The 72,089-nt window shown below is 37.3% G+C and overlaps 1 protein-coding gene and 1 long non-coding RNA gene across 9 annotated transcripts; both read right to left on the bottom strand.

Moving 5' to 3' along the window:
* Nucleotides 1-17,570: 17,570 nt before the first annotated feature.
* LOC110867925 lies at nucleotides 17,571-22,294 on the bottom strand. 8 transcript variants are annotated; one of them, XR_004863332.1, is made up of 9 exons: nucleotides 22,069-22,294; nucleotides 21,767-21,852; nucleotides 21,058-21,673; nucleotides 19,950-20,049; nucleotides 19,715-19,792; nucleotides 19,418-19,594; nucleotides 19,230-19,338; nucleotides 18,482-18,587; nucleotides 17,571-17,900 (listed from the first exon to the last, which is right to left on the bottom strand). It is a non-coding gene; the product is annotated as an uncharacterized LOC110867925 (long non-coding RNA). The 8 variants fall into 8 exon arrangements; XR_002552016.2 differs by lacking the exon at nucleotides 18,482-18,587 and having other exon boundaries at nucleotides 19,418-19,599; XR_004863327.1 differs by lacking the exon at nucleotides 18,482-18,587.
* Nucleotides 22,295-32,280: 9,986 nt separating this feature from the next.
* On the bottom strand, nucleotides 32,281-56,376 carry LOC110867923 (cysteine-rich receptor-like protein kinase 3). The gene is made up of 8 exons (XM_022116982.2): nucleotides 55,877-56,376; nucleotides 53,298-53,716; nucleotides 53,076-53,195; nucleotides 52,594-52,709; nucleotides 33,475-33,685; nucleotides 32,987-33,218; nucleotides 32,736-32,889; nucleotides 32,281-32,618 (listed from the first exon to the last, which is right to left on the bottom strand). Exons 1-8 carry the CDS (start codon nucleotides 56,266-56,268, stop codon nucleotides 32,349-32,351), a joined length of 1,914 nt encoding a protein of 637 aa, XP_021972674.1. The 5' UTR covers nucleotides 56,269-56,376; the 3' UTR covers nucleotides 32,281-32,348.
* Nucleotides 56,377-72,089: the final 15,713 nt, after the last annotated feature.

Here is a 72,089-nt window from a genome sequence, read left to right as displayed (position 1 = left end):
ATTTAAGAGGATAATTGATTACTTGATTTGTGAGAGATTTATGCAATCAATTTAAGATTGAAATTACACATATACCCTTTTTGTATTTAATTAAATGGAAAAAATTAACCAAATAATTACTATCATGCCACTCACTTTAATCTCAAGATCATAAAAATCAAGGGCGTAGATCAGTTCACGCAGTTCACTCTTGGGATTTTGTTCACGTTTGAACCTAATCCTATATATATATATATATATATATATATATATATATATATATATATATATATATATATATATATATATATATATATATATATATATATAAACACCATGAGTTGTTTGGGGGTCTATTCATTAAGTAAAGGAAATATAAATTGACTATATGTATATCTGGTTAAATTGTAATTTATTAAATATAGATTACATATGGTATTACTTAAATTATTAAATTCACACATTGAATGCAACTTTTATATTAAGTATTTTTTTCTGATAGTTTTTTTATAAAAGAATAGATTAAATTTAAGATTCCATAAAATATAAGTTAGAGAACTACTAATATGAATAAATCACTAATTAATAATTATTTAATAAATTGGGAGTCATCCAATGAAATAAAAGTGAGAAACAAGTAAATGTTCAAAAAACACCACTTTGGTAAATAGTTTTCTAGCAACACCATTTTGGTAATCATTTTATTCAACAACACTAGTTTGAGAAAAAACTCTGAAAGTAACACACTAACTGTATTTCTATACTAATAAATAAAAATAGGAGTACACTTGGTTGCCCATCTCCTCCTCCTTTCTATTTTAGACTATTTAGATGTCTCTAATTAGTTGACACGCACTACAAGAAAGGAACACCTTTAGCGGCGACACCATTAGCGGCGACATGCCACGTATCGCCGCTATTGGTCGATCCACGTAACGGAGTATGAAACCAAACCCCAGCCGTTGATCATTATCCTGATCTAACGGTTGGGGATGTAAGCATGTATGTGGGTATGTAAGTGTATGAATGAATGTGTGTATGTAGGTGTATGTTAGTATGTTGGTGAAAAATGTGTATGTTAGTATGTATGTTTGTATAAAGTATGCAAATGTGTATGTAAGTATTTATAAATTTTGTGGTTTGGGTCAAAATGTGTGTTTGTGTATGTAGGTGTATGTAAGCATGTATGTGGGTATGTAAGTCTATGAATAAAGTATGTGTTAATGTGCATACATTATGTTTAAGTTTTATGATTTCTAAGTTTATGGTCATGTTTGTAATTTATATATGGAGTCTGACTAAAAGAAAAGTTATTGTAATTTATATTAATTTTTATTTGATAAACACTTGTTGAAATATTTATTTGAATTTGAGTTACACTTGTTGTACTTTCCCTAAATTTCTATTAGATACACATGCTCTAACATTTGTAACTTTTTAGGGATTATGTTTTCGAAATTGCTTATATTCGCATATCTGATGGTGGATGTAGCCCCATGGGGACATGGGGGTGAAGGCGCTGGTGATCCACCGCCTCATGGTGGTTATTTTAGTGGCACGCATGAGACTGATGGTAAGTCTTTTACTAAATTATTTTGTAGTCCTTATATTTTATATATTATAAATGTTGTTACTAATTATTTTTGTTTTAATTGCAGCGGTTCCCACGAAGAGGGTTAGGGGGAAAGCCAAAAATGAGAAACTACGGCGTCTGGTAAAGCCGGGGGGAGGGGGTTCGTATCGCTTACGTTTGACAGACAGGTCACGTATACCCCCGTTGGTAAAACAAGAGATATGTTTTCAAGGGAGGCCGACCTGTAGATGTGGCGGACCATCCCGTTCGATAAAATTGGATGGGATAACGTTTCACCACCGCACAAGGATGCCATCATGAACCACTTACGGGTAAATAAGTTATATGCATAAAATTTAATCAAATATTTAAGCACATGCAAATGCGCCGTTACCATACATGTGCGAAATCGCTGCCGTAAATGGGTCTTTAAACGGCTGCAAACGCGCCGTTAAAGGGCTGCGAAATCGCTGTCGTTTGCGACTGCGTTTGTCACACCCCCAAAATACCACCTAGGGAGTGTCCCTGTTAGGCGTGAGATAAACCACTAACGAGCCACTAATCATATTGAACCAAGCACAGGTTGTCAAATAAGGTCATCATTTATTAATGAAAAGTGCCATCAATAAGTTTAAATGAAAACCAACGTGTTCAGCAGAAGCATATAAAAGAAATCATAGTTTAACTATTCAAATCAAATGTATAAAATCAATAAGTCAATCATATGGAACCCTCCAGTCGACCCATGACCACTCCAGCTACTCCAGACAGCAAGTTCCTGATTCCAAGATACCTAACGTCCTGCGAGAATGCAACAAGTGTATCAGACAACGCTGGTGAGTTCATAGTTTTACGAAAACGTTGGTTACTAGGTGTTTAGTTAATCCATTGAAATTAAATCCGAAAGTAATGTTGATAATATCTCGATACTGAACATGACGGCTCCTGATGTATGTTTTGCCCTTTCCCCAGTGCTCCTATCAAAGCACTGGGCCCGACTGGGCAATTAGTTCACAACCGTCCTCCCCGGTACGGTGTGAGGGTGCCAAACCTAAGTAGCGCTACCAACTAATACCCCGTTACCTCCGCGGTAACAAAAGATGGGACTTAAAAGATAGAGAGTGAGAATATTATCCAACATCCCAGTTTTACCCAAAAGATTTATCCCTCCCAGGGATACCCACTGACTGTCCCAACCACCGGGATGCATGCTCAAAGTAGTGAACTCACCTGTGATTTGCTCGGTAGGATTAATTACTTGTTTAACAGAATGATCAATCGAATCCTATGATAGTTGCACATAACAGTCAGTTCGTATACAAGCTCAGTGTGTATCGTTTCATATGTATTCATCGAACAATGCATACCAGCAATACAAGTAGTGGGGTTCATCATCCCGTACAATTGTCTAATTAACTAACCATGTTGTATGACAATCTCCTTAACTAATTACAGCTCGATAAACACCTAGTTCAAACAATTTACCGGCCAAACTAAAACAAGTCCCACCCATTTAAACCGGGTCCAATCGAATGAACTCATCACTTGGGCCACTCGGCCCAAACACAGCCTGGGTTGGATCGGGTGCGGCCCAACATGTACTAGCTTGCGGTTTAGTGGACAGCCCACCCGAGTCCGGCCCAACAATTATACCCGATAGTTGCAAATTAAAGAGTCCACCCATTCCCTAACTAGCAACATATATGAATATATGTACACAAGATCCCATCTATTCAGTTCCTTCTTTACTAATTAATAGCCATTAACAATAGTTCACTACAAGGTCTGATTTTAACTCTCACATTCCTAGTTACCAGACAAAATCATGGCCGTTATCATCTCAATTAATGAATTAACATAGTACTAGTGGCCATTCCTGACAACATTGATAGGATCACATGGTATTCCAATCATTACTAAAATATCTCTATGCTTTGATTTGATCAACACATGGGCCGCCATATCCCTATTCAAGTTATCCACTTTTATTCAGCCACATACATTAAATTCTATTGGCCTTTAAAACCGATTAGCATCAACATGGATTAGGATACACATCAAAATCATCATATAAAGTCTTAGTTTGTAATCAACATTCATACCATCGTAATCATACTGTTTCTAGCGACACTTTAAATCATGATTCTTCTTTTACTAATAACATATTGATCAACAATTATATTTTCAGCCAAGTGTATCAAGAATCAACTCTAGATATCAATATTATACTAATCAGATTTATTATGGCCAGCTCCGATTTCATGCAACCCTTATCACTATGTCACCCTAATTAATCAACAACATTCTACCAACTCAATCATTATCAAACGAAGTCTGATGTCATACGCACATTAACACAAATCAACATATAGCTTCCTCACTTAAAACATCAAAGAATGCAAACCAAAACGATGATGAGCATACTAACCGGAGAAGTGTAGGGTGTAAGCTAGAACGGAAGAAGGATAGCCTGAGAGGAGAAGAGGGCAGCCGTAAATACTTGGGAGAGAAGGGAACAAAAGTAGGTTTGTTATGGCTATGATTTGTGAGATATGGGAATCATGTACAAGGTCGTATGTATATGCGCACACCTATGTGGGTCGACCCAGCTTGGGCTCAACGGGTTTTGGGCCAAGAATTTACGGGTGGAGTGGGAGTTTTTAACTTACCACATAACTTTACCCAAACTTATGATTATTAAGTTCATAAAAAAATACACAATCAAAACATACAATCGCATATAACATCGTGAAACGAAATAATACGAGGTTAAAGGTCACGAGGTTAGATGGCACTTACCCTTGAAAGTTCGGGTTGTCACCTCATCCCCAACTTGAAAGAAATTTCATCCCGAAATTTGACAAGTAAGCACAGAAGAGTGAAGCAATAAAAACAAGCGATAGAAACTCTAATTAAACTATATGCAATACTACACAAATAAAAATCACAAATAATAATCAAGCATTACACGCAATCACTAAGCATCCAGATAACGGCATAGACACCACGTAACCTAAATTGTAAAAACAGGATTGCGAGGTCAGTTCCCCAACTTGAAAGGGAATTTCGTCCCGAAATTCGCCAATGATATCGAAAGTTAGTCCCACCGTTAGAACAATCGGGGATAACAGACTTCACCTAATCTTTGCGTTCTCACTGGAACTTCTATCCATGTCGTGAGTTCCAAAGAATTCTCACGATAAATTCGACTGTGTTAACAGTGGGTGTCTCAACAAGGATACCACTAGTGTTGCGTCGAACATACGCTTCTTTAGGTTCGAGACATAAATGACATCGTGTACATTATCGAATTCTTCAGGTAGCTCGAGTTTGTAGGTTACGCTACCGATTCTTCCCAGACTCTTGAATGGTCCATCGTGACGTCAATTAAGCTCGCCATGCTTCCCCAGCATTCCACACCCTCCCAAGGTGAGACTTTCAACACGATACAATCGCCTACAACGATCTTCCAGCGTTTCTCAAGTTTATAAGCTTTCCTGACGGTCACGCATTTCTGCCAATCGACTCCCGCTCCAACAACCTTCCCAAGAGTTTCGAGTACCAGTCCTGGGCCAGTAATTAAGTTGTCAACCATCTCACTCTAACAAGAAGGTTGGCATGATTATATATGTAGTGTCTCCATAGAGCTATCAGGTTACCAAAATGATAGTTGCTGCAGTAGTACTCAACCATAGGTAAGAGTCCTTCCAATTTGCACCAAAGCCAGTCACACACATGCTCGCAGCATGTCTTCGAGCGCCAGGAGAGTTTGTTTTCTCTGATCATTTGTCCAACGGCGATAAGCAATGCTCTGGTCCTGACATGAGCCAAGGGTGTTGTGTATTGCCTGATGTAGATCATGTATAGATCAAATTCAGAGATAACAGGAGTTGGCACCTCGTGCCTAAAAACCGCCTCTCTCAGAGGAACATTCACAACTATGAAGGCTCGTCAGTTTTCTTGATTGTAAGAAAGTGTGCTGGTAACATGTGTCCATCAACGATCATCCAGGTGATAATGCTTCCGTTTCGAGTTGTAAGTAGACCAATGATAAAATCCATGGAAGCCTGTTCCTATTTCTATATATGCATTTCTGGTTGCTAAATCCCACCTTGACTTTCCCACAAGTCAAACATCGTTCTCATGCGTTGCTATGTGGGCCTTCAGGCCCGGTCATCCGTACATAGTCGTCAGGTTTTAATTCATCCTATCAAAACTCAAATGAATAGGATATCGAAACCCGTGTGCTTTCCCTACACCAATTCCCTAAGATTGCTGTATCGTGAGGTCCATATTCGTTCCATGAAGTGGCAAATATCATCCAGCCTGCCAAAGGTTGCTTCCCCATGACCCGCATGGGTCAATCTTGAGAACTCTCTTCCTTCAGTCCTTCAGTCTGAACAAGGCGGGTCTGATCAGGTATGTTAGAGTGGATAGCGAGCTGCAAAGCTCGTGCACTTCCACGTTTCACAGTCGCATTCATTCAAAAGTTCCATCCAGCGATGCTATTACATGTTTACTTCTTCCGAAACAAAGGTACACGGAAGGCCCTTGTGTTCGGTCTAGGTAATGCATTTGGTACCGCCCAAGTAATGTCTCCATCTAAAATCCCAAGGCCACAGTTTTCACCGCCCGTTGTGTGTTGCGTCGGTGTGTAACTCCATCACGTAAGTCATCACTCTCTTGTGTTGCGTCGTTGTATAACTGAGACTCTGATTTGGACCATCATGGTATACCACTAAATCACCCGCACCCTCGGGTAAAGACGATGCTTAGTGCATTGCAGAGTTGGAATTCGAAAGCTGAAAATATGTCCTCCTGTTTCGTGTTTCACGAACACAGCACCCTGCTGTGTTAAAGAGGTTTAAACTACACGGTCTTCGAAAATCCGGTGATGAAGCTACGATAGTGTCCAGCGAAACCAAGAAATCGCTGCATCCCAGAAGGAATCCTTGGTGTCGATCAGTTTCTAGCAAAATGGATCCTAGCAAGAACCTCGTGTATTCCCACTTCATTAGTTACATGATCAAAATGCATCTCTCGAATCTAGATGTTACGTTAACAAGACTCCGCACGTAATGGCTCCTCTCTCATGAGTCCTAAAATAAAATACATATGTTCCTTTCTCCTGGAACTGATTCAACACGTTGTCAAAAAGCATAGTCGATTCATGTGATCCATGCAGCTGCCGGTGTGATGATTAGCCCAGAGGTTTTGGAATACAACGTTGCAATGGCCACCCTACATCTGATATGCCGTTGTAGGAACATTCTCCCCTCTTGACCCCCCCATCGGATGATAGCTCATTCGTTAGTCATTCCTCGAATGGAAGCTTGACCATCGCACTGGTAGACAAGTTGCCAATACATGATCGAAACAAATGGTTCTGGACTGTCACCTTGATGAGTTCTCAATAGATAGTACACATATGAAAAGGCCCATCTTCCCTAATACAATTGGGGGCTCCCCCACAGCGAAGGACTAAGTCCAACAAAACTCCTGTCCAATGGTGCCTGTAGTTGATTAAACAGTTCTTGCAACCCTCCTGGTGCAAGATGGTACAAAGTATGAGTATTCAGAGCTACCTCAGTCGTGAAATCACTGAGATTCCGAATAATAGTTGTGAAAGTAAACCTGAAAGTTCCTCGAGTAGCACACCGAGAGGAGTCACGAACAATTGGTGGATCCCCGATCCTATTTTCCTTAGCCTGACAATTAGGAACAGTTGCTAACATAGCTGGGTAATCCCTCTGTAGATACTTCTGGGCTTTCGTTGCAGAATTGATGCTAACCTTTACACAACTCTGGTACTTTGGAACAGATCATGATACTCCACCAGGGAGAGGGGTACGCAAAACTTTCTTCTCGCAGGGTATATCTGCGCGATGTATGGATAACCAATCCATCCTGACTTCCGCATCAAATCATCGAGGATAGTAGAAAGAAGGTTGACATCGAACACTTGCCCCACAAGGTCGAGCTTACATCCCAATGGACACATAAGGTTTCATTTGACTTGCCATCAGTTGCTGCCACCACAGGTTCAGTTTCAAGAAGCATCAGGGTTAACCAAAACAGGGCTACTTATACAAGTTACCATGCTGCTATTATGCCTAGCGTCATCTACGCCAATCCTAAATGCCCTTCCGTAAGCCTCATTTCCAGTGTTGTTGTTTTCGTTGCGAGAATTCCTAGAACCGTACTTGTTTCCTTGGGTGTTGGCACTTTGACTTAACACAGTCAATCCTTGTCGAGGTCAACTTCGTTTCCATACTATAAGCTACGATTACAAGTTCCTTGATGTTGTCGTGATTGTTGCCTCTACTGTCGTCCTAAGACACCACTCACTACGTGGGAAGTTACACATTCTGTGTCCCGGTTGATTCGTAAGAGTCGAATCCCATAAGTCGCTTACTAGGTTTAAGGATTCGGTTGAGGTCAGTTTACTGGAGTTCGTTTCCGGCAATCAGGGTCGTTCTAATACTGAGGTTGGTAAGGCACTACGCTCATCCTCTTGTCGATCGTTTCTTTTGCAAGTTGGCTGAGTAATACACGATATGGTTCCAGAGTGTTGCAGAAGTGATCGCACATCAGAGTCTAAGACGTCGTTACATAGAGTTCCAACCAATGAAAAGGAGTGAAATGGTATCGTCCAATCATTGGACGCTGCAATATCCAACTCGGGGATGTTCGTACAAGCACCTAACATTCTACCCAGTTCGCTAGGCGTTCAGGTAATACTCGATAGCATCGAAGTTCGAAGGGACCCAGAGAAAAATGAAAAGTTCACGTTCGAGTAGGGGGCAATCACTGCTATGACCCCCATAGGTTTGTTGTGTTTCACATCGATCAAATAATGAAATGGAACCCCTTTTTCACTTGTTAAGCCTCACTGGGACTCGCATGCACCCCACATTATTATTATGTGTGCACCCACAATAATATTGCGATTTGCATGCTCATCTCAGTTCCTCCTAACTTATGTCAAATGGTTCCTCAAACTCGAGTAGCAAACAAAGATCATCACAAATCATGAATCATGAATGTTTAGGGCAATACCGCACTAACAATCATCTAACACATGCAAGTAATACATGAATTCATACTATTGTGCTAAACGTGCAATCCCATGCAATTTCATATGTAAGTGTCCACTAATTATGTAGTGCAATGAGTAAACGAGAGACGAACCTTGCAATCTGGAGCTGAGTGTCATGGTTGATTTTCGAAGTTGTTCGGTTATAGTCTGGTTTTATAAAAACGTTCTAAAACCAAGTTCACTATAACCAGTGGCTCTGATACCAAACTGTCACACCCCCAAAATACCACCTAGGGAGTGTCCCTGTTAGGCGTGAGACAAACCATTAACGAGCCTCTAATCATATTGAACCAAGCAAAAGTTGTCAAATAAGTTTAAATGAAAACCAACATGTTCAGCGGAAGCATATAAAAGAAATCATAGTTTAACTGTTCAAATCAATTGTATAAAATCAATAAGTCAATCACATGGAACCCTCCAGTCGACCCATGACCACTCTAGCTACTCCAGACAGCAAGTTCCTGATTCCAAGATACCTAATGACCTGCGAGCATGCAACAAGTGTATCAGACAACGGTGGTGAGTTCATAGTTTTACGAAAACGTTGGTTACTAGGTGTATGACAATCTCCTTAACTAATTACAGCTCGATACAAGTAGTGGGGTTCATCATCCCGTACACTAGTCTAATTAACTAACCATGTTGTATGACAATCTCCTTAACTAATTACAGCTCGATAAACACCTAGTTCAAACAATTTACCGGCCCAACTAAAACAAGTCTCACCCATTTAAACCGGGTCCAATCGAACGAACTCGTCACTTGGGCCACTCGGCCCAAACACAGCCTGGGTTGGATCGGGTGCGGCCCAACATGTACTAACTTACGGTTTAGTGGACAGCCCACCCGAGTCCGGCCCAACCATTATACCGAATAGTTGCAAATTAAAACAGTCCACCCATTCCCTAACTAGCAACATATATGAATATATGTACACAAGATCCCATCTATTCAGTTCCTTCTTTACTAATTAATGGCCATTAACAATAGTTCACTACAAGGTTTGATTTTAACTCTCACATTCCTAGTTACCAGACAAAACAAAATCATGGCCATTATCATCTCAATTAATGAATTAACATAGTACTAGTGACCATTCCTGACAACATTGGTAGGATCACATGGTATTCCAATCATTACTAAAATATCTCTATGCTTTGATTTGATCAACACATGGGCCGCCATATCCCTATTCAAGTTATCCACTTTTATTCAGCCACATACATTATATTCTATTGGCCTTTAAAACCGATTAGCATCAACATGGATTAGGATACACATCAAAATCATCATATAAAGTCTTAGTTTGTAATCAACATTCATACCACCGTAATCATACTGTTTCTAGCGACACTTTAAATCATGATTCTTCTTTTACTAATAACATATTGATCAACAATTATATTTTCAGCCAAGTGTATGAAGAATCAACTCTAGATATCAGTATTATACTAATCAGATTTATTATGGCCAACTCCGATTTCATGCAACCCTTATCACTATGTCACCTAATTAATCAACAACATTCTACCAACTAAATCATTATCAAACGAAGTTTGATGTCATACGCACATTAACACAAATCAACATATAGCTTCCTCAGTTAAAACATTAAAGAATGCAAACCAAAACGATGATGAGCGTACTAACCGGAGAAGTGTAGGGTGTAAGCTAGAACGGAAGAAGGATAGCCTGAGAGGAGAAGAGGGCAGTCGTAAATACTTGGGAGAGAAGGGAACAAAAGTAGGGTTTGTTATGGCTATGATTTGTGAGATATGGGAATCATGTACAAGGTGGTACGTATATGCGCACACCTATGTGGGTCGGCCCAGCTTGGGCTCAACGGGTTTTGGGCCAAGAATTTACGGGTGGAGTGGGAGTTTTTAACTTACCACATAACTTTACCCAAACTTATGATTATTAAGTTCATAAAAAAATACACAATCAAAACATACAATTGCATATAATATCGTGAAACGAAATAATACGAGGTTAAAGGTCATGAGGTTAGATGGCACTTACCCTTGAAAGTTCGGGTAGTCACAGCGTTTGCAGCCATTTAAAGGCCCATTTACGGCGGCAAATGTGCTGTTAAACGGCTGCGCATTTGCTGCCGTTTAATGGCGCATTTTTAGCCGTAAATAGGCCTTTAAATGGCTGCAAACGCGTCGTTAAAGGGCTGCGAAATCGCTGCCATTTGCGGCTGAGTTTGCAGCCGTTTAAAGGCCCGTTTACGATGAAGTGGAATGTGATTTAGATGCGAAAAACTTGACGGGTGGTATTAGGAGTGTGCTTATGAAGCGGTACTCTGACCGCAAGTACGAAGCTAAAAAAATATATAAGAGCAAGGGAGGTTACGAGGATATTGAGAGGGCAAGGGCATTCCATCCCGCGGATATTCCCTATGATAACTGGTTGAGAACCATCGAAGGTTTCTGGGACCAAAAATATATTAAAAGAAGCGAGGCCAACAAACAAGTACGCGAGAAACAACAATTCCCATACCGCGGGGGGACATCGTCGTACGGTAGCACCGCCTATAAAAATGTAATGTTTTATGTATGTGTGCGTGTGTGTAAGGTTTTGTTTATTTAATGTCTAATCTAAGTTTAATGTTAAACATGATATGGATTAGGTACCAACGTATGCTAAAACCCACACGGATAATCAAGGGAATTGGGTTGATCCAGTTGTTGCTGAACAAAATTACATAAGTATTTCTTTTAAGTATAATTTTCTATAACAAATATATATATATATATATATATACATATATATATTTAATCATTTTCGTAAAATACAATAGAACTTACTGCAGGCCACAAACGAATGGAGCGGTGATGGTCCTCCAATTGGCCCGTATCAGGAAGCGTTGGGAGAGCGGCGAGGATGGTACTGGGGGATGAGGCCTAAACCTTCTTCCAACACGTCCTCGCACATGTCGTCTTCGCAAGCTCGGACACAAGAACCCGTTTCCGAGGTAAACTACACAATTTATAAAATGACAAACGAACGCATGTTTCCTTGTTAAATATATGTTGGTAGCGTTAATTAATATGCTAATATACGTTTTGATATCTATTATTGTAGGATTTTGTTAACAACTTGTTCCAAACCCCGTCCTTTTTGAACCAACTTAACAACTATCTTGCTTCACAAGGAAAAGGAAAAGGAAAGTCAAACGACTACGATTCTGATGACTTATTCGATAGAGAAGATGAGGATGATTCCGACGAGTGACTTGTTGTTTTTAATGTAGGATTTTATTAAACATTGTAGGATTATAATGTAGGACTTAAACGTAGTTTCTAATTATATTACCTTTAGTATATGTTCATGGCGTATGTTTGCGTTGTTTGAATTAGGCAGGTTCTGTTTTTCGGCCGTAAAACTGGCTGGGTGCAGCTATATACAGCTGTTGTTTAAAAAAAATGACTTTTAGCGGCGACACATGTCGCCGCTATTGCCCTTTGCCTTTACCGACCCTTTAGCGGCCACATGTCGTCGCTAAAAGTCTAAGACTAATAGCGGCGACAGTTACTTTTAGCAGCGACAACCAGGCCAATACCGACCCATCAATACCGGCGACCCTTTAGCGGCGACATTTCGCCGCTAAAAGTCATTACCGGCGACAACTGTCGCCGCTAAAGGTGTTCCATTCTTGTAGTGACGTGACAAACTTATACGCTACAATTATCACCTTACACCGCAATTCCCCATCTTTGAAAAACTTAGACTGTGATTCTAATAAGGTATTCATCTAATATCTGACTTTCTTCATGGATCATTACTATGCATATTAATTGTCACTATCTACGTCTGTTGATTCTCTTCTTGGTAAGTATGTGATCCATTTTATTGGTAACTTATTGCTTTGTTGTTTCATTGAATTGCATGCCGTTTATATTTGATTCAAGACACTCGTGTTGATTTTATGTTGAAATTGTTGCAAATCAAGAGGTTACTATTGATGCTTATGAAACTCTAACTTAGTTTTTAGTTTTTTATTAAGTGTTATGTTAAACAATTGATAAACTTCAAGAAAATTTTGGTGATTTTGTGTTGAAACTGTTGTAATTAAGGTGTTATTGTAGTTGTTTTTATATTTGTATCAAAATTACAGATTTTGCATGGTGCCAGCATCTATAATGCCATCACCTGGTTGTCCTAATAACCTTTCTACCATTGGATGTTTGAGATCAAAGGTCCCATGTGTCAGTTTTCTGACCTATTCGAAAAACATTATGCTCAGTTTTTAATCCAGTTTTCACACATGGATGATTGTTTGTGGCTTTGTTAAGAATTAAACGCAGAGACGGAGTTAAACAACTAAAATTAGATAAAGATGATAGCGTGACGAATATAACAACAAATGTTGTATACAAAGAAATATTTAGACATTTATGAATTACTATTACATTTTTTTTACCTTTGTAAGTATTAATTCGAATTACAATTTTGTATTTTTTTAATCAATGTTTCATGTAGTACTATTCAAAACATATATTTACATAAAATATTAGTTCATCTTGTATATCACACGGGTAACTAACCTACCTAATTCACTTGGGAATAGTCTATCCTAATATATTATTTATTTTCAATTCCCATGGTGTGCAAGTTTAGTCATTAAAAATGATTATCCTAGTCTATATAATATAACAAATGAACATGATTTGGGACACTTGACATGTTGTGATGGAACCTCAAGGTGATTTGGGAGGGAATTCATATCCTTCATTTAAACTATTTTTATGTGGGATCCATATAAGTTCGGGTCATCTATTACCCAAGATAACGCATCCATATATAATGTTATAGTTCAATTATTGAGATCACATTCTCCACCTACTTTTCTCTCTAAACCCTAACCGACACACATCTTCATCTCTTTCTTTATTCCTCAGTTCATCAAACAAAATCAGTGGTGTGTTTCAATGTTTAGAAGTTTATGGATGTTCCTATTTTAATCGAATTTATTCAATTGGAAACCCTAACTACTCGATTTATTCAATTGGTGGTTCCTTGAATGATGATTCTTCAATCTTTAAGAAAGGTATGTTGAATCTTTTATTGTTTATGTATTTGTATATGTTAATCCAAGTTAGTAATGGTTTGTTTGTTTTTGGTTTTGGTTTTTAAATTGTAATCCCGATACTCAATGTATACAACTTGTGCTACTTTTCACTCTGATTCTTCAATCTAAACAAAAGGTATGGGATCTTTCATTATTTTCATATTTTATGATTAACATTGTCTTAAATATGTGTGTTGTTTTTTATTTAACGTTAGTTCTTTGGATATCGATTCATACGCTTCCCTGTTCATCACCTAGAAAGTGATCATCGATACATGTATTTTTTTATTGTATTTGTGTATATGTTTTTTTTCTGTATTGTGTTATATTAAGATTTAAGATTAAACAAAAATTTTGAAATATTTGGTTTTGTTAACAATTGTTGGTTGTAATCCATGTTTGAAAAGAATGGTATCGAGTATGAAAAAGATTTGATTCTTGGATTATGCAGATTTTTTACGAATATATTTAAATAGATTTTCTAAATAATGAGATGTTCTAGGTTTTATTATACAAAAAGTGCAAATATTTGAGTTGAATTATAAAAAGACTTATGAGTAAGGTTTAAACTATTAACTTTATCGGTTTATGTTTGTGATCCATCTTTGAAAATAAAGATGATTTTAATAAAAAAAGTTTTTGGCTTATAGATTGTTCAATTGTATAGATATTTTTTGAAAGAGGGTCGTATCTAGTAAAAAAGAATTTCTTTGATGTTTCACATTTTTGTTCGCACTTATTCAAAAAGAAGTGAAAAATTATAAATTGAATTTTGTTATCTGTTAGATGAATTTTTCTGTTAATTAAAAGATTTTTGTCTTGGAATTTACTTCTTTTTCTGTTATGACATGTTCAATTATCGAAAAAAACATTCGCATTATTTCCACATTAATTGATAGACTTTCATTTCTATTGATATTGTTTTACATTTGTATTTTAAATTTAAATAGTTTCTTAAAATCAGCTTTACTAAATCTTAGCATCATATTATTTTAATATTTTTATTATTTAAACTGAATTACCATTTAATAATACTATATATAGATATCTATAATTTTGAAAATATGTTTATTTATAACTGATTTCATCAATTGTAAATCAGTTTCAATCATTCTTTCATATCTATTTATCATTTATTAACTTCAAAATTTAAGAAACTTACAACACTAACTTATTTGACTAATTTTGAATCTATAAGTTGTAATCAAGGAGCTAATTTAATTAAGGAGCTAATAAATACCAATTAAATTATTATACTCATAATAATATTCAATTGTACTGTTTGAAATTTGTACTTAAAACATAAATAGAATCCAAAAATAAGTTATCCATAGTCTTAGTATTCCAAAATTATTTATTATTTTTTTTTAACTAAATCGAATGACCATTTAACAATACCATATTTAGTTATGTATATTTTTAACTAGTCTAAATACCCGTGTGTTACATGGGTGGCTAATAAGAAAAATATCTACTTTAACATTGTTGACGTAAATATTTTAATTATATATACGCTGAAACATTAACGGAAATGATAGAAATTACACCAAATAATTGAAATACATGAATACAAAAAAAATCACAACTCATTGAAGATCTCTTTATAAACAACATTAGTTGTTTTATTTGTAGGTTTGCCGTCGTTGTCAAGTATTAATAGCCTCCATCTTGTGTTTTAACCCTTGATAAAGCTACATACAATTGACCCAAACAAAATGATAGATTAAATTATGTGTATATCCTAAGCCTCCATATCCATCTTATATATTTTAACCTTAATACTTTTCATTTAAAAGATCAAAAATTAATTGTCTTAAACAAAGGCTAACAAAATGATTTCCTGAATTTGTTTAAAACTTGCGCCTCTACATCCTAGGGATGACCTCGATACCAACCGGTACCTAAAATCCCAAAAAAGGTACCACTATTCGTACTGAAACTACCCGGTACAGTGCGGTTCAGTACCAGTACAAACCAATATTTGAAGGTACCGTACTATATCGGTACCGAAAACGCTAAATGTCGTTACCAAAAATTAAGTTGGTTCAAAAAATTTGGTACCGGTACCCCGAGACTATTTGCTCATCCCTAAGTGTATCGAATAGCATATACATACCAACCAATACCATACCGAGGTGACCGTTTTTGTCCCCGCTGACTTAAAATCTTGGATCTCTCACAGGGTGGCGGAGATTAATGGAGGCAGCACTACCCTAGTAGCGTTTAATTGTTGACGCGTTTTATTATCTCAAGTTTATATAGTAGTGCAATAAAAATAACTTAGAATTCACATAAACATACCAGGAAAGTATATACCAAACATGCTTCTATAGTTAAGATGTAAATGCATGTTGTTATGCAAAGTGTAAATGAGCCTAATTGCTAGCTTTACACTGAAGATTGAAGCCCAATAACACCTGCTAGATTACAATGCTAAAAAAACATCACTGTTCCTCTCAAGAATATTCATATATACAGTTTAATGATAAGCAGTTGATCTAAATCATCTTTGAAAACGATTGATTATCTGAGATTCTGATCGGTTTAACCAAGATTACTGATGAGAACATAAAGTGACCCGGACCACGATATGTATTTTCAATAGAACGATTTTAGAAATTATCCAGGTTCATCTTTATATTGTTAGCATAAGTGAAAAGAGACTGGGGCAAATTAGTAAATTTGCACAACCTACTATAGCACCAGCATTTCCTGTTGTCTTGCTAAGTTGATGATTACATGCAGCATGAAAATCACAACATATTACTAAATGGATAGTTGATGAATAACGGATATTAGTCAAATCCCTAAAATACATTAAATAGCTTCATATGGTAGGTATTACTTCAAAACTTACATAAAAATGAAATCTTGCATAAACCACATGCATGTATACATGCATGTATACTGAAGATCACCTGCAGATAAACAATTGATCCAACTGTTATTATTACCAATTCAAGCACAAAGTATGTTCCTTCGTTCACTTTGAGGCTCGTCACCCCCGCCTCACGCCAGGCATAATCCCACACCAGCAGGGCAACGCTAGCCCGGTGTGGTCTAGCCAGCGCATTTCGCGGGTGGCTTAACACAAACATTCTATTATTTAACAGTGTTACATAAACTTTTAAAAGGTTATTTTTTTTATTTCTTGTTTGTAATTTCTTTTTTATTCTAGTTTTATGGTCATTTTTGTCTTAATTGTTTTTTTTAATTATGTTATTTTGTTATAAATTTATTATTCTAAAAACAAAATTAAATTAAAATAATTGATTAATTAATTATGACATGGGTTTTATCCCACAACAAGCCAGTTAGCAATGGGCCCCTTGTACAATTGCCGTTGACGTGGCGTGCTAAAGCTCCTAGGGGCTTTATTCCACACTACCCATCCTAAATGAAAGGCGCTACTGAATGGCACAAAAGTTCACAAATGTGGCAACAATTAACTAACTAAAAATAGTTATTTACAGTTGAACTCAACTATAAAAGCCTTGTTTGAGTTCTTTCGATCTCATAATCTCATTGCTTTTAAATAACATATTCCTTACTCCGCCTCTTATCACCTAAAACTCTTGTTCCGTAGCGAAATTTATACTTTCCAAGTCACTACTTATCCTAAGTTTATTAGCAACATATTACTGGAAACATACTTTCTTTTAGCATATTGCCCAAAAGAAGAATGAATAACCACCAATCCCTACGAATAAAATTAGTTTGGAAGATAATGCTTTCGGGCCGTTATTACCTGTCCATGGTTAAACTATCATGAAAAATGTCATCAAACGTGGTGTTGTGTGAAGTGGTTAAAACACAAAGCTAATACTGAAGAATTACTACAAAAAAAAAAAAAAAAAAATACTAAGTGAAACCAAAATGTCCAATTCTGATTACAAAAATTCTAATAATCTCTAAATTACTTACATGCTCCTTAACGTCGAGTTTATGAGTTTCGTGACCACACGAATACTGGAAAGCTCAGCAACTAAAGTTGTGGGAACAATCATCTGATCGAGTACACTTGTTCAAATATCGGCCTTATATACATTGTGATGATCCCATCAGTTGGTTTAATCACCACCACCAGATCCATCATCCAACCAAGTTTCTTAGATGTATCATTCCCAATATCACATGCCAATTGCTGCAACAGTGATAGCAGTACCCCTTGACTGAAAGGAACAAAATTACATAAGATTACCACAAACCGATAAGTGATAAAAGGAGGGGGGGGGTAAAAAATTGATCTATATGTATTATTAACGCACAAGACCTAAAATCATGTTACTCTTTTTTTTTTTTTGAACGGCGAATTTTCTATTTACTCCTTGTAGGAGTTGAACCCATAACCTCCCCAATTTAGGTGGTCCTAAAAGTTTTGCTTCTCCCATTGGGCCAGCAACCCCAATGGTTAAAATCAAGTTACTTAAAAAAATCAGATTGTTATCAAAATCATAAAATCTCTGTAAGCATATTATCTTAGTTTTTTGTTTAGAAGAAATTTGAAGAAATAATGATTCTCGTCAGCCTCCTAGTTTGACTCGTTAAACGTACTTGGGAGCATAACCAAGAAACAATGCGAACATGACTTCTACATAAATATATTTTGTATAGCTATGTACTTTTACGTTAGAACTTACCCTAGATTGGAACCAAATTTGAAATAGTTTAAAACACTATCATTTGTGCCAACATCAGCATCGAGAACTAATAATGAAAATAACACACTAAAGAATAGGGGAAACGAAATCACCTATTAAGATGTCCATTAGTTATCATCAACTATTCTAATTCTCCATGACTAAGATCTTGGTGTTAAAAAAGTGTGTGGCGCCCCAGTGTGTTTTGATCGCATAGGCCTATATGTTATGTGTGCGCATCATGTATGCAAGGCTATCTTTATCATAAAATTATTTATGAATAAAATTCTTTTATTTGTTAACTTTTGAACACAAAAATAATGGATGTTCTCCTCATTAGAGATGAATAAATGGTACTGGTATCAAATTTCTCAAACTGACTCGATTTTTGGTACCGATTCGGTACTGAAATTTAGTGTTTCATGTACCGGTTTTTACCTTCAAATATCGGTCAATACCGGGTACTTTCATTACCAATACCCGTTTTTTTTTGGATTTTTGGTATTGGTTGGTACAAAGCTCAATCCTGCTCGCCATCTCTAGTAAGATTTGTCCAATCGATGGTCTAAGTTTTCCATATCGGTTCGGTACCGGTTTTACCTTCAAATACCGCTACATACCGGTGCCGAACCGTACTGTACCGGTACCCATTTTTTTGGGATTTTCAGTAGCGATTGGTACAGAGCTCATCGCTACTCATCATCTCTAGTAAGATTTGTTCAACCATTGGTCTAATTTTTCATATACTCAAACCCATTTGTTAAATCAACAGTCTAATTTGTTCAAATCATGTGCGCTTCTGATGCATGCATTTTAAAACCAAGATTAAGATTATAATATACAAAAGTAAATCTAAATCACCTCAAGTATTGTTTTCATAGAAGGATCACAGGTATCGAAGAGTAATAATATGAACTCTGCTCCTTTGCTTGTACAAAGCTGTTTTCTTTGGAGATAACCGAATGTGTACCTGAATATGATTCATAAATCATAAGTTTAATAGTACTACCAAATAAGATACTTATGGATTTGTGAAGGGTTTCTAGTACCTGCATCACCAGCAGCATGTTCAGTTATATATTTCTCCAAACATTCAAGTACCCGTATGGCATGAAGTCTAGCAGCATCAATACTGGTGGCACTAATCGTTTTTGTCACAAACAACGCAACCTAGCCTGCACCATTTCTTGGTGTGTTTTCCAAGGTCTTCTCTAACAGTAATCAGCCTACACTTTTATTCAATGATTGACCTTTATCTATTTGATAAACAATAACATATGAAAGCCAAAGCATAAGTTGTTGCTGGTTAACTAATTAAATTAAAATCTAATTCTGTTGGTACTTACGTTCCATCAACCAGTTTTTTGAAGCGAAGATGCTCAGGAACACTTAATTCCTCAACCAAGAGGGCATTCACATTGACTCTGAAATATTCCCAAACACAATGCCCGAGACGAATAATAATAATAATAATAATAATAATAATAATAATAATAATAATAATAATAATAATAATAATAATAATAATAGTAATAATAACAATAACAATAATATTAATCACACAGGTCACTGGAGACTTACCAGATATAGTTCATAATATCGATCAGCCTATGTTTCTCAATTATAAGCGTCAAGTTGAAAGTTCTAGCCTCCCTTTCCATTCTGCACCATATCGATCAGCCTGTGAAAGACCATTAAAAAACAAAATCACTACGAAAGAGAATGAATCTGTAGTTACTTGAAGAGTAACATTGTTCTTTTGACTTTGATAGTTTGACCCGAACAAATTCCCAATTTGCCCCAAAGAGATACATTATATACCCAAATCGACCCACTTATAAAAGGCATAAAGATACGTTTTTTTGAGCATAGTGTCTGTTCAGTGAAATAGGTAAAACCACCTAAACGCTTTTATTTAAAAAATAAGATCATCATCGTAATTTAACTTGCCAAACACACCCATTTTGCAATGCCAGTTTTGACCCAAAACCCAATGTGAACCACAACCAAACTTGCCTAACACACCAATTTTGCAATGCCTAAAGATAAAAAAAATACATGACGAACACCTTGAAGCAGAAAAAACTTTGTTTATAAATTGAAAAATAACAATTTATAGATTTGTGTGATTAGAAAAAAATAGAAAAAAAAAAGATATTAAAATATAAATATTAAGTGTTTTGATAGCAACTTGTACATTTTTTCTTCAAAGCCTACAATACTTTTGATCACTACCCCATACATGTTTATGTAGTGTACTCCTTGAACCATTTCTATATTTGACTGAGTTCATTTAATGATTAATAATATAATAATTCACAATCATAAACTTAATTTCACCATACACAAAAAAAAAAAATAGAACTGAATACCTTTAGTGGCTTAAATTTAAAGAGCATTAGTAATAGCATTTTCATTGTAGGTTGTCATAGCAAACATCCAACCTACTAAATACTGCACTTAGTATAAAAATCATGTTTAGATCACCTCAAATAAAAATATAAGAAGAATAAGCAAAGCCAAAAATCTAGAAATAGGTTTGAGTAAATACTTTTAGTAGACTTTGAAGGTGATTTTGCTGTTATGAACACCAAAATTTTTTAACATGTTCTAGCAAATTTTAATGGCATGAAAAAGCTCTAAAAGAAAACAAAAAAGAATTGTTTGTAGAGTTTATTGCCACCCTTACCTTAAGATTATAAATAATGGCATGCCAACCCGCCAAATTCAAATAAAAATTTTCAAATGACACGCCAACCTGCAACCCGCCAACTCAACACGATTACCACCCCTACGTGAGACTATAATTAATGAAATTGTGTAGTTTAAATGTCTTAAAGCTCTGAGACTGAACAATAACCCAATAACCCAAAATTCAACTTATATATAGTTTGCATCAAAGGAAGTGTATTAAACTTATCATAACTTAACCATCCATTTGAGTAAGCAATAGTTTCACCAAAAAAAGAACTAATAGCATCTCATTAACATAAAACAACAGTCTAACTCAAAACAGTATCCACGTTGATGTTCCATGACACTATATCTGTACTATACCCTGATGCACAAAATCAAATTCGCAATGGTTATTCGAATAAGAGAAGGTGAAGCATAAAAGCAGATCTGAAATCAGGAAATCAATTCCCAAATGTATGTGCCGAGAGGGAAGGATGGAGAGGACTTACGATTAGGCTGAAATCGAATGGTCGTGTTAAATCATTGCAGAATTGAGATTTCAAAGACAATCATGATTCAAGAACTTCAAACACCAATACACCCTTTGAGATTTCAGAGACGATTCAATACTTTAAACATTAAATAGATGAACTTATAAGAAAAACATCAAACATGAATTAAGATTTCAGATGAACATTAAAGATAGAGAAAAAAATCCTTACTTGTAGAAGACAGGCAGAGAATTAGGGTTCTTGATCATCACTTATCGAAGCCTCTAAACACCAATAACGTAATCAGTACACACAAACTGAGATGGAAATCCAAACAATAATATCAATATCAATCAATAGACAATAATTCAACAGCGGTAGGGTCTGTCGGAGATCATAGATACAAATCGAAAATAACAAAATAAGGAAATACGAAATACAGATCGGAGAAGAAAATCATACGAATAAATTAGAATACAGATAAACATCATTATACAAAAGCCCTTCACGATTGAGAGAAGCGCTATACATACCTAATCCAGATCCTCCGGTTAAGATTTGGGGTTAAATAATCCCTTCCATGATTTAGGCTTGAATAATCATAGACAGATTGATCGAAAGAAAACACCTGTCACCACCACTAACACCATGATTTTGAGATCTGAAAACGTTTTTCCAGCCAGATCTGCACCACCACAACCCCACGTTTCCTTCATCGATTTTGATTGCCAGTGTTCAATCGAATATGGTGACAGATTGGAGATAAGATGAATGATACGTAACATTTATGGTCTTTCTATTAGAAATACATTTGAGAAAGGAAAGTATTGAATAATTTTGACAGAATTGATTGGAGAGAGAAGCTATGTTTTGTGAAGCTGTATAGCAATTGCCGCTCGTGAAAGTGAAGGAGGATTGAGGAAAAGGAAATTGGCGCCTAAAACACAATTATCTGGCCAAAGACCATTGCCACATCATGGTCAAATGGTCAACCTTTATTTTGCTTTAGTATAATTGATAGATTTGAAATATGTTTTTATGACCAATTTCTAAATCAACATCAATCATTTTTTTAATTTGTATGTTTCATTTATTAACTTACTAATTTAAAAACCTTATAACCTAAACTTATTTTATTTCTTTATGGCTGAATATAAAATATGTGTAACTATGGTGGTAATATATTATGGACGAGATTAACACCAATCAAGTTATTATTTTACAAACTTTTAATTTTAAAGCGTGGATGTTATATTATTTTAATTTATTTTTATTAAAAAATTTTGAATTTGGTAAGCATCTTTTATTTTGTATAGTAGAAAAATCTTTTAATTGAAATATCTTTTCCTAAATTACCCTTTTAATAGATTCTAAATACATTTTGTATTTCAAAATTATTGTTACTCAAAATGTTTTAATTTCCTAAATTAAATTTATATATGTTTTAAAAATAAAATTTTTATATTTTATTCCTATATAAAAGATGTATAATATATGTTATTTTTTCATTTCCCTACACTATTTGGAATTTTCGATAGGTGTTTACAAAATGCAAAATATGTACATTTTGATATTTTATGTATTTTGATTTTACTCACGTATTGTAAGTTTTGAATTCTTGAGGGATTCTCAAATCATATCCGGAGACGTTTGACATCTTGGTTGGCAAAAAAAAATGTTTTCCCAATGTGTCAACATTTAACATTGAGCATCAGTTAAGAATTATGGCATTTCTATGATAACAAGTGATCCGGAAATAATATTTGCTCTTTATACTAAATTTAATATTCATCATGTAAAATATTAGATTTACGAATATGTTTTCTAATGATGAATATAATTTCTCTATTTGTATTCTTTTAGCATGTACAATCAGAATCATTTGGTGTTCCTATGTCGGAACTTCAATCTAATCCTCATGAACTTTCGAAGTTTAGATCAAATAAATTTTTGATAATTTTTTTATAGTTTTGGTTACCATTTTTAAAACTATGTTTATGTATTTGTTTGTATGATGAAATATCTTATACTTGAGATAATTCAACGCCTATATCTAATGTTATTCAAAGTAATCCAAAATTATCATCTTTTAGTGAAGTTAATCATAACCTTCATGAAGTCTATGAGGTAATAGACTCACTAAATTGTTCTTCAACAAAACGCCGGATTGGAGATGAAAAAGATTAAGTGGAGGCTGATGGAGTTGTCACACTTTTGATTCCAAAGATGGCGAACTACTGTGTTTCATTAGATTTCATTTTGATGAATTGTTTTTTAATACATTTTGGTGTTTATCTTTCACATTGTGGTGCATTTTAATGTTTTTGTTGATTTATTATGTTCTTGACATAATAAAATGTTTGGAATAATTTGGGTTATGCGTTTATTAGTGATATTTACTTTTAACATTATTCATACAAATATGTAGATAAATTTAAGTTAATAGTCAAACCTAACATTTATAATGTAGTATTTAAACATATTGATATTTTATTGAATCAGACATTGCAAAATAATGTATTTGAGTTTTATTTAAAAATGTTACAAATTCGAATGAAACTATTTTTACCATTTACAAAACTTATTAAAAAATGTTACATGAACAAATCCAAATTAGTAAAAAATGTTTGAAGAATCATCTAATTCTGGGATTAAGTTATGTTATTTTATGACATTTTATTAACTTAACAAATTACTTCTATTTATAAAATTTCATTAAATTGCTAAATGATATTAAACAAAACAAATTAATCAAAATACTTTTTATCTTTTAAAATTATTTATTTTCTTTGGTTTTATGTTTTTTAAATCAATTACAATCTCTTAAGCTATTGTCATGATTGTTTTTTAGTAGTCATGTTAAAAATAACAATATTAATCAATTTTAATTGGACATATTGTATTATAATATATGGGTTTTCAATTCAATCTAATTATTTAATCTTAAATAAGAATCATTATGTAAAATATTTATATATTTGACAGATTTTATGTTCTATTGTATTTTAATAAGTGTGTGTACAAATTATTATGTGTACAAACCGCATACAGATTGATTGTCATTTTCCTACCAGTGTTGCTTTTATTAACATTGGCGATGTTTGGGAGATAATGGAGGTAACCTCATTTCTTTTAATTTTTATTCAATCTATTTATAAATAAACTTAACAGAATTGTTTCTAATGATTATAGCCAAAATCTGTGATTATGTTGGGTACTGTCAAAGCCATTGGAAAAGGTTTTGGTTGGCACTATATGTGGTACCCTACATATACACTCGAGGTGGAATTAGATACATTGAAGTCTCTGCACAAGATGATTTTGTTGATTTTAGGTTCTTTGATGAATACGTGTGTTTTAATAAGAATTGTCATTAACATGTTGTTGAGCCTCAACCTAGGTTTAAGATCAAGATTTATGTTGAGGACACCAATGATTCAATATTAGTTATCTTATGTCATTGATCAAGCTTCTCAGATTATTAAAAAAATCTTCAAAGCACTTGCTAGAGGAGAACACATTGGTTGTGTGCATTTTCTAAATACATTTACTTTTAATTTTTCTTTAATATTATTAATTTAAAATTATGATATTTAACAATTTATTACAATGTTTACAGGAAGGTGTCGTGACATCAACATCAACTGAACTCATTAATTGGAAAACTTTTTTGCTTTTAAGATTGATGTTATCGACTATAATTTCAAACATTAGATGAAGTGTATTGGATTACCCATAAATCTGATGATGAATCTATTTTTTGTGACCTTAAAAATAAGTTTAAGATTGAACATATAATTATAACATTTCAAAGAATATCCTATATATCATAATTTTAAAATGTGTTATTTTTATACTAATTTGTATTTCAATCATAACAATCTAACCTTTTGTTTATGTATTTACAGGAACATAAACCTAAATCTCTTAAATGAAATCTTTATGAAGTCTCTGACATCGATTCCTCTTTAGCTTGCTCTTCAACCAAACGTCGGATTAGTGATGAAAAAGACGATGTGGATTCTACCTGAAGTTGCGGCTTTTATGATTCCAAAAAATATATACTATTTGTTTAATTCATGTTATTAATAGCACTTTTGATTCATATATTTCAAATGGTTTTGAAGATGTATTATTTATTTTAAATCATTGTGATTCTATTGTTTGATTTAATTTTGTTTCCTTGTTATTAGACTTTTAACAATAGAAATAATTATTGTAAAGATCAATTTATATTTATTTCATGTATTAATTTTATTGGAGTTTAGATAAGCATATAATTAATTTTCATCATAGTATTGAAACCGAAATTTGGTTTAATATTGTTTTTTTATATAAATTTAGAATATCCTAGTTATTATGTTGATTGGTCTTAATTACCTCCTAAAATTGGTTAATCACCATCTTCATTTATATTAAAAGAATAATCTCACCAAATTTTTCCATCGATTTGTTTTGATTATTTGTGTTCTGCATAAGGTTTTGTTTAGCTCCTAAGCCTCATATGGTTTCATTTTTCTGAATCCATTTTGTGTTCCTTTCGGCCTTGTTCAATATTTTTTTATAATAATCTAATAACCCATTTTGTTATAGGTACATGTTATTTAATATAGTTGTTCTTAGTTAATTATGAAAGTCAGTATTGAAGAACTTTCTTATCCAATCTTTAGTTTAGCTGCTTAGAATTTCAGCACCCTTATCTACCAATGGTCAATTTTTAAAGATTTAAATGTTCACGTGTTAAACAATACCAAAATTTCTGGATTATCAAACCATAGATTAGTTTTAAAGTTGGGTGTTCCACTAATGCTTTTAAGAAACATTGATCAACATAATGGTTTATGTCACACGTCTTGTAAACGGGTTATCAAAGACATTAACATTTAATTAATTTACCTTATTCTTCACGCATTATTCATTTTTTTTAAATATATATACTGTTGTGTTTAATAAACTTAAATATCTGAATTCGTGAGTATTCACGGGTGATAACATATATGTATTATATATGTTTATTTGTTGGTTGATTTAAATACGAAAAATCTAACACAATTGATTTGAATTTAATAATAGATTAATGCCATAGAACTTTTGGTGAAACCATTTAATGAATTCTAAAATTTATCACAAGGCTCTTCCATTTCTAAAACGGCGTATCATTGTGGGATTATCAAATCAACATTTGCAAATCTCTTAACGTATTAAAAATCGACTATAAGTGACATCATTTTTTTGAGTTGAAACGGTTTACCTTGTTGCAAATCTCTTAACGTATTAATCCCGATAACACCATCAAACGAACTTTTGAGTGAAAAAGGGTCGTGATCGCTTCATCGCAACACACCAACACCACGTCTCTATGTTGATGCTTAATCTTGTTTTAAGGTAATTTTTTAGTTCGATAATCAATGCCATCGTTCAATCTTTGTAAGTCGAAAATAGATGGCTGGGAATTTGGGAATTTTGGGTGGTGACGGCGACCCTAACTAAGGTTATTTTGGGGAGAAGATTATCCATTCGGATCTTTTAGGTCTCGACTTCAGCTAGAAGGTTTGGTCGGTATTGATATAAAATTAAGGGGCTGTTTGTTTTTTTCAAGAAGAGCTTCATCACCTCTTATGTCTGCTCGCGCAGACCACGTGTAGACTTTTGTGTCTGAAGACTGTTTGTTTTCTAGAATACCTTTCATTAAAAAAGGTCTGTGCGTCCTCTTCTTGGGGCAGATGTGGACTCATGTCTTCAAACCTCTTCTCATTCTTTCTTTTTTCCCAACTCAAGCACAATCACCCCCAAAAAACCCTAGCTCCTTCTCCATCTCCTCCCTTCTCCCCTCCACACAGCCATCGCTCCCCTCCTCCTTCCCTCCACGCGCCGCCGAAACCCTGTCGTTGCTGCCCTAAGTTATTGTGTTTTAGTTGTTGTGAGTTATGCTTATGTGCTTTCTGATTTCCCTGAGTTATTACTTGTTGATTCTTGATTTGGGGAACTGAACTGAAGGTATTGTTTGCTTTCTGATTTCCACTATATCTTGTTTTCCATTTCAAAGAAATCTCATTTAAAAAAAGATGCAAAAAGATAAGGTAGAAAAGGAATGCTAAAGTTGAATCGCTGTAAGCACTCATCGAGTTCCAATTATTTAATTTCATAATTGCAATTGTTTGTGCTTTATGGGTTTAATTTAATTGTTGATGTGTTATTAGTTTGTGTGAAAGTAACAATCAGATATAGATTTGGTTTTAAACTTTTTTTTGTTGAATTTAATGAAATGTAAGTTGAATTGTGTTTAGTTTGAGATCTTTGTGTGTTGCTAAATTGTAAGGGATGATTTGATGTTAATTTTGTGGTTTCGTGTGATCAGATTGGTTTAAATCGAGTGTTGTGTATGAATATTATTTCAGTATTGTATAAGTTAAAAAAACAAACAGTCTTCTTCTTGCAGACTACAGAGGTTTGGTCCCCCTCTTCAGCTACAGATGTCTGCAGATGTGGTCCGCAGACTGCAGACGTTTTACCTCTGAAAAAACAAACAACACCTAAATCTTTATGGGATCCATCACCCTACTCCTGATTCTTAAAATCTTTTTATTAACTTTTAGTCAAATAAACAATATCTTAATAGATTAATCGAGCTCCCTACACATAATTATAATATTGTTCACACTGTTTGTTCATAGTCTAGTGGTAAAACCTTCCCTTTATCATTCGTTTTATTAGAGAAAAGTGCCCGAATAATCCCTGTAGTTTGCCCATTTTTCACCTTTAGTCCCTAACTTTCTAAAATTACAGCTATGATCCCTAACTTTTGCAATTTCGTTCTCAGATAGTCCCTGACATGGATGGGGGTTAGTTTTCTTAGTTAAGTTGGTGTGAAATTATAACAACTCTCCTAAAAATTATTAAGACACCCCTATATATATTTGCAAAGATATCTAAATACAGGTAGGCAAATAGAGATAACAACAAATCTAACAAAATTAAAGCCACGTACTTCCTTCAGTTACCACCATAGATAACATCTTTCCTGGAACCCTTAACGTGACCCTAAACATTCCCAAATACATCCCATACGTGAAAAACAGACCCGAGATACCTTCTTACTTGTGGAAATCAAGAAAAACAAGATTTTCGCTTCGCTCGCGGGCCACGACAGACGAAGACAAGGCTGTCGCGGGGCGTGACAGCCGGTTGCTTGGCTGACACCCTGAATGCCACGTGTCAGGACACGCGTCAACCTCACCGGTGACTCAGCAAACCCTAAACCCCCTTTAAGGCCCACGAGGGGCGCGAAAGATGAAGAGGAGTCTGTCACGGGGCGCAACAGACTGTCCGAACAGCTATATAAGGGGCAGAAGTAGGCATTTGCAAATTGTTCAGTTTTCTATTTCACTCTCTCAACTCTCTGAATAGCTAAAACTCTCGGGAAATAATACCCCCTAAGAAGCGAAGCTCTGCCTGGTTGTAAGTATTATAACCCTGCTATTACCCTACACGATTGATCTAGGATTCCGTAATGCATGTCGGCTCTGCCCGACTCAGTCATTGGAATTCTGTCTCGTGTGTACACCCAATTGATTTAGGACTCCGTAATGCATGTCAAGGCATTGCCTGACTCAGTCATTGGAGTTCTGTCTCGAGTTGTACGGTTAATGCAGTTTGGGTTATTTTACTAACACATATGCAATGTTTAACTTAACCAGGAAACTATATTATTATCAGGAAGCCATAATATTACCAGAAAGACTGTAGAAACACCTAAATTTATCAATGTGAGTACATCTTGTTTTCTCTCACTATTTGTGAGTAATCCTCTTTTTGTGAAATCTTTTTGTAAATTGTTTTTACAAAACCTCAATTGTTCTAAATTATAATTAACAGTGATTGAGTATTTGTATGCTACAATTATCGTAGATATGTTGGGGTTTTGTATATAAAATTTGTTACTAACTGTGAGTAGTAACATGACCACCAGTCATGGATTGACAGTACCGTGGGTGGTAATTAAAGTAGAAATATAAACAAATGTAATTGCGAGATCCCCCTCAATGCTGTAAAATGAATAAACCTGTTTTGATTAAATGTGATGCACTCACCGGTATTTCTTGCTGATAAAATGTTTTAAACACGTGTTACAGGTAACTTAGTGTGAAGGCTATAAAAGCCAGCTGGAGATGAGCACTAAAGGCTTAGAAAAGTGGCTATAAAAGTTACCTAAATAAAAAGAAGAATTATTTTCAATAATTAGAAATCGGGTTTTGTCCCATTTATCTATTTTAAACATTTTGGTGTTTAACTCTGATAAAAAATATTTCCTAACTACGGTCCTGATGAAACTTTCCGCTGCCAAATTAATAAACACCGATGCCATCTGACTGGCTCACGGCTCCCGCTCCTGGGGAGGGGTCGGAGGCTATGACAGAAATAGCCTAAATACCCTTCTTGTTATAATAAATACATGAGACCCAGACACATCTCTCTCTACTCTCTCTCCTTTAAAAAACCACCACCACAACCACCTCTATCACCAATCAGCCACCATCGCCATCACCTTCACCATCACCACTACCACTGCCACAAACACCCTCCGCCATCATCACCACTGCCACTGCCACAACCACCCTCCGCCATCATCACCCCTGCCAAAACCACCACCGCCGCCATCATCACCACAGCCACAACCACCCTCCGCTATTTTATCTGCTTTTGGTCTTCTCCGGTGCGTCTACTATCTAACAATGTTGGTTTATAAACACTCGCACCCCTGTGTTGGGGTTATGCAAAATGTAAGAACCTCTCCTGTTAAAAAAAAACCTTTTCCAAATTGGCACGTTGCCGGTTAACATTTTATTTGATACATTTACCAAATCAACAGGTATGCACAAATTTTCAAATAATTATTGCATCGTTCTTTTAAAAAAGAAAAGAAAAGCTAACAATAAAATGATACAGAGTAATGATTGAAACTGTTTTATTAGTAAACCAATACACCTATGGCATATCTTTATTTTTCAAAATCTTAGAAGTGCAGAGCAATTTAAAGCTATAAAATCATCAAGCTGAAATCGAACTGTATAGATGCGGTGATATAGGTAAAAGGATTAAATTAGTGGTTACCTATTTGATTGGGTTTCTTCAATGTGATGTAGGTAAAACGATTTCTTGATTTGCTGTTGTTTCTGTTGGCTATCAAACCAAGAATCGAACAAAAAATTATAAACACGGGATCTTGTAGTGGGCAAGAAGCAGAGAGAAAGAAACATATATAATACATATATCACTATGAAACGCCTAGGCCTCCAGTTGTAGAAGTAGAAGACATTGCACCACCGGCTGATATGGAAAACGTTATTGAAGAAGTTAGGGGGGAGCGTATGGAAGAAGATACAGACCTTGACCAATAGAACTCGGGTGGAGATAGTAGCATTGTTGGTGATGATTTTGAAGCCTTGGTAGAGGAAGTTGAAACAAAATTATATCTCGGTTGTAAAACGTTTTCTTCCCTTTACTTTTTGCAAAGCTTATGAATCTGAAGGAGATACACCATTGGACTAATATTTCATTTGTCATGTTTTGCCTCGTTTACGTGTATTCCAAGTATGAGTGTAGTAAGTTTTGGATCAATATCTATTATTTAGTTTTTTATTTATTGGCAAACAAAATTTTATTGGGCCGATAGACCCAAAAATAAGGGAGAACTAATAAGATTTTTTTTTTAAAGAAAACTCTGTTATTTAAGGGTAAATTACAAGATTTTTCCTATTTGTTTATATCTATTTTCAGGCGTCGTCCTTTAGTGTTAAAATTGACGTGTTTTGTACTTAATGTTTTAAAATCTTGCATGTTATATCCTTTAGTACTAATCTAGATAATTTTTATGGTTAAGCAGGTTACACAATGGTCGTTTGGTCTTTTTGCCAATTTATTTAATATAAGAAAAACACTTTTATAAGAAAAAAAACTGTTATATATATATATATATATATATATATATTTTTCTCTCTCTCTCTCAGCTTTCATACGTCACCATCATATGTCACCACCACCAACCCCAACCCGCCACCAGCCACCAACCCCAACCCGCCACCAGCCACCCTACACCACCTGAAAGCAACCACCACCAAACAGTGGCGGATCTAGAAAATCCGCCAAGCCGTAACGTTTTATAAATAAGCCGTAACGAAATCGAAAAAACCTCAAATTTTTCCAAAATTTACACTAATTTTTCCAAATTTTTCCGCACCAAGCCGTAGCGGGCGTTGCCCCCCGGCATAAGGTAGCTCCGCCCCTACCACCAAAGAGGCATAAAAATCACCACTTGCCTTGCATTCTAAGGCTTTGTGGTGTAGTGATGTTCCTAATCACAGCCACCACCCTCCACATAGGCGCCACACGAGCTTTGCCCTCATCCACCACCATATATTATTTTTTTTGTGTTATTTATTAATATAATTTTTAAGTTAAATAGTAATTAGTAATAAGACTAAACTACACTAAATTAACAATAAAACTTAACTGAGTTAGGGCCAAATGACGTACAATGCAAAATTTTAAAACGTTATGTACAAAATTCATCAATTTTAACGCCAAAGGATATCGCTTGAAATTTGGTATAAAATGAAGGACAGCATTTGTAATTTACCCAATGTTTAATAAGGGAAAACTACAGGGATGTGCAACGTATTAGTGACCCAATAGACCCAAATTTGAACGTGCAGCTTATTGGTGACCCCATAGACCCTCAATGTAGATTTGCTAAATGACATTGGATACATAATCTATATAAGAGATCAATATAATTTTTATACATTTATATGTATTACTTATACTTTGACTGATTTGCACTAAAGTGGATGACTCTACGAGAATCAATGAAACTAGGCTTTACTAGTTTTCTTGGTCCCATAGATAGCCCACTTGACAACATCACAACAACTTCTGACATGGTTGGTCTCAAAGAAGCTGGCGACTGAGTGCACATTAGAGCAATCTCAATGGTCTTCGTCACATTGGCTTTATGGTGTTCTTCTATACCTAATTCTTGATCAATCAACTCTATTTGCATGCCTCTCTCATACAATTGCCATGCCTATTCAACAAAATTATGTTTATCATACAAATGTTCCGCAAGAGTTTAATTTGCATATGGAATAATCATTTTTGATCACTTATTGAAGAAGAAAAGATTAAGGAGGTTGTATATTACGTGTTCAAGAAGGTGAGATGTGTCAGGTCCACTAAAATTTTCATCATTACATCTTCGACCGCTGATGATTTCAAGGATCATGATACCAAAGCTGTAGGTGTCAACCTTCTCTGATAAATGTCCAATTGTTGCATATTCTGGCGCCATGTATCCTCTATATCAATTATGCCATTAAAATGTTGTCATGATAAAATTAGGGTATTTGAATCCGGATCAAATTATATATCAAAGGGGTGATTTCACTAACTTACAGTGTGCCAACTAGATTTGTGCTAACATGGGTTTGATCCTCTGGTTGTAGTCTCGCCAACCCAAAATCGCAAATTTTGGGTTGAAAATCATCGTCCACGAGAATATTACTTAGTTTTATATCTCTGTGAATTATTTTAACATGGAATTCATTATGAAGATGGGCAAGGCCCCTAGCAACCCCAAAGATAATGTCAAACCGTTTCTCCCAATTCAGAGTGCCTTTTCTTTCACCTGCCCGCAATGAAATTATTAAGTACGTGTTTAGCCGAGTAGGATTTGCAATTCAAAAGGGGGTGGCGGCGCAGCTTGTTGCCCGTCTACCAACCCATGATTTGTAATTTGCTCTAACCTTCTAATGAGTTCATTCCCGTCTAAAAAAAAAAAAAAAAAAAAAAAAAAAAAAAAAAACGTTTTATTGATGTAAATTTTGTTTTCTATTTATTTCTCCAAAAATCAAGGCTATAAACAATACTTGTGCAAAACTTACCCCATAAAAAGTTGTCAAGGCTGCCTTGTGGCATGTATTCTAGGACAAGAAGCAACTCAGATCCTTCAATGCACCAACCTAGTTGTCGTAGTAGATTCCGATGTTGAACATTACTTATAAGCTTCACTTCATTTTCAAATTCTAATTTTGCTCTGGCATAGCCAACGTGAAGTCTCTTCACTGCTACTACATTCTCATCATCAATAGTTGCCTATAGAAGGAATAAACTATTATTTTCAAATCCAATATTATAAGTCAAGTATACCAGGAATCAATAATAGCATACGACAATTTCGTCAATTGGAAAAGAACTCCATATCGCCTAACTTTCTTACTGTTTGCCTTTTAAGCTTTGCTGTAAAAATAAAATACCATTATTTATGTTAACACTACAAGAAATACTCCTCAATAGTGGCGACAGACTATATGTCGCCGCTATTGGTCCATCCGGAATGCGGTGTCCCACAACAAACCCCAACCACTCATTACTTATCCTGATCCAATGGCTAGGGTTTATTCTCAGCAATATCAATGACAGAAGACCCAATAGCAGCGACACGTTGTCGCTGCTAATACCCAAATCTCTTCTCTTATACCGACGGGAACACCCCACAATCAAGAAAATCGGTTAGGTTATGTTAAATTTCTTCTTTAATTTATTATATATATGTTATCCTCTTTAGTTTTTGTGTGTATGTAGGTGTATGTATGTGTGTATGTTAGAATGTATAGTTGTATAAAGTATGTAAACGTGTGCATGTAATTATGTATAAGTTATGTGTTTTTGTGAAAACGTGTGTATGTACCTATGTATGTTAGGATATAAGTATGTATATCTGTGTTAGTAAATATGTATGTGTATAAAGTATGTAAATGTGTGTATGTAAGTATGTGTAAAATATATATTCATGTGTGCATGTATGTATGGTAGTATGTATGTGTGTATGTGTATGTAAGTATGTAAATGTGTGTATGTTAGTGTGATAATTTCTATGTTTAGTGTGGTCCATGACCCTACCATCATTCACCATCCTCCCCCACCAATCAAATTCCCCCAGTTAATTCAAGGAGGCTCATGGATTGAGGAAGGGGGGGGGGGGGTACACTATGCATGGATTGAGGAAGGGGGTGTACCTTACGAATCAAGTCCCATCTGGCACCCCATGACCCAAACCAATTATCTAACTCACATTTATATATGAGATAAAGTGTTCAAAAAGTGGGTTTATTACCCTACCCTTGTCTTATAAGCCCTAAATTAAATTATGTTTCAGTTGCATAATGCCTATCGATAAAAAAAGTTGGATTGATTTTTCACGTCAATCACCTCACCACAAGCAAGGACTCGAATCTTTTTTCGACATGTGTGATGGATTGTATGGAAACATAGAGAAGTTAGATGTCTATGTAAGAAATGTAAAAATTATGGCTTAATATCCATGATAAAAATGAAATACCATTTGCAAGTTCTCGGTTTTTGGAATGCTAACACGAAGTGGAACTATCACTATGAAACGCCTAGGCCTCCAGTTGTAGAAGTAGAAGACATTGCACCACCGGCTGATATGGAAAACGTTATTGAAGAAGTTAGGGGGGAGCGTATGGAAGAAGATACAGACCTTGACCAATAGAACTCGGGTGGAGATAGTAGCATTGTTGGTGATGATTTTCAAGCCTTGGTAGAGGAAGTTGAAACAAAATTATATCTCGGTTGTAAAACGTTTTCTTCCCTTTACTTTTTGCAAAGCTTATGAATCTGAAGGAGATACACCATTGGACTAATATTTCATTTGATCATCCCCTCGCGTTGTTGCAAATTGCAATGCTAGAAGGCAACAAGATTCTCTCTTCACATTATGTAGCTAAGAAGACATTTAAGAAGATTGGTTTGGAGTATGAGATATCTATTTGGAGTATGAGATGATAGATACGTACATTTAAGAAGATTGGAAAGAACACCAGTCGTTTCAACATTGTCCCATTTTTAATTAGAGTCGATTGGTCGATAAAGACACAAAAGGCACAGATGTAGCTCACAAGGTATTATGATACTCTCCTTTGATGCCTAAAAAACGACGCTTGTATTGTTCAAGGCACACGACAAACGATATGATTTGGCATTGTACCAGACAATTAGAAGATGTGACTACACGTCATCCAGTTGATGGATCTTCATGGCATGACTTTGATAGAAAGTACCCAAACTGTAGGATCGTGTAGATGACCTGAACGAGTCGTTCAGAGAGGTTTTGATCTATTTCAGGTGCGGAAAACAAGAAATAGACTTAGATACAGCAAGTACTTTACTTTAAACAGCTTGTATATTGATTTAACAATGATTACAAGCAAACGTCACACCGGCAACACCTCAGTATGGAAATCAGCAACAGTTACAACTAATTTCGCTTCTAGGTTGTTTATACAAGTCTTGCTTCCGCTTGAAAGGAACAAGAAACAGTTGGAGCAGAATCACAAGATGTTGATTTCGCTTGAAACCGTTTCAAGCGGAATCACTTACATATGCTCATTCAAGCGAAATCAGCTATATAAACACCTATTTTCTCGATCTACGAGCCCTGATCTATACAATCTAATCTAAGACTCGATACAAGACGAAGTCGACAGATGCATGCACTAACAGACTCCCCCTCAGATGATGTTGACGAGTCGTACGTGTCGAGTCTTCGCATCTTCAATCTTGATCAGTCTCTGGGCTTCACTCTATCAATCAGCATCAACAGACTCCCCCTTGCAATGTGTTGGCATTCCTTAAGTTCATCAGGATCATCTGCTTCAGGATCGTAGTCTGGTTCATACCCAAGATCACCTAGCTCTATTCTTCAATTTAGAATCCTCAGGTATCGGAAACCTGGCTCTCTAAACACAAGCTTCTTAGGATCGATCAGCCTGGTTTCAAGATCGTAACCTGGCTCACATTCTGCTCAAGTTATCTTCACAATCTCTACCTCAAAGTAAATCTTTACACATTTCAAATATAGATGAGATGAATGCACTAACTCAGACTGTCACACCCCCAAAATCCACCTGCGGAGTATCACCGCTTGGGAGCGTGACTGACCAGGATCAAGCCATCAATCATATTGAACATAGCATAACATAAATAAAGTAGTTCGTAAAACCTCATTCAATACAATTGATGTTTCAAAACAAACATAGTATCAGTAGCGGAAGCATAAGTGAATAACCCAAGTAAACCATAAGTTCAATTATTCGAAATGTTTAAACATAGCGTTCATAATCCACTGCCCACAACGTCCCGCTCCTCCAGTGCAAGCTCCATAAGTACCTAAGGTCCTGCAAGGCATGCAGCAGATAATCAACAAACTAGTTGAGCGAGTTCACAGTTTAAAGTTCAATATCGTATTGTGTGAGTAATGGTTTAATCGTTACGTTCCATATGATTAGTTCCATCGCGGCCTCCCAGGCAGGTGTGCGAAGATTGGGTTCGTATAGTTCGCGACCATAGTCTTTACCGACCAGGGTGTGTGCGAAGGCGGTTAATCAATTCGCGACCATAGTCTTTACCGACCAGGGTGTGTGCGAAGGCAGTTGAGTAGTTCGTTCGCGACCATAGTCTTTACCGACCAGGGTGTGTGCGAAGGCAGTTCGTAAGCATCAACAGTTTAATCGTTCGTTATAATATCAAAGTATGCACAAATAATCATCCAACCCATTCCCACCCTGGGAACCCATGCCTTGGCTGTGTGAACTCACCTTGGTTTGCTCGGTATGCTAGGTTATGCACTCACAAGTGATTAATCACGTCCTATTGTATGCACGTATAACAAATCAGTTCATGTTCACAATGATACGCATGCAATTTAATGTTCACATAACAGTCAGTTTGCATATCGGCACATCACGTATCATTTCGCATTTAATCATTAACTATCATTCGATTCACATTTACCCATCCTTCGATATATTGCTCATCCTTCGATCTAACAATTATCACAACCATCACAAATATGTTTCGACACATCTATCGATACACAGTTAGCATCTTACGATTCATGGTTATCTTTCGACACATCAGCTATGTTTCGACATAGTTATCCTTCGGCACACAGATTATGTTTCGGTCAACACACTATCTTTCGGTCAAAGCTATCCTTCGGTCAACACTACTATGGTTCGGTCAATGCTATCCTTCGGTCAACACCTATGTTTCGAAGGACAGGTATCTTTCGGTCACAGCTATGTTTCGATTACTAATATCTTTCGATGAACATCAGTTACGGAATGTCAGTTACGTTTTCTTCTCAAAGTTTCCAAGTTTTTCCTAACTGATTATCAATTAACACCAATTTCACAAATCAATTAGCATCAACAAGATCAAACAAGCATGATTCCCATGTTTATCAAGAACCCTAATCTGAATAACAAAATCATTCAAACTATCCGATTTACACATAGGTGCCGATTACATAAACATGTCCGATTACAATATGATCAATTCGATTAACCTACATCCGATTAACATACATATTCCGGTTAACACGCAAACGACATATTGCAATACCAACATACATATCCGGTTATCATGGCCAATCCACAAGACATCATCATTGAACATCATCAAAACAGATCCGATTAACATACTAACAATATATTGCAAGACAATTTATAAATCATGAAATCAAAGCATCATAAACAACATCACACTAACCGGAAATCTGGATTACGGTATGGAATCCTTCGAACAGAGAGTAGGTTTGCTATATGCCGTCACACACACACAATAGCACTAGGGTTTTGAAAAATAACTGCCGGTTTGCATGTATCACGTATATAAACGTATCACAGAAATGGGCCAAGCCCATCAGAAAGGCTGGGCCGAAAGATGTCGAAGGATAGGGTCCTTGGTCGAAGGATATGTTTCGAGATCCTTCGAACCGAAAGCTGATCCTTCGAATCGAAGGATATCTTTCGTGGTCCTTCGAATCCTTCGAACAGTATGCCATGTTTCGTGATCTAGACTAAGTGTAATAAATAATAATTCCAATATTATTTTTTACAACCACAAGTAGTTACATGTATGCACAATGACAACACGTTTCATTAAAACACAACGCGTACAATTACAAATCCAACAAGTCAACTACTAAACAGTCAAAGTCAACGCGCATTTAATGCGAAAGTGCTCGAGTTGTCACATTATCCCCAACTTAAAAGAAATTTCGTCCCGAAATTTGGTACGCACTCACTGAGGAAGCTAGGTAAGTTACATCGTTCACTGGTTTTCCTGGGGTGTCACATCATCCCCCCGTTGATTTGGAATTTCGTCCCGAAATTCAGTAGTAGTAGCTTCAGCCTCAGAAGTGGATGCATTGGTTTCGAATAACTGGGGATACTTTTCTTTTATCTGGTCTTCGCGTTCCCAGGTATACTCTGGACCACGCTGGGAGTTCCAACGAACTCGAACAAGAGGGATTCTCTTGTGTTTGAGGACCTTAACATCCCGGTCCGTGATTTCAACTGGTTCCTCGACGAACTGCAACCGCTCGTCGATAGTGAGTTCCTTAAAAGGAATGATGAGGTTTTCATCTGATAGGCACTTCTTTAAGTTCGATATGTGAAAGACATTGTGAACTGCTCCGAGTTCAGCTGGTAGTTTTAATCTGTAGGCTACTTTACCAATCTTTTCTAAGATTTCGAATGGTCCGACGTACCGCGGATTCAGTTTGCCTCGTTTACCAAATCGAACCACACCCTTCCAGGGTGAAACTTTCAATAAAACCCGGTCCCCGACCTCAAATTCCAATGGTTTTCTACGCTTGTCCGCGTAGGCTTTCTGACGGTCGCGTGCTGCCGCCATGCGTTGTCGTATCTGTGCAATCTTTTCTGTGGCGTCCACTACAATCTCTGGACCCGTAATTTGACTATCCCCCACCTCCGCCCAACAGAGAGGTGACCGGCATTTACGTCCGTACAATGCCTCAAATGGAGCGGCTTGAATGCTGGTATGGTAACTGTTATTGTACGAGAACTCCACCAAAGGGAGATGCTTTTCCCAGCCGTTGCCGAAATCAATAACACATGCCCGAAGCATGTCTTCAAGGGTTTGGATAGTTCGCTCAGACTGCCCATCCGTCTGAGGATGATATGCTGTGCTCATGTCTAACCGTGAGCCGAAAGATTTGTGCATCGCTTGCCAAAGCTCTGACGTGAATCGTGCATCGCGATCCGAAATGATAGAGGTGGGCACTCCGTGCCTCGAAACAACTTCTTTCATGTAGATGTCTGCTAGGGTAGAAAACTTATCCGTTTCTTTGATAGCCAAGAAGTGAGCAGACTTTGTGAGCCGATCAACGATCACCCAAATAGTGTCATTCCCACGCTGGGATCTAGGTAAGCCCGTAACAAAATCCATGGAAATTTCTTCCCATTTCCATTGCGGTATCTTAGGCTGCTGAAGCAGGCCTGATGGTTTCTGGTACTCGATTTTAACCCTTGCACAAGTTAAGCACTTGCCGACGTAAGTTGCGATAAGAGCTTTCATGTTTGGCCACCAATAAGTTGTTCTGATATCGTGGTACATCTTATCCGACCCTGGATGTACCGAGTAGCGAGACTTGTGCGCTTCATCCATCACAAGTTCGCGTAAGCCGCCATAAAGTGGGACCCAAATACGCCCCGTTACATAGTAGGCGCCGTCTTCCTTTTGTTCCATTTGTTGCCTTGAACCGCGCAAGGCTTCAGCCTTGACGTTTTCGGGTTTTAGTGCTTCTATCTGAGCAGCTCGTATCTGTGCAGGAAGACTGGACTGAATAGTAAGTTGTAGCGCTCGCACGCGCTTAGGTAGAGTGTCTTTCCGACTGAGGGCATCAGCCACAACATTGGCCTTGCCTGGATGATACTTGATGGCGCATTCATAGTCGTTTAGAAGTTCAACCCATCTCCGTTGACGCATATTCAAATCCTTTTGCTTAAGAATATGCTCGAGACTCCTGTGATCGGTGTAAATCGTGCACCTGGTACCGTACAGGTAGTGTCGCCATATCTTAAGCGCGAAAACAACAGCTCCCAGCTCTAAATCGTGCGTCGTGTAGTTCCGTTCATGAACCTTGAGTTGCCGAGAGGCGTAGGCAATAACTTTATCACGCTGCATCAATACACAACCCAGACCCTGTATAGATGCGTCACAGTATACCACGAAGTCATCTGTGCCCTCTGGCAATGAGAGAATAGGTGCGCTGCAAAGCCTATCCTTTAAGTACTGAAAAGCGGTCTCTTGCGTATTACCCCATCTGTAAACGACACCTTTCTGTGTTAGCATAGTAAGTGGTTGCGCGATCTTTGAGAAGTCTTTAATAAATCGCCTGTAGTAACCCGCCAAACCCAAGAATTGGCGTATTTCTGTCGGTGTACGCGGTGCTGGCCAGTTTCTGATCGAATCAACCTTGGATGGATCGACATGAATCCCATCCTTGTTCACCACATGGCCTAAGAAGTGGACTTCACGAAGCCAGAAGTCGCATTTTGAAAACTTTGCGTACAGTTGCTCTTTTCGAAGAAGTTCCAAGATAATACGTAGATGCTGCTCATGCTCCTCCTGACTCTTGGAGTAAATCAAAATGTCGTCGATGAAAACTATGACGAACTTGTCGAGATAGGGTTTGCACACTCTGTTCATAAGATCCATGAAGACTGCAGGCGCGTTCGTAAGCCCAAATGGCATGACAAGAAACTCGTAATGACCGTAGCGAGTTCTGAAAGCGGTTTTGGAGACGTCCTCATCCCGGACTCTCAGCTGATGATACCCTGACCTTAAATCAATCTTGGAATAATAACACGACCCTTGCAACTGATCGAATAAGTCATCTATGCGTGGAAGAGGATAACGGTTCTTCACCGTCACCTTGTTAAGTTCACGGTAGTCGATGCACATCCTGAACGTACCGTCTTTCTTCTTCACAAATAACACTGGAGCTCCCCAAGGCGAAGAGCTTGGACGAATAAAGCCCTTTTCCAAGAGCTCTTGTAGCTGCTTCGACAGTTCTTCCAGTTCGGTTGGAGCTAAACGATACGGTGCGCGGGCTATTGGTGCTGCTCCAGGAGCTAACTCAATCTGAAACTCGACTTGACGATGAGGAGGTAAACCAGGTAAATCTTCAGGAAACACTTGAGGAAAATCACGCACAACTGGTATATCCTCCAGCTTCCTTTCCTTTGTTGATGCGTCAGTGACAAGTGCCAAAATGGCAGTATGTCCCTTTCGTAAACATTTCTGCGCCTTTAAGTAAGAGATGATGCCAACCACAGCACCACTCTTGTCACCTTGTACTTCGAGAGGTTCCTGACTGGAGCGAGGAATACGAATAACTTTTTCCTTGCATAAGATCTCTGCGTGATGTTGAGATAACCAATCCATGCCGATGACGACGTCGAAGCTACCCAAGACTATGGGTATAAGATCAATCGTGAAAGTCTGACCCGCTAGAACAATGCTACAACCCTTGACTACATGAGCGGCTTCTACACTTTTACCATTTGCTAGTTCTACGACGTGTTTAGTGTCTAAAGGTATTGGTGTACGTTTTAATAATTTACTCATTTTCAATGACATATAACTTGTATCAGCACCCGAATCAAATAAGACAGTAACGTAAATATCGTCGAGAAGAAACTTACCCATAACCACATTGGGATCATTCACTGCATCTCCTCGACCCAACACAAAAGCACGACCACGAGCTTTATTGCCGTTGTTATTGTTGTTTCCCCCGTTGTTCTGATTATTGTTGTTATTTCCGTTGCCCTGGTGGTTGTTGTTATTGCGATTCTGGTTCAACTGAGGACAATCGCGTTTGTAGTGACCTTCAGCCCCACACTGGAAACACCCCCGGTTTCCACGCTGTGGCTGCTGCTGATTCTGTGGAGCTGGCGGTGGAAGTTGCTGGTGCTGGTTTGCTGGACGCGAGCTTCTACAATCTTTAGCCTCATGACCCGGCTTGTGACATCTTTGACATTGACTCCTGCGACATCTTCCACTGTGGTGTTTGTTGCACCTGTTACACCACGGGTGATTTCCCTTATAACCACTATGTCCCTGACTGCCCGATGATTGCTGACTCGGACTCTGGTAATCGTTGGTGCGACGTGGCTGAGTTTGGGACTGAACAGACGCTGATCCCCTGCTGGAATCCCCGTCCCACTTTCTTTTATTCTCGCTGGGTGTGGCAGAAGTAGCAGCAGTGGGAGTGACTGAAGTAACAGCTGTAGCAGTAGCGCCGACACGTTTTGGCAGTTTGCCCTGGTCTACTGCCTGATCTGTGATGCGATGAGCGAGACGCTGGATCTCCTGAATGTTGTTGAGGTTAGCCGAGGTAACGTGGCTCTGAATCTCTGGTACAAGCCCCTTGAGATACAACTCAATGCGCTTGTATGGTGGGTCTACCATGGTTGGACATAGCACAGCCAACTCGTTCGACCTCTTGGTGTAAGCTTCAATCTCTGAACCCACCATCTTCAAGTTGTACAACTCATCCTCCAACTTGTGAATGTCTTCTCTAGTGCAGTATTCTCTCTTGATCAGTTCTTTGAATTCATTCCAGGGTGTGGCGTTAGCAGCTGCCAACCCTAAGATCTGCACTTGTGCGTTCCACCAAGTGAGCGCAATCCCTTCAAGTGTGCCAGTGGCGAACTTCACCCTGCGAGCCTCAGGGCATTCACACATTTCGAAAACCGACTCGATCTTTTCAAACCAGTGGAGGAGTCCGACTGCCCCCTCCGTGCCACTGAACGAGCTAGGACGACAGTCCATGAAAGTCTTGAAGGTACACGCAGGTTGTTGCTGAGCGGGTTGACCTGCTTGGGCGGCTGCAACTGCCGCAGCAACGAGAGCCTCTAGCTGGGCTTGAGTCATGGTAATTCGTGCGGCCATTGATCTTCACATCAAAGGCAACATAAGTGAGAAAGGTTCGCGAGTAGTGCGATGACAGAAGAGTGTAAGCACATAAGTATTCTCATGCAATGTCAAGTTGTGAGCAAGTAATGTAAGCATACTACGAGCAAAGTTCTATGCAAATTCTAGCATGTAGGCAATAAACATAAACCTTATTACCTAGGGAGTTGAGTCTTGCACGTGGAGCGAAGCGTCGTTGTGGATCGTTGAGAGCACTGTTCTGGTTATAGTCTGGTTTTAATAAAACGTTTTCCCATATTAAAACCAAGTTCTCTATAACCAATGGCTCTGATACCAATCTGTCACACCCCCAAAATCCACCTGCGGAGTATCACCGCTTGGGAGCGTGACTGACCAGGATCAAGCCATCAATCATATTGAACATAGCATAACATAAATAAAGTAGTTCGTAAAACCTCATTCAATACAATTGATGTTTCAAAACAAACATAGTATCAGTAGCGGAAGCATAAGTGAATAACCCAAGTAAACCATAAGTTCAATTATTCGAAATGTTTAAACATAGCGTTCATAATCCACTGCCCACAACGTCCCGCTCCTCCAGTGCAAGCTCCATAAGTACCTAAGGTCCTGCAAGGCATGCAGCAGATAATCAACAAACTAGTTGAGCGAGTTCACAGTTTAAAGTTCAATATCGTATTGTGTGAGTAATGGTTTAATCGTTACGTTCCATATGATTAGTTCCATCGCGGCCTCCCAGGCAGGTGTGCGAAGATTGGGTTCGTATAGTTCGCGACCATAGTCTTTACCGACCAGGGTGTGTGCGAAGGCGGTTAATCAATTCGCGACCATAGTCTTTACCGACCAGGGTGTGTGCGAAGGCAGTTGAGTAGTTCGTTCGCGACCATAGTCTTTACCGACCAGGGTGTGTGCGAAGGCAGTTCGTAAGCATCAACAGTTTAATCGTTCGTTATAATATCAAAGTATGCACAAATAATCATCCAACCCATTCCCACCCTGGGAACCCATGCCTTGGCTGTGTGAACTCACCTTGGTTTGCTCGGTATGCTAGGTTATGCACTCACAAGTGATTAATCACGTCCTATTGTATGCACGTATAACAAATCAGTTCATGTTCACAATGATACGCATGCAATTTAATGTTCACATAACAGTCAGTTTGCATATCGGCACATCACGTATCATTTCGCATTTAATCATTAACTATCATTCGATTCACATTTACCCATCCTTCGATATATTGCTCATCCTTCGATCTAACAATTATCACAACCATCACAAATATGTTTCGACACATCTATCGATACACAGTTAGCATCTTACGATTCATGGTTATCTTTCGACACATCAGCTATGTTTCGACATAGTTATCCTTCGGCACACAGATTATGTTTCGGTCAACACACTATCTTTCGGTCAAAGCTATCCTTCGGTCAACACTACTATGGTTCGGTCAATGCTATCCTTCGGTCAACACCTATGTTTCGAAGGACAGGTATCTTTCGGTCACAGCTATGTTTCGATTACTAATATCTTTCGATGAACATCAGTTACGGAATGTCAGTTACGTTTTCTTCTCAAAGTTTCCAAGTTTTTCCTAACTGATTATCAATTAACACCAATTTCACAAATCAATTAGCATCAACAAGATCAAACAAGCATGATTCCCATGTTTATCAAGAACCCTAATCTGAATAACAAAATCATTCAAACTATCCGATTTACACATAGGTGCCGATTACATAAACATGTCCGATTACAATATGATCAATTCGATTAACCTACATCCGATTAACATACATATTCCGGTTAACACGCAAACGACATATTGCAATACCAACATACATATCCGGTTATCATGGCCAATCCACAAGACATCATCATTGAACATCATCAAAACAGATCCGATTAACATACTAACAATATATTGCAAGACAATTTATAAATCATGAAATCAAAGCATCATAAACAACATCACACTAACCGGAAATCTGGATTACGGTATGGAATCCTTCGAACAGAGAGTAGGTTTGCTATATGCCGTCACACACACACAATAGCACTAGGGTTTTGAAAAATAACTGCCGGTTTGCATGTATCACGTATATAAACGTATCACAGAAATGGGCCAAGCCCATCAGAAAGGCTGGGCCGAAAGATGTCGAAGGATAGGGTCCTTGGTCGAAGGATATGTTTCGAGATCCTTCGAACCGAAAGCTGATCCTTCGAATCGAAGGATATCTTTCGTGGTCCTTCGAATCCTTCGAACAGTATGCCATGTTTCGTGATCTAGACTAAGTGTAATAAATAATAATTCCAATATTATTTTTTACAACCACAAGTAGTTACATGTATGCACAATGACAACACGTTTCATTAAAACACAACGCGTACAATTACAAATCCAACAAGTCAACTACTAAACAGTCAAAGTCAACGCGCATTTAATGCGAAAGTGCTCGAGTTGTCACACAGACTCCCTACTCACTACATGCATGATGAACCACTTGTTTGATTTACACAAAAACATATTTCATTAAGCATAGACTTCCCCTTTCTTCATGATCATTATGTTTAGCACTTGGAATTTTGAAAATCAGCTTTCCAATATTAATTGTCGAAAATCTTTTTGAGTTTTTCAAATATTTATGCTAAAACATACTAAAATCTTTTTGGATTTTTGAAAATAATGAAATGCAGTAAAGAAATATTTACAAACAATATTTTTGTGAGTTTATGTAAAAGAATCATATCAGTTTCTTTCTGAGACAATATCACCAACACCGTTAAGCTTCATTTCATTTTAAGTTTTAAACAATTCACTTAGATTGTCAGTATATTGGTCCACTTTAAATTTTCACACAAATTTCAACTGATCCGAGATACGATATTAATGTCTTAAGAACTTAAACCTAATCGCGTGTCCCACTACTTGAATATACTCCCGTATCCAGATCCCAATATTCAGTCTTACAGGTGAGTATACCTAGATGATATCTGTAAGGGGTTAGATGCGAAACCGTGAGCGCTTAGGTCAGAACTTCCGTTCAGCAGAGAGATGACGGTTCGACTTTAGGTGTGTTCCCTTTAGAGGATCTTTTTTACAACAGCAATGCCTATCAATTTTATTGTTTCATCAATTTGCTGAGGGCGGCGCTATGTTTCAAGCATTTGCAGAAAGTATTATACGGGGACTAGGTCAGAATTTCCATTCAGCATAAGTCCCGTGATAATACCACAGATATCACTGAGTATAAAGACCTAGTATCTCAGGAAGAGGGATCTTTCAAACAAGATTTCGGGGGTTACCCATATATCCAAGAAGTTGTTCCCCACGAGATAAGCAAGTTTGAATTTTAGGTTTATATCTCGGATAAATTCGATCAATAAGATAATCAGAACTACAATAACTCTGCAATAAACGTCTGATTCTCTCATTCTCAATTTTCTCGGTTTCCAACTCTTGGTTCCATTTCGCACTTTCTTCGATGTAAAAGTTTATAGCTTTCTGCTTCGTCATCATCACAACATTCATCATTGTTAATGCTTGTTCTCTTTCAGAGTTTGTCTTTTAAAGACCAGTTACTGTTCTATTTAATACATCGTAAGATTCTTTCACATAGTTGAGATTGAATAGTAATTGCTCTTTTTTCTTCTCATACTCTGCCAGCTTCTCGTCTTTTGCTGCGCATTCTTTGCAAGCTTCAAAACACCTTTGGCATGGCTTGATGACTTCCACTATCTTTTCAACTTCTATAATCTTCTCAACTTCAACAACTTTCTCAGTTTCAGTCACCTTTTCTGCATCATCCATCGGCTTGGTCTCAACAATCTCCTCAGCAACACTTTTAACTTCATCACTTTGAGCACCACTTTCAGGCTCCATTTGCTGTTGTTCTTTTGCAGCTCATTTCTCCTTTAGCGTCTCTAAGCGCTCTGCAAAATAAAAATGAAAACTTTCAGGAGAGAGATGAGTTTTAGCAACATTAATATGTCGTTCTTCTTCATCATCACTGCTGTCGTCAATTGGTGATTGATCGAACTCGAATGATTGTTCAGAATTATCATCCGAATAATCAGAATCAGACGGTGTTTGATCAAAAACAACTTCCTTTTCTGAACTTTCATCACTTTGTGAACTTTCATCTGCACTCTGTGAACTTTCATCTGCACTCTGTGAACTTTCATCAGATGCCACAGACTTCACAGTTTCACCAATAGATTTCATCCATGTGGTAAACATATTTGGTTCTTTCACAATCTTAGCAATGAATGCTTTAAACTCTCCTTTTTCATCCACAAACATATCCCAGCTAAAGCCTTCAGGTAGCCTTTCGTCATCCTGATTATTTAAACATGCTTTGCTTTCGGGTGATATGTATTTGTTCCAGTTAAAATCCACCAGACATGCTCTCTTTGAATCCTCGATCACTTTTCTACCATGACCCGCCTGTTGTTCTTGATGTTGTTGCTGACCAACCTGCTGGTATATGGCCTTCCTGTAGTAGTCGTCTTTTCCGAATGGATTCTGAGCATCATTTGCCTCTTTGTTCTTGCATTCTCTTTTGAAATGACCTTTCTCCCTGCATCGAAAACAAGTAACTTCAGATTTGTCAAAACCTAAAGTAGAAACATGTGCATCAAGAAAGTCATTTCTTCCAGTAATCAGCTTGAATTTTTCAGCTCGTCTAAGAACACTAGCTAGACACCATTTGATATCCATAAGCTCCATTTCTTCTGCGTCTATCTGATCGTAATCCTCCTTTGTAAGCATAGGATTTTCGACCCGTCCTGCAACCAAGCCTTCATAGGAGAGTAACACAGAACCAAGCAATGCCATGTGATCCTTGGCAACCTCTTCAGAAAAACTTCGTTCATCTGGAAGATTCAATGCAATGTTGTATTGTATCATATAACCATTTCCACTTTTCGTGCTCTGAGAACTGAAACTTGAAGTTGGGCTCTTTGGATTAACACTCGGGTATGAAGAGAAACCACCGCTACATTTAGGACTTTGATCAACCTTTTCTGAAGAATCTCAAGCACTAAATGCAGTTTGTATTTTTGGACTTCTCTCAACCTCTGGAACACTGCCTTTGTAATACATCTTTACATCTTGTTGACCACTTGGACTGTTCATCCTCGCGATCTTTTGCTGTTCCAGATCCTGACTCTCAATCTTCTCAATAAACTGAGAAATTGTCAACCTGTCATACACCCCAGTGTTTTTCAGGATCATCAAATATGTACCCCACTCCTTTTGCGGTAACGCATCAGCCAACTTATCTACCCACTCTTCATGATCTTTGGTTATACTGAGCATCGACATAGATCGCACTAAGTGGCAATATCGTTCAATGAGCTTCTTTGTATCTTCTCCAGGCAAACTGGTGAATAAATCAAATTCTTTCTTGAGCAATGCCTTCTTACTCTTAATCATATTCTCACTACCCTCAAACTTGACACGAAGAGCATCCCAAATTGATTTTGAAGTTTTGTCATGTTGAAGCAGAATGAAGATGTCTTCTTTGATTGCCTGCTGTAATAGACTAATCATCATCTTTTCGGCTTTGTACATATCCCGTTCTTTGTCACTAAACTCTGATAGTTCTTTGATAACCTGCAAATCTGTACGGGGTAGCACATATTTCTTCAAAATAAATTCCCAAGACCTAAGACGGTTGGCTTGTACCTAGTTTTCAAACCGATCTTTCCATCCGTAATACTCCTCAATGCTCATTAGTTTCGGGGGTTTTTGTGTAGTTCCTGTCTCGTTTTCTAAATTCATGGCTTGAGCAATGACAGCCGGAGTAGTCGGAGTAGCAAACGCATTGTAGAACTCGTTATCCATGTTTCAATAGCACGAATTTCAAAAACAGTTGTTTCAAGCGGAATAGCAGATAACCCTTTCAAGCAAAATAACCAATTTAACTCTTTGGAGCGGAATCACCAGGATGCAGTTTGGAGCGGAATCTGTGATAAGGTAGTCTGGAGCGAAATCACAACTTATATTGAAGCGGAATCACTGATTTGGTATTCTGGAGCGGAATCAGCAGAGTGTTCGAAGCGAAATCACTTTTGGAGCGGAATCAATGTTCTTACAAGCGAAATAGCAGGTTTCGCTTGAAATGTTCAAGCGGGATCACACAACTCGAGCGAAATCAGATAATGACCATTCGAGCGGAATCAATTCGGGGTTCAATTTCTGTCCTTCTTAGTCCGAATTTTACTATGAAACTTTCAAGGGTTTGTCTATATGTATTTTTACACAGTCTGTGAAAAATTGGACAGATTTTGACCGTGAAAACTGGTTGAACTGATGAAAGAAGGTGTAGAAGATAGAAAATGCAATAAAAAACAACTGTAATCTGCAGAACTCCTCTTCCTGAGCTCTGATACCAGTTGTAGGATCGTGTAGATGACCCGAACGAGTCGTTCAGAGAGGTTCTGATCTATTTCAGGTGCGGAAAACAAGAAATAGACTTAGATACAACAAATACTTTACTTTAAACAGCTTGTATATTGATTTAACAATGATTACAAGCAAACGTCACACCGGCAGCACTTCGGTATGGAAATCAGCAACAGTTACAACTAATTTCGCTTCTAGGCTATTTATACCACTCTTGATTCCGCTTGAAAGGAACAAGAAACAGTTGGAGCGGAATCACAAGATGTTGATTTCGCTTGAAACCGTTTCAAGCGGAATCGCTTACATATGCTCATTCTAGCCCGTAGTAGTCTATCAGGTTGGAGCAGATAGGGCTACAAAGCATGCCCGACTTGCAACGAAGACACTCCTTTAATGTGTGTAACTAGTAGATGTGTGTATGTTGGTCATCGCCGGTTCTTAGATGCCAACCATCCATGGAAAATAAGTCTCGACTTTAACAGGAGATCTGAGACAGTAGACCCTCCGAGATACTTTAGTCCTGTTGACATAGAAGCTCAACCCAGTTGTCTAATTCATCATCTACCAGGCAAGCATCCAGATTTTGGAGGTGGGGAGATCACCCGGGCAGATTTGAGCTGAACTAGTCCAAACGAAACATGTTCTCCAAACTTAAGTATTGGTGTTCTCTGCAGTTGAAGCACAACTTAGATGTAATGCATATCGAGAAAAATGTGTGTGATAGCTTGCTTGATAAACCATCTTCCAATACGCCCTCGAATGTCTTTGGTGCGTATTCTCAAACTCAAAAACAATATTCCAAGGTAAACTATCTTATTTTACTTTGCTAAATGTTGGATTACGTTAGTAGTTTTATTACAAAATTGGTGACTTTGGTATATATATGTTGGTAGTATGTTTTTTTGAACGGCCAATTTTTTCCCTTAAATACTTACACCTCCCAAGGATTGAACCTTGGTCTCCTCACAAGAGATTATTCCTCTTCACCACTAGGCTATTACCTAAGTGGTTGTTGGTTGTATGTTATTATGCTAATGTGGGTTTTGATATATATTATTGTAGGAATTTGTTTCGTGGTTGTTCCAGACCCCGTCGTTTTTGAACCGACTTGAAGGGGAAAGCAACTAGTGGACGTTGATGATGAAATTTTTGTTACGACGAAGACGACGACGATATGATGTAGTTTTCACGTTTTATTCAATTTTAGGATGTTATTGTGCGAATCAAACAAATAACTTTTAAGTCATGTTAGTATGTTCATATAACTATTTTGTTTATGTAGTTTGTTTGTGTATGCTGAAAACTGAAAAATGGTTGGTTTTGTGTATTTGTAATACCGGAAAATATTGTAAATGCAGCAAAAATTTAAAAAGAAACGACTTTTAGCGGCGACACTGTTGCTGCTAATGATATTCAAGAAATAGGGACAAAAACCTATTGTGATGCCTCATAAGCGACATAGTGTCACCGCTAAAGATGTTACATCAATAGCGGCGACTGTTGGATTAATCGGTTGTTTTACGGGTCACGGGTCGGCACGTTATCGGGTCGTGAGTTCTTTACGGGTCAGATGGGTTGTTATAGACATTGTATATGTTTGACCGAGTTCAATGGAAAGAAATGTTGAGTGGAGATCAACGTCCTATGCCAAGAAAATAGGATTTGATTGTTTAATTGGCATGCGCTTTTATTTGTTTGTTTATTATAAATAGGAGTATTATTTCTTTGTTATGTACACCCTATTTTCTCATTCAATACAGAAGTTTTGTTGATCGAGATTAAGGACAAATCAACGGGCTTGTTAACCCAGTTTTGTTGATCGAAAAACGAAGAAGAGACCGTGTTTTTATTTGTCGGATACTCTTTCTTGACTAGGAGAAGAATCGCAAAGAGGCATCGAATTCTTATGGCGGAAAAACCAAAAGGTGTAGCGTGGTAGAAACGAAACAGCGGGGTGGCTGAGATATTCATTTAGCGACTCAAAGATGGTGCAACGGGTGGCTGGTGTCTAGTTGGTGGTTGATACGCAAGTGGTGCTTATCAAGGAATGGTTTGACAAAATAGTGAAATCACGATCAGAGACAACTTTGGACGTGGTCGAGGTGAAGACCGGGGTGTCCAGGATAGGTCGAGTTATTGGAAGGCTTTGGGCGTGACTGTGGTTGAGGTCGAGTGTCCCGTAGAAGTCAGAGATAGTTCGAGAGGAGATGGTGATTCGGGTGTCATGAGCGAGTGGTGTGAACAAACCAATTAAGGGGGTGATTTTTGGATTAATCGGTTGTTTTACGGGTCACGGGTCGACACGTTATTGGGTCGCGGGTTCGTTTATGGGTCAAACGAGTCAGATGGGTGTTATAGACTATGTATATGAGTGGAGATCAACTTGCCATGCCAAGAAAATAGGAGTTGATTGTTTAATTGGCATGTGTTTTTATTTGTTTGTTTATTATAAATAGGAGTATTATTTCTTTGTTATGTACACCCAATTTTCTCTTCAATATAGAAGCTTTTCATTCTTTTCTTCTGCATATTCATATTCACTTACTACACATTATACTACATAAATACGTGGGTGTGTGTTGTGAATGTGGAGTGGGGCCTGAACCCAACAGCGACACGTACCTTTAGCAGCGACATATGGGTCAATAGCGTCTAAGCAATAGCGGTGACATGTCACCGCTAAAACCTTTAGTGGCATAGATCAAAACATTTAGCGGCGACTCGCCGCTATTGCGGCGTTTTCTTGTAGTGTAAGGGAGGTTTTAGAAAAAAAAAACAATTTAAAAGGTTACATTACCTTGAATACTTCACCAAAACCTCCTTTCCCAACCCTAAACTCATCTCCAAAATCATGAGTTGCTAATCGCAATTGTTGGTAACTGTAACTTTTATCCGACTGCAGCCCAGATTCAGCTAAAAGTAATACATGGTGCATGGAACAAAACTACAAACAATTAGTTTTAGATGTAATATTATTATATGTTTAAAGATATTGTTAGGATGTAAAGAGTTAAGGAAATTAAAAGCATATGATGTCATCCCATATACAAGCCAATATATATCTACTATTCATGTTCGAAGTAACCAATGTGCAATGAAATGGGAATCCTAATCTATGAAATACTATCTATATTTTAATTACTACTATCTATATTTTAGTTGAGGCCTTTCACATTCACATGCATGGTTTTTATAGGTGTACTTGAAGGATATAGTAGAATGTTTGAACATATTGTATTAAACACTATCTCATACTCATGTGTACATATATATGGTTACCTTCTTCAATGGTCTTGGGTTTCTTCTTTTTTCGATACCATAACAACAAAGCAAGTATAAGCAAAACAAGACCGGCAGCACTACTCACTCCAACTATCATTGCAGAATTGCTTGAACTTCCTGTAGTGGAAAGTTGTACATTTGTCTAAGTATAGTATGGAGAATTTAATAGCTGCCAATGAAAAAAATAAATTAAAAATAATATATATGTGGCCTCTTCACCTCCACTTTGGAAATGTATGATGTTTGTTGTCTGGTTGCTTTGGAAAAACGGAGTCTCAGAATACCTCATAAAACAAAAAAAGTCAATGGCCCTTCCATCCTTATTGGGAAGACAAGCATGTAAGTTGTTATATGCTGTATTCAAGCAGCCTCGGCAAATGGCTTGGCTTACATTTTTAACACACTGCGCAATTGCATACACTGTTGTATTGCCAGTTGGGACTTGCCTTGTGGATGCTATATAGAAATTAGATGTTCTTGGAGTGGCGTCTCGAATATCAGATAACAGATTTTGTACCACCTGGTTGAAGCTTGTTATTGGCTGAGATGCTGACACATTACTACATATTGCCTCTGGACGGGCATTATCATCCAATATCACATCAGAATCACCAAAAGTTACGCCAGAGTTCTCGTGCCTATACACAAAATACATACGTTTAAGCATTGATCATATATCTTGACAAGTGAAAATGGAATTTAAATATCACTATATGTGGTTAATAACTTAAAAGATATTAATTTCTAGGACTTATACATCATATTACATAGGTTTTACAGGACGTTGTCCTTATCTTTTGGTATCAACATGACAACCTTGACAAAATAGAAACGTTGACCTTTCTTTAATAGTTTCTTTACCTAATATAAAAGGGTTTTTAGCCTATTGGTATCAAGGTGCACGCTAAAGCTGTATCTCCGCAAGTGGTTGAAGGTACTAGGCTTATGATTGATATTGGTATAGATTTATGAGTACATTTCGATGTGTGTGAATTAGCGGTTCTAAAATACAACTAATTTAGGATGCCAGATAGAGGCGATTCGCCGAATTTTGATTGGTTGCCTATTTTGGTTATCTAATAACATAAGGAAATAATATGTAATCATAAGATTGATTCTTGTAAAGATTTTTTTTCCGCATTCAATTCATATCTCTTTATTTGATGATGTTGTGTATTCAGCAAAAGTATCTCTTTATTTGAGGATGTTGTGTATTCAGCAAAAGTAACAATAGAAAACACCACAATCCTAAAAAACCCCTCTATTCATTTTATTTGTAGAGCGTATTGTGTATTTGGTATTTGTAATACAATCAACGCTATGTGAGGAATACAAACACTACACAAACGAGTGTTAAAATCAAAAATTTGATGATGCAATTCAAAAAGGGAAAGAAGAACATCTAGTTCATGGTGAAGATGATAATGAACCAACTCTACTGTTAATTACTATGCGCAAACAGGAGAAAAGGAAGAAAAAAAAGGTTCAATGTGGTCCTTTGTAGATTACTCAGCTGTTAATTACCATGTGCAAGCAGGAGAAAATTCCTGTGTGATCTTTATAGATTAGTGAAGACCGTAGTATATAAGCAGATGTTTACAGATAGTCAAAGAACATCGGTCGGAATGGCACAGATGACCAACCCTATTTTATGAAAATGAACATGGCTTGCGTCTGGGGTAGATGGAATCCTTGATCTTTGCGTCTCGCACAAACTCACACTTGACAGCCAATAGAACCTTGACACGGGTCATCATCTTTAGTTATTTTTTTTACTTTTTCACCACGATTTAAAAACGAGCATAGTTTTTTTTTCATATGTTAATATCTTTTTTAAAAAGTTTACACCAAATTAAAGAGAATTTTGTTATCTTTAATCTTGTGTAATTTTTATAAAAAAAATACTATCGTTTGAAAAAATTATGCTCATTAAAAGTTATGGTGGAAAAGTACAAAAAAAGTAAAGATGTTAACACGTATTAAGTTTCTATTGGCAGAAGAGTATGACTCTGTGTGTGTCTGATGCAAAGATCACGGATTGAGTCTGCCCCAGACGCAATCCATGTCCATTTTCGTAAAATGAGGTTGATCAAAGGTTATTTTGGTGATTTTCCCTTTACTTTATCTAGTTTGTTTATAGTAATTTAATTAGTAAGTCAAGTTAAAATTGTAATAGCTTATGTTTAGTTTGTTACACCACTTTTACAGATATTTTAGTCGTGGACTTTCACAAGTGACCTGTTGCTTCTAGTTATTATAATTAGAATAATTGGTTTTTACAATTATGACAAATTCACAACCTTGACGAGTTGATATTTAAACACAACTAGTATTTACGAGTAAACAAACAGTAAATGTAAAAATATTGAAACAGGCACACACCTTCCTGTGTTAATTCGTAAAAATGGGACCTAAATGTAAAGCACAGAAAATAGTAACCATCTCGACTTAGGACCACTGAAATAATTAGAATAATTGGTTTTTACAATAATAACATAGCCCTCCCATACCTGTTGCTTCTAGTTATTATAATTAGAATAATTGGTTTTTACAATAATAACATAGCCCTCCCATACCCGTGAAATAATTTTTTTTCCATTCCCATACACGTCGGGTATGTGATTGGAACAAAAAAATAAACTAATGATGGTCAGTTTTAATCTCCTTTATTGAACTTAACTAATGAATTAAAAAAACTATAACTTAACTAATAAATTAAAAAAAACTTTAAATTATCAGTATATGGAAACTGGTAATGAATTATTCTGTAAAAAGGAAATTAAAAATTGTGTACTAACCTGATACTGCAATCATCATAAATTATGCTACCACCATCTGCAAGTCCACATGTTTTAGTCTTGTTAACTGCCAACTCAAAACAAGCCAGACATCGGGAGGTCGAGAGATATTCCCTACACATAGCGAACGCGTACACCAAGTCACCATTATCCATCGTTCTCGCAAAGGCGTAGTACATCTGTGGATCGGACAACTGCCTCTGGAGGCTAGAAAGTACGGTATTGAGGCTCCTTATGTAAGATTCTGGCTTCTGTGAATTGTATAATCTACAATACTTTCTAAGCAGAGTGTTGTTCTCATCACCTGGTTGTGATGTGACATGTTTAGCCATAGTTATGAACACCAGAATTACCATGCTGGATGTCCATGACGATATCCGGATCACTGGCATGGATGGAGTTACTTTGAAGCTATGATATGTTGTATTATATAGACCAAACTTGAAACAGAATACAAAATTGCTATCTGAAATGTTTGGTTAGAAAGAGTCTATAAGTTGGTACTATGTAGAGGACTAGAGGGTGTTATCGTCATTTTACTTAATTGGTGCTACTGCCGTTTTTCTTTCAATAATTAATCATACTAGGAATAGGAATTATAAAGTAGATGGAATTATTCAATTAGTCTAGTGCAACATTTCTAAACAAAGTCAACAACCAATGTTCAGGAAGGAGGTTAAGGTGTAAGGTAAGAGGTCTTGGTAAAATTCAAGCAAGAAGTACATAGCCGGGGTAAAGTTATATCGCCGTTAAAAAAGAAATATACGTCATCATCATACTCAGTAAATCTCACCAATAGCAAAGCAAAAATAGTGTCTGAGGAGGGTAAAATGTAGAGAGCCTTACCTCTGTTGGATATTTATGTCCGGTTCGATAAGTCAACGCTGCCGACCGGGTCTTGACCCGTAAGAGTTACACCGTGGTCAACGAACTAATATCCACTTAACTGATTTAACTGGTAACTACGAACGATACGCGGGTATTGAACTGAGAGACGGGTTCATAAATCGGGTGGGACAAGAATTCTCTTACATCACCATTTGGCAAGTACCTAGATTTCAGCCAATGGAATTACATGCAAGGAATCTTCTCACCACTTGTCATCCACCTAACTTGTGGCCAATTAAAACACATGCAATTTTGCATGTCTTGACACTTGGCGAGCATACAAGTAGTCCATGGCCTATATAAATGTGGGTCTTGTTTTGAGAGAAGAGAACACAAGATTGCAAAAAAACTCTCTCAACTCACACACCCAAACCGGCCACCACCGCCCGCTGCCGCCGCTCTCCGCCGGTCGCCGCCGCCTGCACCGTCGGCCACCACCGCCGAGACCCGGCTCACATTCGTGTGTCTCTCGTTCGTGTAACTAGCATTCGTTCGTTGAACCTCGGTGTCTCAACCGGTTATTCACTAACCGAAGGTATATCTAAACCCCCTTATGGTTGATATTCTATTTCGTGTTTGCATGTTGGTGATCATGTTCCATTACGGGTATTCCTTGGTATAAAAGTGTTCATGTTAATTTCGTTACACACACTTCCGTTGCTTAAAAATGTATATATAGTTTTAACTAGTTAAAGTTTATTTTGAATGACATATATATACATGTATTTTTATTTGTCAAAAATATTTTGACTAATCCTTGTAACGAAATAAACACATAAATAATATGAACTGGGTTCATGAAATAAAAGTAAAAAAAAATTATACCTCGGATCTCCTTCAGTGGTATCAGAGCCGATGCTCACCACATGCAAATTGAAACCGGTCTTTTTTCACCGGAATAATAAATCACAAACTTTAAAAGTCTAAAGTTTTTTATTTATTTTTATCTTTGGGTTGTATATATTTTTGGTCATATTTTAATTATTATATATTTGGTTGACCAAAAATTGCCCAAACATGCTTTTGGTTATGTTGAATATGTAAATCGGGCCCGACCTTGTGGTTGTGTTTATATTTGGTTTTGTTCATGGTTTTGGCCCGTTTTGCGGCTCAATGTTGTAATAGATTAGTTTTTGGTTTTGGCCCGCTTTGTGGTTCAAAGTTGTAATAGATAAGGTTCTTTGTCTTTGTTATATTTACTTGTTAAATATTGTTGATTCGAAGACCCGAAGCAAAACCGAATGCCAAGAGGAGTATTGGAGTTAGTGGGAGTCGCTCAAGACAACAAGATGCACTCAAGTCCATCCTTGTGGTTGTTTTGTGTTTTGTGACCATGACCCCTTTGATCTTGCTACTTGGCTCTAGCAAGATCATATTTATGCCCATATGATTTACATATTCATTTTTGCTATTATGGTTGCCCTTTGATAAATGTTGTTACACTTCAACCTAATACCAAAACGCATTCTTAAAAGGTTTTTTTTTTTTTAAAAATAAAATCGAGAAAAAACAAGTTCTAGCAACTTGCATATTTTTATAACCACTAGAGTTTTATAACATGTTTTTTCTCACATCTTTAAAACTCATAAACTTAATAGTATTCACTATTAACTTTAATTGGTTATTCCAAGTCGCGACAAACTTAGTTTTATAGGTTATTTAAAACTAATTGTCCCGAGAGGTGAAAGGGTCTTTTTGGTTATGTCGCAAATTTAATACTTAAGTTAAAACCGACTATAACGACCCTATTTGGTAAAAATTAAAATCAATGGTCTATGCCATCCTACTACTAGTAACACTTGGGGCATAATGCGAACCATCAGTGTTGGAGCCACAACACGGCACTTGGTGTCTAGTTTATCCTTCCAAGGTACAAGGGTTCCGTCGACACATCCGGCCCTTCCACATGTGACCGTTTTAGGACGACTATTACTTTTCTTCTCGTGTTGCGTGCCCCAGCCGTCTCGAGAACAAAAGTGGCATAGATGAGGCCAAACGTATCAATGCAAGGACAAAAGATTGTCCTCGCAGCCTCATAAACCCCGGGAGTTGTGCTTTTCTCACAATTGACAATCGTTGTCAGTCCGCTTGAACCTCTTGCTAATGTTGCATGCCCCAGCTGCCTTTAGAAAAAGCTTCTAACCGGATTCTCGCTCCTTATCGTCTCACCTCACTAAATAAGGAAATACATTAAAAATACTAATTAAATAATTTTTGCTTAACAAATGTCATCTGAAAACAACTCCTCTTTTGCTCTCAAGTCCATACTTGAGAAAGACAAACTGAATAACACTAATTTTCTTGAGTGGCACCATAACTTGAGATTCATTCGCAAGATGGCAAAAAGGCTTTATGTTTTGGAAACCCCGATCCCAACCGCACCTGAGAACAACACTGTTGTTGCGAAGAAGGCTTTCGACAAACATAAAGAAGATGCCATGGAAGTTGCTTGCCTCATGCAAGCCACCATGTCTCCAGATCTTCAGAAGAATATGAAAGACATGAATGCCTTCGACATGATTGAACAACTCAAGGGCATGTTTCAGAAACAAGCCCGCCAGGAACGCTATGACACCATGAAACAGCTCATAAGCTGTAAATGCAAGAGGGTTCCTCAGTTAGTGCTCATGTCCTCAAGATGAAAGGCTACATCGACCAACTAAACAAACTTGGTTATCCTATCCAAGATGAGATGGCTGTTGACTTCATTCTCAACTCTCTTTCCAGTCACTATGATCAATTTGTTATGAACTTTAACATGAATGACTGGGTAAAGACAGTGCCAGAGCTACACGGGATGCTCAAAACGGTAGAGATGAACATTTCCAACAAAGTAAGCCAAGTGTTAATGGTTCGATCTGGTGGTGTTAAAAAGCCCAAAACAAAGAAGAAAAGTTATAACAGCAAAAACAAAGGAAAGGCTCATGTTGTTGCCAAACCTGCCACCAACAAGAGCAAGCAAGCTGTGAAAGCCCCTCTTCCAAAAGAGCGGCAATGCTATGAGTGTAACAAGATGGGGCACTGGAAACGTAACTGCCCCGAGTGTCTTGCCAAGCTCAAAGTGAAGAAGGCTAATGGAGAAGGCACTTCTTCAGGTATTCTAATATATGTTATCGAACTTTTCACTGTTTCTAGCAACACATGGGTATTTGATACCGGGTGTGGTTATCACATCATTAATGTCTTGTAGGATCCTGAGAAGTGGAAGAAACTGAAGCCGAGAGACATGGAGCTCATTGTTGGCGATGGGAAAAGAGTCCCAGTTCTGGCAACTAGCACATTTAATCTTACATGTCCTTCTGGTCTTGTTGTTGTTTTGAACAATTGTCTCTATGCACCTGGTTTAACCAGGAATATCATTTCAGTTTCGTTGCTTTTTGAACAAGGATTTAGATATGTTTTTAATGGTATTGCTATTTCTGCTTATCTAAATGGTATTTACTATTTTGAGGCTAAACCTCGAAACGGTATCTATGAAATTAATGTTCAGCCTAGCAGTAACATATATCACCTTTCTAAATGTCAGAAAATGGTACTAGTGATTCATTCCTATGGCATTGTAGACTTGGCCATATAAGCAAGGCACGCATAAAATGGCTCCAATCTGAGGGGATTCTTGAATCCACCGGAACAGACTCATTTGATGATTGCGAGTCTTGCTTAGCTGGCAAACTCACCAAGGATCCCTTCACCCATGTTGGTGAATGAGCCAGTGATCTACTAGCACTCATACACTCAGATGTATGTGGTCCTTTTAGAACCATGACTAGGAATCACGAGAGATACTTCGTTACGTTCATCGACGACTATAGTCGATATGCTTATGTCTATCTCATGAAGCATAAGCATGAAACTTTTGAAAAGTTCAAAGAGTTTCAAAATGAAGTTGAAAACCAACTTAATAGAAAGCTTAAAATGCTTCGCTCAAATCGAGGCGGTGAATACCTCAGCTTGGAATTTCTCGATCATCTAAAGGAACGTGGAATAGTTGCACAACCTACTCCACCAGGCACACCCCAACTTAATGGCATGTGTGAAAGGAGAAATCGAACCCTACTAAATATGATTCGATCGATGATGTGTAGAACAAATTTACCTCACTCCTTTTGGGGTTTTGCTCTTACGACTGCTGCTCGATTCGTAAATCTAGCGCCGACCAAAAAGGTAAACAAAACTCCATATGTGATATGGCATGGGCATAAGCTGAATTTGAGTTACCTAAGAGTATGGGGGTGTGATGCTTACATCACAAGTGACTCTGATGACAAGCTCGACCCTCGAGGCGAAAAGGTTGTTTTCGTCGGATACTATAACCAATGGGGTTATTACTTCTACCAACCTGATGCAAATACGATTTCTATCAAAAGGAAGGCTAAAAGGTTCCTTGAAGATGAACTTCTTAGTCGAGGAACTGGAAGTAACTTAGTAGATCTTGAAGAAGTTCAAGGACTACAAACAACCGTTGACGAGGTCAGAATGTCTGAATCAAAATAAATTGTTGATACTGAATCAGACCCAAACACAAGCCTTCGCAGGAGCATCAGGACTCGTAAAGAACCCGATAGATACCTTTGGCATGTTGAGGGTTCAGAAGTCCTGATAGTAGCCGAGTCTGATGACGAGCCTACTAGTTACAAATCTGCTATTTCTAATCCAGTTTCTGTGAAATGGCTAGAGGCCATGAAAGCCGAGATGCAATCCGTCCGTGACAATCAAGTCTGGGACTTGGTTGAGCTACCCCCCGAATCTCGGGCAGTAGGGAGCAAATGGGTTTTCAAGAGAAAAACCGACATGCATGGAAATATACAAACCTATAAAGCACGGCTAGTAGCGAAAGGTTTCACTCAAACTCAAGGTATTGACTATGATGAAACCTTCTCACCCGTTGCTATGATCAAATCGATCAGGATATTACTTGCCATAGCTGCGTACTATGATTACGAAATTTGGCAAATGGATGTTAAAACCGCCTTTCTTAATGGACATCTTTCCGCGGATGTTTATATGGTTCAACCTGACGGTCTTATCGATCCAAAATATCCTAATAGGGTATGTAAGCTAAACAAGTCCATTTATGGACTCAAGCAAGCATCTCGAAGCTGGAATCTTCGTTTTGACCAGAAAGTCAAAGAGTTTGGTTTTTTCAAAAACGAAGATGAACCTTGTGTTTACAGAAAGGCTAGTAGGAGTGCTATATCATTTCTCATCTTGTATGTAGATGATATATTGATCATTGGAAACAACATCCCCATGCTTAAGGAGATTAAACATTGGTTGGGATCTTGCTTCGCTATGAAGGATCTTGGAGAAACTGCTTACATTCTAGGAATCAAGATCTATAGGAATAGATCTAAGCGACTTCTTGGGCTAACTCAGAGCACATGTTGATGCATATTTTGTCTATCGCCTTCGTCAATCCGAGTCGTAGTGAAAAGCCGGAAGAAATCAAGTGCATAATGTCATATTTAGTTAGAAATGGCAAGGTGGCAAACTTGTAATTAGTGTGAACTTTCATTAAGTTGCCTTGACCATATAAATAGGGGATTATGTCACTAGTTTAGTAAGTTCTTGGAAAAGATCTTGATAGAGATTTTGATAGAAGATTTGGAAAAGACTTGAGGAGAAGACTTTCTAGAGAGAGAAAGTAGAGAGAGAAAGTATTGTATTTGTGATTCTTGTACCGTACACGTCAAGTTTAGCAATGGAATCACATTAGTAGTACGTTATCGTGTGTTCGGTCACGTTCGTTCACGGATTCCGCACGTGAAACGTTCGTTACGCAATCGAACGGCGTCAAAACCGGTCCTACAAGTGGTATCAGAGCTAGGAGCTGGATTGCAAGATCAAACACATCATTTTCGTACCAGATTTGAGCCGATTCAGATCCGATTTCTCCTATTTCTTCATCTTCTACCTACTTTTCACGTTTTTCGTCGTTTTTCATCAAATTGAACAGGTAAATACGGTCCGTTTCGTCTGATTTTTGGATATGATGTGCGTTTAGACTCGATCTACAACCCTACCAAGTTTCAGCTCGAAACTCCAAGCCGTTTTGGAGATATCGCAGTTTTTCGATCCGAATTCGCATCAAAATTTCAGCTGTGGATCGCTTATGTGGCACTATTGTGGATCGCTTATTTGAAATTAGCATGGACCGCTCATAGGGCAATAGTTGAGAACCGCTTTTGTGAACTTCTTGGATCGCTCGTAAGAAAGTATTATAAACCGCTCATAGAGACACTCTTTGAACCGCTTTTAAGACAAATTCAGAACCGCTTATTTGTCAGCGTGTGGTCCGCTCCAATTGTAAGTTTGAGGGTTCGCGTTTATGTCATCATCTTCACATGAATCTGATATTACAGGAGCAGGTTAATTGCAGATCATCATTACATCACCGCCCCATTTGAAGTGGAGGTTCAATCAGGTTGTGGTTGAACAATAAAAAAATTGGTTGCCGGCTGAGTGTGTAATTGGAGGTGCCGCCCATTTGTTTAATCGGCCCAGTTATAATCTTTGTTCACTGCCCAAGGCACCGCCCCATTTGTAGCACCGCCCATTACCTATTTGAAGCCCAAAAGCACCGTCCATTTAAAAAAAAACAAATCATTTTTGTTGATTGGTTCCACCGCCCCACTACAAGCTATTGTTGTTGATTGGTTCCACCGCCCCACTAAAACGCGGCCCAAAACTCACTTACACAGTGAAGGCCCAATCATGGGTGGTAAAGGTTATTGATGTAGGCTGTTGTTGACTTGTTGGTATATTAGGCCCCTTGCACCGCCTATTTGATACAAAAGTGGTCAAATCATCAAGTCATTTAATTTGGCTGTCCATTGATAGTTGCCGCCCACTTATATGCCCAATCATTGATAACAAAAATTGGTTTTATTGACCGCCCACTTATATAAATAGCCCAATCACCTTTAAATTGTCATCCCACAACATTACCGACCCATTAAAGTAGTTTTAGTTCAATAGGTCCTGCACCGCCCATAAGGCCCAATTATCAAGAAAAGTTGATTTGCTATTATTGTTATAGAAAATAATAATAATAAAAAATAAAAAAAAACAACAAAAAATCAAACAAACAAAACAAAAATAAAAAATAAAAAAATCATTATTTTTCTATAAAGAATTGGGGGGCATTTGAATTAACAGTGTACATTCATTAGAACGAGTTCACGAATCTTCGACAACGAATCTTAGATTGGTTTCATCAACATACTGTTACATAGTCAGTTTCTGTTTAAACTGATCATTTGTTTGTGTGTTTGCAGGAGATTCGGAGTGTTTTTACAAGGTGCAAATATCAAGGAGTTAAAATTTGTGAATTTTGAAGGAAAAACAAATTTTCGAATCAAGTCACTTAACAAAGAAAGTGAGATCAAAATGTTTGATGAAGAAGAAAATTATTATTTTGAGAGATTTAATGATTGGAATCGAGGATTTATAGATGAGAGTTATAAAAATGTGAAAAAGGATGGATGGGTCAAAAGGTTTAAATATTTTGTATGTTTGAAAGATGAAACTTTGGAAGATCTAGAAAACCGATATAGCGTCTTACTTAATTACTTGAAAAATCATGAGATAGTTATGTCCGATGCTGAAAAGATAGAAAAGTTTGTAGATGCATTACCTGTTGAATGGAGTGAATGTTTGGAAAATTTAAGGAAGGATTCAAATTTTTCAAAATTACGCCTAAACAAATTCATCAGCAAACTTAAAACTCATGAATTTGAAAATAAAAAGAAAAGAAAAGATATGATTAAAGTGTTGGAAAATCATGTGTTGAATCTGGGTTTAGATGTGATTGAGGAGATGATCAAAAGGATTGTTGAATGTGTTAGGGCAAAATATGTGATGAAATACGATATCAAGAGAGGTTGTTATATAGATGAGAATGAAAATCCTCTTGATTTCGTTAAAATATTTTGTGCAGGTACATTCAGGGCTAATGAAGAAGAAGCTTCAAATGCTGAGGAATCTGCAGAGTTTGGATCATCAAGTTGTGAATCAGTGTGCTCTAAGTGTGACAACTTTAAGACTGACAATGACAAACTCGTGAGAGACGTGGAAAGTTTGGCATTGGAGATCAAGAAGTTGAAATATGAAAAGCAGGCTGATGATAAGCAGATTCTTATTCTGAAAGAAAATTGTGAGAAGTTGAAAACTGAAAATGACAAACTGTTGGGTAATTTGAACACTTTGACATCAGAAAACAAAGTTTTGAAAGAAAAAGAAAAAGAGTTTGAAAACAAACAGAAATCATCAGAAAATGACGATTTCTGGATAAAGCTGGAAAACAAGAATTTGAAAGCAAATGAGACAAAATTTCAAGAACAGATAAAAGTTTTGGAAAATGAAAAATCTGTTCTTGAAAACATGAAGAATGAGAATGAAAAATCTATCAAGTCTCATCTTGAACGAATTTCTCAGCTTGAAAAAGAAGCTGAGAATTCAAGAATCAAGATTGATGAACTTGAAAAGAAATTGATAGGTTTTGTGACTGCATCAGACAGTTTGAAGTTTCCCTGTCCAAAACCAATCAATTCAATTCCAATAAGTAACAATGTCACAAACTTTGACACTGTCAAAGTTGAAGATTGTGATGAGACACCTGATGATGAAAATGTTAAAAAAGAAAAACAAAAATTGTTTTTAAATTTGAAAGAAAAATTTCAGAAAACTGTTTTGCAATCGACCGAAAAAGGTGAATGTTCTAAACAGAAACCTTTGAAGAAGAAAGTGGAACAGAAACAAAAAGATAATAAAAGTTCATCAGATCGATCATCCAATCAAAAGAAAAAATTACAAAAAGTAAAAAATGAAAATTAAAAAATTGTTGGTAATAAGTGGTGCAGGTTTGACCACAGTGCTCAAGAGACAAATCCAACAATCAAGAGGAGAAAGGAATATCACCAAGCCAGACAATGCTATGATCTGAGCGTTTGGTGTGAAGGTGGTATACGGTACGATAACAGAATGTGCTACAGCTGCGGCTATCACGGACACATTGCTGTTAACTGCCAGTACTGGAGTTATGAGACCAGGAGGTGCTATAACTGCAATATTAAAGGTCACATTGCCAGAGATTGCTCAAGAAGATCGAATAACCGATTGAGAGCCGATTCTCAGAAAATGGCAAAGAAGAAACCAGTCGTTGTCAAGTCCAGAGAATTGAAAGCTTCGGGCCAAAATGTCAAAGAACAGAAGGTCAAAGAATCTAAAGTTCAAGAAACAAAAGTGAAGCTGTCTCAAGGGCAGAAAGACCGACTGAGAAAGAAGAGGAAGAAAGCAAGAGAGTATTTAGAGAGAATTTTGTCCTCGGGTTCATCCGACAGCTCGAAGAAGAGTTCTGATGAATCAATTTCCTCGGCTGCAAAGTCAAGCAAGATGAATTCTTCAGATACAAATCTGAGGACTAAAGAGGATAAGAAGAAGAAGAAAGTGAAGTTTTCACTTCCTGGCGATGAATCTGTTTCTTCAAAAACAAAGGAGCCACATGTCGGTGACGAATCTGACTCATCAAAGTCAGACAAGCCACATTCAGGCAATGATTCTGGTATGGTAAAACCAGAAGAGCCATGTGTTGAAGTAAAGGTCGAGAATTCTAGCTTAACAATGGATGAGAAAAACTTTCCACCATTGTTGAATAAGAATTCAAAATCACCCAAGGCTGGTCAGGCTTGGGTGAAACTTTTCAAATAGAAAAACCTGACTTGCCGGAGCTCCCAGGTTTGTAAGCGTGGAGCATGAATCGGCATCTTTTTAAATCTGTGTTTGAAGATTTTGCAGGAATTGCCGGAGATCCCAAGATGGTATCGTGGATCATGAATCGGCATCTTTCTTGAATTTTATTCGGTAACGTCAATCATGCAAACGGTAAAGAGGTTTGGTTGTGTTTGTGAATGTTTTACAAGTGGTACAGAGGATTCTGGACTGCATATGGTAAATCAAGGACATTAACTTGTACTTGGATTTTCCTACTTTTGTGTAGAAAACAAGATGATGAAGTAACCCCGTACCTAAACTGTTTGGTAAACAAACTAAGTTTTCCGGAAAAGCCATTTTGATTAAAACAAACTTAAGTGTTTTGAAATCACAATGGGAAAATAGTTTGTTGTGAGGGGGAGTTCTGATTGTTTATGCCAGGTGGATAGAGAATTGAAGTGATTCTCATCAAGTTGTCAAGTTTGTAAAGTTTGTTTCAAATTTTCCCAGAAAATCAAAATTGAAACATATTTTGATTTTAGGGGGAGAAAAATTTTAAAAAAATTAGAAAATTTGAAAATGTCAAAAACATTGAAAAAGTCAAAACGAGTTTTGTTGTGAAAAAGAGGAAATGATAGTAAATCAGTGGACTATCACAGCACGCTAAAGAAATGTAATGTAAAATGTGATAAACGGTCTCACTGATGATGTGACGATAGGTTTTTGTACATTTAGTAGATTTATTCGGGATATAAACCTAAAATTTCAAACTTATGAAATTCGTGGGGAACACTACTTGGATATATAGGTAACCCCTGAAATCTCGTTTGAAAGGTCTCGTATTCTGATATACTAGGTGTTAATACTCTATGATGTCTGGGGTATTATTCCGGGACTTCTGCTGAACGGTAGTTCTGACCTAGTCCTTGGCTAATACTTTCCACAAAATGCTTGAAATATAGCATAAAGCCCTCAGCTGATTAGACAATAAAATTGATAATCATCTGTTGTAGCTGAAAAGATCTTCTAAAGGGGACACACTGCTAAGTCGAAGCTGATATCTCTCTGCTGAACGGAAGTTCTGACCTGAGATCCCTCAGTTCTCGCATCTTTCCCCTAATTTATGTACAGACATCATTGTAGTGTTCATACCTGTAAGACTGAATATTGGGATTCTGGATACGGGAGTATATTCAAGAGGTGGGACACATGAATTGAACTAAGTTCATAAAATACCTAAATAGTATCCTGAATAGATTGAAAATTGTATGAAAATTTAAGAGGACAATTATATCGTCAATCTACGTGAATCGTTTAGAACTTAAAACGATTAAAAGCTTAACGGTGCTTGTGTTATGTCTCAAAAACTGATATGATCCTCTTGCACAAACTCACAAAAATATGTTTGTTTTGCATTTAAATTTCTGTCTTTGCATTTATGTTTCATATTTTAAAAAATCCAAAAAGATTTTCGACAACTGATGGTGAAGAACTGATTTTCAAAATCTCAAAGGCTAAACTTGATGAACATACAGGTTGGTTAAGTCGTTTGAAATGTTTAAAATGATTCATTAGGTTGAATCAGTAATTGAAATGTTTCAAATTTGTAATCAGTGTTTAAATTTGTAAAAATTCTCAAATGATTAATTGATTCTTTAAGTTGAATCACAACATTATTTGTTTGTGATAGAGTGTTTGAGATGTATGCAGATGATGAGCTGAACAGAGAAAAGCCAGGAGATAATTTCTATGGTGGTAACAAATCCCAGACAACTATCCTAGCAGGGTGATAGGGGAAGTCTGATGAAAGTTATAGCCAAAGAAAGAAAGATCCAGGCAGAATTTCTGAAGAAGACCAAGCTATATCCGAGAATGTCATGTTGAAGACTCTCACTGAAATTCCGTCAACATTCAATCTGTTGATACGCAAAGCCAGGTGTCGATCCCAAAAGCACGGAAGCTTGACGAAAGGGGGAGCCTGAAGATTCTGAAGAAAGAGAGCAACGGAAGCTGAAGACAGATCCACCGGGATTCTGTTCAAGCAAGAGGAACTCAAGAGAGAGAGAAAGTCAAGTCGCTACAAGTTTCACTACGAGATTGACTACGGCAATATCCAAGGGGGAGATTGTTGATGCATATTTTGTCTATCGCCTTCGTCAATCCGAGTCGTAGTGAAAAGCCGGAAGAAATCAAGTGCATAATGTCATATTTAGTTAGAAATGGCAAGGTGGCAAACTTGTAATTAGTGTGAACTTTCATTAAGTTGCCTTGACCATATAAATAGGGGATTATGTCACTAGTTTAGTAAGTTCTTGGAAAAGATCTTGATAGAGATTTTGATAGAAGATTTGGAGAAGACTTGAGGAGAAGACTTTCTAGAGAGAGAAAGTAGAGAGAGAAAGTATTGTATTTGTGATTCTTGTACCGTACACGTCAAGTTTAGCAATGGAATCACATTAGTAGTACGTTATCGTGTGTTCGGTCACGTTCGTTCACGGATTCCGCACGTGAAACGTTCGTTACGCAATCGAACGGCGTCAAAACCGGTCCTACAGCACATACATAGATCAAGTAATAAGACGCTTCAAGATGGAAAACTCCAAGAAAGGAGGTGTTCCAATGACTAAAGGAACCGTCTTGGACAAATCGCAAGCTCCCTCTGAGGACCGAGAGATAAAGCAAATGGAAGCAGTTCCATATGCTTCAGCGATTGGTTCTATCATGTATGCTATGGTATGTACTTGACCAGACGTCTCGTATGCTTTGAGCATGACCAGCCGTTACCAGCAGAGCCCTGGGATAGCCCACTGGACTGCAGTTAAGAACATCCTTAAGTACTTGAAAAGGACAAAGGATATGTTCTTGATATTTGGAGGAGTCAATGAGGAGCTCACTGTAAAATGTTACACTGATGCTAGTTTTCAAACTGATCGAGATACCTCTCGCTCACAAACGGGTTTCGTGTTCACTCTCAACGGAGGAGCTGTCTCATGGAAAAGCTTCAAGCAGAGTGTTGTAGCTGATTCTACCACGGAATCTGAGTACATTGCCGCATCGGATGCCGCAAAGGAAGCTGCTTGGATGAAGAAGTTCATAACCGATCTCGATGTGGTTCCAAGTATCATGAAACCCATCCAGATATTTTGTGATAACACAGGTGCTATTGCTCAAGCCAAGGAGCCTAGATCACATCACAAAGCCAAGCACATTTTGAGAAAGTTTCACTACATACGTGAGATTGTGGAACGTGGAGACATCGTTATAAGCAAAATTGACACAGATCAAAACTTAGCTGACCCATTTACTAAGCCAATGACTCGAGAGAAACATGACCGTCATATGGACGCTATTGGGCTTAGATTAGCTAGTGAAATATTTTGATTTAGTATTTGGAAGTATAAACATCAAACAGTTGTATTCCTGTATTCATTTTGATTTACTAGTTAAATGCAATTCTTGAATCCTACAACTGTGTTCGATTTTGATACGTTTAATCTGTGAATCTTGTATTCTAAATTATCCGTAGTCGATCAGACTTGTGGGAACGACTCTGAATTAAGACTATTCTGATTTTGGACTCAAGGAATTGACTTCCAAATTCACAGGCTTCATTATGAATGACGCTGGAGTAACTCGCATCAAATCATCTTCATGGATCTTAGTCATAAGATGTTTTGATTTGGGCATACTCATTTAGTATCCTCTGACCTGAGATACATACTAGAACTTTCGTTTACTAAAGACTATTCTTTGATCAGTGTCAACCGCTGTCGCGTAACTGCCAGTCATAAAGGCATTGGTTGGGAGTGGTTCTGAAGTTAAGTGGGAGTTGTATGTAATCAAGATGGGTTTCTGTACTCTTACATTATAATGTAGCAGTTAGAAATCTGGGCGCCCTCGTTGATTCAAACTGTTGAAGTGTAAGGCCTTACCCAAACTTACTGTGTGTTTGATTGGACCACTTTGATTCTATGAACGAGAACGATAATGATTGAGCACCATGTGAGATTGAATCTGATCCATGTCTCATTGTTCAATTGATGTCTTTTACAGAAGGGATAGATGACAATGATTGCCATAAGTTTGTTGTCTTCAAGTAGCAAGCCGTTGCTAAAGGGAAGATACCTTGGTTAGTGACTTTAAAATGTCATGACCTATTGGGGGCAGCTATATGTAGCTAGAGCAACGCTGGCTGTCTGCGTTGAGATCTTATCAGAGACCGTCCAAGTGGGAGCTGTTGGATATTTATGTCCGGTTCGATAAGTCAACGCTGCCGACCGGGTCTTGACCCGTAAGAGTTACACCGTGGTCAACGAACTAAAATCCACTTAACTGATTTAACTGGTAACTACGAACGATACGCGGGTATTGAACTGAGAGACGGGTTCGTAAATTGGGTGGGACAAGAATTCTCTTGCATCGCCATTTGGCAAGCACCTAGATTTCAGCCAATGGAATTACATGCAAGGAATCTTCTCACCACTTGTCATCCATCTAACTTGTGGCTAATCAAAACACATGCAATTTTGCATGTATTGACACTTGGCGAGCATACAAGTTGTCCATGGCCTATATAAATGTGGGTCTTGTTTTGAGAGAAGAGAACCCAAGATTGCAAAAAACTCTCTAAACTCACACACCCAAACCGGCCTCCACCGCCCGCCGCCGCCGCTCTCCGCCGGTCGTCGCCGCCTGCACCGCCGGCCACCACCGCCGAGACCAGGCTCGCATTCGCGTATCTCTCGTTCGTGTAACTAGCATTCGTTCGTTGAACCTCGGTGTCTCAACCGGTTATTCACTAACCGAAGGTACATCTAAACCCCCTTATGGTTGATATTCTATTTCGTGTTTGCATGTTGGTGATCTTGTTCCATTACGGGTATTCCTTGGTATAAAAGTGTTCATGTTAATTTTGTTACAGACGCTTCCGTTGCTTAAAAATGTATATATAGTTTTAACTAGTTAAAGTTTATTTTGAATGACATATATATACATGTATTTTTATTTGTCAAAAATGTTTTGACTAATCCTTGTAACGAAATAAACACATAAATAATATGAACCGGGTTTATGAAATAAAAGTAAAAAAAATTATACCTCGGATCTCCTTCAACCTCTACCCTGTAAATAGAGAGGCTGCTTCCAGTGAGACCTCCCCGACTCAATAGTAGTTTTGCATCAAACTTTGGACATAAGGCACATAACACTCAGCAATCGGAACAAAGATCGATTAGTGCATGTACCCTTTTGTCTTTCAGCTATCAGCGCCACCACATGATGCATGATTAACCGTCCTCAGCTTTTAACGTTATTTTCACGAAATTAGTAAAATAACGTTAAAATTAATGCATTTTCACTTTTGCAACCCCCCCCCATGACCCACACGTATATACATTATATGCGCATACTGAAGTGATGTATGTGAATACCTATTTATGTATCTATATATGTATATGTATAAATTATATGCGACTGAATGACAACCGAATTTTGATCCAGTAGGTTAACGGGAACGACTGATCCAAAAATCATGAAAGCATGGTCTCAAGTGTTGCTTTAATTCAAGAGTAAGAGATTAATAGGTGTTGTAAGCTGTTTAGTTGGTTTTCTTTTT

The sequence above is a fragment of the Helianthus annuus genome, chromosome 7 (genome assembly GCF_002127325.2).
Source record: "Helianthus annuus cultivar XRQ/B chromosome 7, HanXRQr2.0-SUNRISE, whole genome shotgun sequence".
In the NCBI taxonomy this organism is placed as follows: Eukaryota; Viridiplantae; Streptophyta; class Magnoliopsida; order Asterales; family Asteraceae; genus Helianthus; species Helianthus annuus.
Note: the sequence above shows the minus strand (reverse complement) of the source record. Positions and strands in the feature narration are given on the sequence as shown.

Coding starts and splice junctions, on each gene's coding strand:
- LOC110867923 (XM_022116982.2), bottom strand. CDS start 56,268: ATGCCAGTGATCCGGATATCGTCATGGACATCCAGCATGGTAATTCTG. Junction 53,717..55,876: donor TATGATGATTGCAGTATCAG/GTTAGTACACAA, acceptor TTTTGTGTATAG/GCACGAGAACTCTGGCGTAA. Junction 33,686..52,593: donor GTTTTGGTGAAGTATTCAAG/GTAATGTAACCT, acceptor TTCCTTCTATAG/GCAACTATTGATGATGAGAA.